Consider the following 68,687-nt stretch of genomic DNA (forward strand, 5'->3'; position numbering starts at 1 on the left):
CAAACTATTTGGTTGATGTGTTTTCTTCAATTCAACAGTTGTATAATATTACAGTATTTCATCTACAATGATATTTCTTTGTAATTTCTCTGTACCTAATACAATACAATCAATCTCAAGAAGGAAACACGTCACAAAAAAAAAATCAAAGAGGTTTCAATGTATTTTTACTTTTTGGTTTCTGGGATTGTAACCAGTGACGAAGCTGTCTGTGTCAGTGTTTGGGCCGTTCTCTCCTGGATGTCCAGGATCTGCGACCAGACGTGGGGCAGGTGAACAGGATCTGGGTGCATGTGTGGAGGTGCTGCTGCAGGAGGGTATAGTCTGAACGCTGCTGGTAAGTTTTACAGAATTGGTTTTGTGCCGTTCTGCTGATACAGCGTTCACTCAACGAGCAATAATCACATACATCTTTTTTTGTTTTAAATTTTACATCCAGTACTTGTGCTACACTATTAAATATGCGTAACTGTACTAGTATATTTTCGACTACTGTATTGCAGTACAAGTATTTATTAAATTATCACTACAATTTTGACACAGTTTAAATTGACTATTTCCACAACAGAAGTAAATAGTTTGTGGGGGGAGAGTGACTTTACATATTTTCTGAAATTACTGAGCTGCCACATGTGATCACACTGGATTTCTTAAATGTACCATTTTCCCCTTGCCTGAGTTGGAGCCTGAATGGTGCCAAAAAACACTCAAGCATTCACCAATGCAAACAAATAGACAGCACAGCACCAGAAATCTGAGGAAGTGCAGAAAAGTTTGCAAGTATATGTTCCAAACATACGAACCTGAAACACGGGTTGTCAATTTAGAAATGTTATCTAAATGTCACATGAGGGAAAAGTTTGTCTTGGAAACTTGTCAAACAAAGGCCATCCAAAATCAATGTTTCATATTCAGATAGATTTCCACTATGACTTTTTTTTTTTTTTAACACAGACGTGTTTATGTTTCTGATTCCTTCCATATCAGTTTCTCTCTCGTGTCCCTAGCTATATTAAGAGTGGAAAGTTATATTATTTTTGTGGATGGAAAACTAACAATAACTCTTTCCATGACACTCTCAGTGAGTTGCAGCCAGTAAATCACCTTACAGACACTACAACTGGTATTCTTTTAAATTACTAATAGATCACACGGTTACTTGGATGTGAAAGAGGTCTATCAGTCAGGTTATTCCCTGACGCTGTACTTCCTAGCTGCAGAAAAGCTACACATTTCCTTCAGAGCGAGACAAACAGAGCTAAAAGGAATCAATTTCAGACTTAACACATCAGATGACGCAAAAATGATTCCAAATGAATGCTAATGTTACTCTGTACCTGCGTGTGTGAATAAGTAACGGTTTGCTCACAAGTTAACCATATCCCCAAAAAATATAAGATATGTGGATCTGTGCACACAATTCAAGTTGAGAGATTTTCAGTTTCATATGAACAACGTCATCAGTCACAATGTTCACATCCTAACGTTAGCATTATTGTTTGGAAACTGTGACTGCCGCTTATGTTGAAGCATCACTCTACAGAGGCTAATGTTAGCGTGGATTTGATGTGATATTAGGTGGTATTTGTACCAGCTACCAAAACTGAGAATATCGTGACAGCCCCAGTGGTGTTGTTACAAATGTACCATTGGGAATACAGTGACAAATCCCAATGAGGTGCTGCATTGGTGGGCACGTGAAGCGCTAAAAAATCCAATCTATCAGCCCTGCCTGTCTCTTTACCGGGCCTCTCTGTGTGTCATTCAGGCTGTGCATAACAGTGTGCTGCTGGCGGTCGAGTCCCAGTGGATAATTACAGGTCTGATTTTTTTTTTTGTCAGTACAACTCTGGTGTGGTTATGAACAAGTACAAGTGTATCCCAGTCTGGTACCATCGGATGTAGATTGTGATACGGAGTCATCACATTTCTAGAAAGGCATATGTTTTTTTTTAATAATAACCTTTACTGCAATTACAGGATTTAAAAAAATATATGGCACCGAGTAGGCTAAATGTAACAAAAAAACATTTGTTTAATCAAAAATAAAGTTTGAATGATTAAGCTTTGCATCCAAAGAGGAAACCCCACATCCTAAGGAGGACAATCTCCAACACAAGTCACTGTGGAGGAATAAAAAAGAAACAGGACTGTCTGTGCCATTTTAATGAGCAAGCCCCTTCCTATACCACCCACTACATCACTCCTCTTTACCTCCCCTCTGCTCTCTTGCCCCACCCTACCACACCTATCAAACGAACACACACACAAACGTTTGCTTGGCTCATTAATTAACAGCACAAACAATTTATAGAGGCCAGCTCCTCCAGCTTCCAGACGTGGGGGCTTTTTTTGTCCATTTGCGGAGGAATGTTTGGGTGATCTGAGCCTTCTTGTTAATGTAAATAATTTACCTTTACCTTTATCCTGATGGAATCTTAATTGTGCCTCTCCGGCTCGCCTCGCTGCAATTCATCAACGTCCTCCTTGAGCAGAAAAAGATGCACTGCCTGTCGTTGCGAGGGGAGGGGGGGGAAAAAAATCGAGCACTTTCAAATAAAGTAAGAGGATGCACAGACAATGCAAAAGAAACACACACACACACACTGGCTGTAGATTAATGACAACTCTCCACCAATTAAATGTGTGTGTGTTGTTTTCATCTGAAGCTGCTGGTCATCTATTGTCTCTGGATATTGATCTATATTTCAATGTAGCTAATACAACAAAGAACAATAAGAGCATTAGGGGCTCGGGCTGTGTTAGCCCAAGAACATTTGGAGTATTATTGGTGAATCCATTCATTCCAGTGCAAGGTATTCTTTATTCTGGGAGACTGACTAATTCAAAGATGAGCTGCATGCACATATGTGGCTGGAAGCTATTCAGGAGGCAAGATACCGCCTGTGTGCATGCATGTTTATTTGAATGCGTGCAAGGGGAGAGTCAGAGTGGTGATGGGGGCGATGGGGGGAGGGGTCGGTTCTTTATTTTTCATTCTTGGCATATCAGCCTTGGAGGGCCTCGGCGGTGCAGTAAAAAGCCATGCATCTCGGTCATGTGACCCACAGTGTAATTGTTCCGCCTCTTGGCTCGAAATGAAAGCAGCGTTCGGCCATTTCTCAACACGAATGGCTAAAACGAGACCACAAAACCCCACCACTTCCCCTTGCGAGAAATGTCCCCGCACTCCCATAGCCTGTGCTCTTTACCAGAAGCAGCAGCAGCTGACAAGGCAACAGTGGCTGTGTGTGTGTGTGTGTGTGTGTGTGTGTGTGTGTGTGTGTGTGTGTCTTTGTGCCTACGCTGGTCTCTGCTGATTTATCTGTGCTTAATTATGTTGCGCTGTGGAGTCACAAGCCAATTATTTGCCCTTTCAAAGCTTTAGAACATACTCAGAAAGAGAAGTACAAGAGAGGCGTATATTTTAGCTTCGCTAAAGTACACAGATGTGCACTTGCAGATGTGTACACAGGTACATTTTGGGCCTCCATGAGATCACAAGAGTGTCATTTTGTTCATGTTGTGGTTTTAGAAGTATGACTGGTGCTGTGCAAAGTCATTGCAGTTAAGTGTAAAAGCACATGAGTCCTTCTTTTATTCTTCAGTGCAACATACCCAGACTGAAATAAAAAAATTAAAAAAAAGTGTTGTAAACTGGTGTGGTAATAAACCGATTGGATGAAAGGTCAATTTTGTGTGTGCAGGTGCACTTGGGAGAGGAGCAAGCATGTGTCTGTGGGACAGGTGACATAGTGTGTCAGGTGATGAAGGGTCAGACGAAGGTCGCAGTGATCCAGTTACACTCACCTCTCCTCTCTATTGATCCCTATGATACACTGCTATTTCTATATTGACATCTAAACATACAGACAAATGCTGGAAGGCATACAGTCTTCCAGTGTCTGAGCTCTTCATTGAGCCATGCGAGAGACGCTAATGACCAAGATAGCTTCCAGCAAGCCTTGCGTGCCGTTCTCCTCCACCTACTTTGACCTCTGTTCTTAGCGGCGTAGTTCTGTCTTTCAGTCTTTTTTATTTTTTTTTTATCAATACTCATCTCTGTCTGTCTGTAATTCATCTTTTCTCCTACCTTTTCATTCCGACTACGGTTTCCATTTCCCTGGCTGTCTCTCAGCCCCTCCTCCCTTCTTCCTCGTGTTTCCCCACCCTGCACACCTGCTTAGGGACCCAGCCCTGTGCCTCCCAGCCCAGGCAGGGTGGAGAACAGACGGCCCCTGTGTTTTCTGATAATCATCACATAGCTTGCATGCCTGCTCCTCTTCTGTCTCCCTCTCTGTTCTTTCTCCTCCACTTTGTGCCCTGCCTGCCAACTTACCTCAGCCAAGCCCATAACTACCCCCTTACACACACATATACACACACATATACACGCACATACACGCACATGCACGCCCTCCCTTTTCCCTTCCCGTCCTCTACCCCCCGCCTCTCTCTACATCTGCCCTGCCATACATCAGCCATCTGACAGGCTCACTCAGCACCCACAGTGCCTTGATTTCATTCTTTTCACCTTTCGTCATCAATTTCATCCATTGCAGCTGTCAGTCGCACAACAGACATGTAGGAGAGTTGTTGTCTCCAGGAAGTGAGAGCAAACAAGTGACACACATTTAAAGGGACAGTTCAAAAACTTGTGATCTATGTTTATTTGGTCTCTTGTAGAGCATTAGGTAAGAGGATTGTTAGCACATTTGTGTCTCAAGGCCAAAACCAGGAGCTGCTAAGCTGAGCTTTAAAAAAAAAAAAAAAACAGGAAACAGGGAAATAGAATTAGCACCTCTAAAGCTCATTATTTAACATACTATCTTGTTCTTTTTAATCTGTTCAACAGTCTTACGTGTACACATTTTAATTTGTGAGCCTGTGAACACATTGTACAGAGCAAAGCCAGCTGTTTCTGCTTGTTTACAATCTTTATGCTAAGGTAAGCTAACCAGCTGCCTTATATTAAAAGGAAAAATACGAGAGGGATATTCCTCTTCTCATCTAACTCTTGGCAAGAAAGCCACTGCCTGTCTTTTTTCTCTGTACCTCATCGCCGCTCGTCATCCATTTCCACCTTTTAACACTTTTTCCTTTGTCCCTCCGCACCTCCTACCATGCCTGTCTCTCGGTGCAGGTGTTCCCATTGCCAAGGGTGAAAAAGCAAAGAGGCAAGAGGAGGCTGAGCTGTGTTTCATTCAGCTATTGAGCTAATGGTTCCTCATTCACCACCCACACTGCTTATTAGGCCCGCTCTAAATAACCGAAAAAAGAAACAGAGAAGCGTCAGTCGGTTGCCTCCCAAATGCTATTCACAGATCCCACACTGTGTATTAATACTCCGACGGCTACATGAGCGAGGATATCAGCTCTTGGTGTCATTATATGATCAAGTGGTTCTCAGTCATCCAGTGGTCTGTGTAGTTAGTACTTGAGGGAATGAACACCCCTGTGGGCCCCTCTAAGTGTCTATTGTGCCTGTGTAAAGAAACCCAGATGGAACAGGCCCTGTTGTAGGAGAAATTGTTCATTTATGAATTCATGCTATCAGGTTGCCGGGTTGCATGTCTTACAAAAAGCGCCAGCAATGGGCAGATTAGCTATCAACACCAGCTGTCCAGACTATACTGGCTAGACTATCTCGGCCCTCTCCTACAGCTCCAGAAGTACCAACCTATCTGCAGTCGGATCTGTTTATTTTAGCTTTGCTATCCATTTCCACCCACCCAGTTTCTTCCTCCTGCATGCATACTCTGTGGCATTAAGGTCTGGATCAGGCAGATGGACAGAGCCTTAGATCAATCAGAGAGATCAATACTTCCCAGACTGTCTGAGCAGATCTGTGCAGACTGACAGACATCTGACAGCTCTGATCCAGTACAGTCTGAGCTAGTTTCCTCTGTTCGTGGATGCTTAGTTTAGTTTAAGTCCTATCTGGTCTTTTTAAAATCTGATATGTTTGGATTTCACTCTGAGATGTTGTACAGTTTGTGAATGTGCAGTTTCAAATTCATCTGTCAATATTTCCAAAAGAACCGACCATCCCTCAGAAATCTGCTTTATCTGGAAATTTCTCTGCTTGTGATTCAATTCAATTCAATTTATTTATATAGTGCCAAACTAGTTTTTTCAGGGCACTTAACATTGTAATGTCCTTACAACAGAACTTTAAAGCATTATACAAAGGAACCCATAAATTTAATAGTTCCCACGTGAGCAGCTGGAAGGTAAAAATGATCCTTTAACACGAAGAAAAACCTCCAGCAGTGGCAGAGAAAAACTCTCTTTTAACAGGAAGAAACCTCTGACAGAACCAGGCTCAGAGGTGGGTGGCCATCTGCCTCGACCGCTTTGGATGAGCAGAGAGAAATGAATAGCAGTGATATGCTTTTCTTTCTTTCTTCAAATACATGTATTGTTTCTGAACAACCCCCATTAATTAACTCTATATGTGTCTGTTCTAGAATAAAAATCAGCAACAAAATGATAGAAAGCTGCATGGATTGGACAGATGCAACAACAATCACACACTACCTCTCATCTCTCTTCATTCACAAGCCATTAAGTCAAAAGACAGCTCTGTTAAATGTCAAAAAGCTGCAGGGGGGATACCACAGAGAAAATCTGGTTCCATTGTTATGCTCTTTGATTATACACAGGTCAAGTGGAAACTCTATCTTTATCCTCTGACAATAACCTTTTCCCTCAGAAAATTGGCATGTACTGCATTTTGTAATTGCCCTGCACTAAGAGAGAGGATTGCAGATGAATGAGGATACCGTTGCCACTCGATATCAACACTGATATTCTCATTTTCTCTCCCTTTTTATCTCTATTTTCAGACGAGGCTGAACAGAAGAACGCACTGACAAAAAACAGGCTGTATGTTGGCTTACATCCCTCCCCACCTGCCTGACATCCCCATCTATGCAGCTCTGCTCGTTCTAGGTGAGTTTTCTTTTTTTCTTTTTTTTGATGATAGACAGTGACAGAGTTGAGCAGAGCTTCTCGGTTCCTGCCTGTCTTCCGGCTGCAGTGTTTGGTGTGCGTTTGATGTAGTCCAGGCTCACTGCCGGCCCCGTGTCTGACTGTTGGCCCATAACACCAAAACTCAGACAGAGCTGAAATCTGGAGGGGAGAAAGGACGGAAGCACACTTCCAAGACAGTCAACTCAGAAAGAAAAACAACAGCCAGTCGTCACTCACTCAGCGCTTGTACACACTAGCCACAGGGGTGACAGTGACTTCGGTCCACCACTTTAATCCAGACTAGAATATTTTAACTTAATTACCATTCATTTTGATACAGACATAGGCTGCAATGAATCCTAAAGACAGAGATGATGCCTTGGATTTTTCTGACTGAAATGTCTTGCCAACTATTTGAATGGATTGCAACAAAATACTTTGAGCTTCTTCACTTGAAATAGCTCAACATTAACAAAATGGGTTGGAACCACAGGCTGTATTTAAAAGTGGATGCAGCTTCAGGGTCGGAAAAGTACAGAAGAGCCTTGAAGTGCAATCCCATCAAGGGCCACTTGGGGTTGGCTCCTAAAAGCCTCTGAATTCATAGACTGTCGATCAACTTCTCTCAAGAAACAGTGTCAATACATTTTTACTATGAGTCATTATGAAGTCATTTGCTGAAGTCATTCCTTTTGATCAGTGTTCTGGTGGTCCATCTGAAAATAATTCCATCACAAATTAAATATTAGGTCTCAAAGAGAGGTATATTTGGGACTATGTCAGTTTTGTTTGACAGGCTGGGGGTGCAGTCAGACTTCCGCTATATGTGGGTGGCTGTAGTGACCAAGGCTCCCAGTCAGCTCGAGTCAGATCCACCACTCGCTCCTCCACAGCTTGTCTAAGTATGGTCACTTCTGGCTAGAAAAAAAAACAAAACCAAGAAGGCGATCGCTCGAGGCCTCTAAATGGCAGTTCATACACCAATGGGAGATGCCATGATTGTTAGCCACTTGGTTGGAACAGACATTAGCGTTTCATTCATAGGCATTTCCTTCACCCCCACTTTGAGGTTAAAATTACTAATGCTGATACTTTTGTCTATAACTAAATACCTGCAAAACTAAGGCATTCCCATCAGCCTGAAGTTAAACTTGTGTTGTGTATCAAATGCTGGCATGTTAACACACTAGACTAAGACAGTGATCATGGTAAACATTGTACTGACTGGCACATTAATATTGTCATTATGACAATGTTAGTGAAGTAACTTTATCAGTGCTGCATTAACTCAGTAAAGGTGTTGTAAACCACACAGGGGTTAACAGAAGACTCAATATGCTATGGACCAGTGTCTAGTTACGTAAGGGAGAGGTTGTAAGGAGATAACAGACACAATAATCAACTGGAGCCGTAGGGTTACGTTCAACTGCAATTTGTAATAACTTTAACAAACAATAAAACATTAAACTATTTACACTCACATTTTAGGTTCAACGTATGCAATACTTAGTGCATTTAAAGTAACAAGAACTGCTTAGCAGCTCGAAAACATAACACTCATGAACTTGTTATCAATATCACAGGTGATGAAAGAAAATTGTCTCTTTAGTGCAAACAATTTAGAGTTCTTTGGATCCAAACGTTTAAGAAAATTCCGTGTTGAGGTCGTAACAGTTGGTCAGAAGGTCAGAAATGGGCTCAGGTTGGGACGTGGTTTATCCCTAGCTTCTGTTTGTCCCTCAACGGAAGCTTGAGTTAGTTTAAATCCGGCAGATCAAGGGTGTTGTGGTGAATTTCCCACGTACATTGCTTTTCTTTAAGCGCTCTTCTCTTTGCCTCAACTAGTGCTGGGTTTGGGTCATTATTGCGGTGGGAGGCAATGTGAGCATCCTCACCACATCTAAAACAATACCACGGCTTAAGTTTAGGCAATTTGGCTGTGATTTGTTTGATATCTTTCACTTCTGGTTCATCTTTTGTCGTTGTTTGTAGGTTTCTCTTGATGCTCTTTTTTCAGATTTTGCAGTGCTGCAGGCTTTTAATTCTGCTAATTGACTCTGGAGATCGGTGATCTGCTTCTGGAGGTTATTAGTGGCAGCAGAAAAAGCATCACTGTCAGGACTGTCCATGCTTGGAATTCATGCGGTCTGCAAATGCGAAGGAGCTCTAGTTTTTGTGATCCCAAGATGTTGCTTCATTCTTGTTGCTTTACTTGTTTGCTTATCCTCTTCAGTACGCAGAAGAAGCAACTCGGCAAAAGACGGGGGCTCATTTCTGCGTTGTTCAAGCTGGAGGCAAGTTATCAATGGACTACTGGGTTACAGTGTATTTAAATATTTGTGAATAATGCTGGAATAGTCCTTTCCAATAAAAAGCTGAGATACTCTGCAAACTTCACAGACTGCTTCGTCCCAGTTTTTAATGAAGGCTAAGTCAGCTTTAATGTGCCACAATTGAATACATCATGGAGAAGTAATATTACAGGAAGTGTAACAAATCACGCCTCAATGGGAGTAATGTTATATTTTTTTGGAGTGCATAACAAGAAATTTGTACAAAATTATGTTTTAATGTTTGCCAGCGGCTTGACAATCTACATATGCTGATATTGGAAGGAGTTTTCTCATTCCAATATCAGCATAGTAGTTTTTTATTAGGTCCTTAATGAGCTACTTACATCTGAGTTGCCTGTAGCAGTAACCTTCATAAGCAAGTCACTGCTCTCACCCAATGTGTTAATCATTGTGGTTCCAGTGAACTTTCTTCACAATTTTCTAAAATTCAAATTGCTTGTGGGAATATTTTGCTAGCCAACAAAGTACTCATGCCAGCTTTACTGGGATATCATTTTTTTTTTCATTTGTGTCCAAATGTTGGAGCAGTGACAGCTCTCTTCTCAGTTTTCTTTTTGTTTGTTTGCTTGTTTAATAAAAATTTATTTTTGTACACAGGGAAAGTTTTTTCAGCTTAAATGAAAAAGATGGACCACTCTTAAGCCAATAATTGTCTCTTTCCCCGACTCGGGATCCTCCCTGAGTCTGGGCAGGTACGTGGGCTAGTCCGGAAAGGGAGAGAGTCAGTGGCACCCGTGCAGGCAGGTGAGGGTCTCCCCGTAATTCTCACCGGGGCCGAGACAGGCGAGTCCAACCTGACTTGAGGCCGTATGGATTCGGGTGGAACCACAGCGGTGGCAGGCCGGCAGATAGGTGGTCTCTGTGGACTGATGCAGGGTAGCGGGCCGGGTCGACTGTGTGGACCAATACGGGATTGCCAAGACACATCAACCGGTGATCTCCGTGGAACGACGCAGGACAGCAGGTACGTACCACAGGGTAGCAGGCCGACACACTGGTAGGACTGCCGCGTGGTACCAGGTGAGATGATCGGACGGACTGACGCAGGTGGAGTGTAGGACCAGGGTTCACATACTGCCAGGTGGTGATTACTGGAATGAGAACCAGCTGTGCCAGCTGAAAGAGGTGTAGAGGTGGGAGGTGACTGGAGGCGGGCAGTGGATGAATCCACACCCTCCAGACACAGACCAAAACATAGAACACATGACAGACAAAAACAAACAAGGGAGAAGACAGGCAACATGAGGACAAGGGTGATCGGGGAAAACAGAGGGAACGACAGAGAGACCCTGACACAGTCAAATAGATAATTCATGCAAGTCAGTGTCTTCCTGTTTGCTATAGGCAGGAGACCGTGTGTCTGTGTCCAGTATTAATAACATTTTTGTAGTGGCAAAATTTTCCCTGCAGAAATGTAGCATTGTTAAAGGGCCTTGGCAAAAAGTATGCAACAGACTTTTAAATACACTGTCAGCAAGCATGCTTGTATTCTTCAGGCATTTAAATTTCCCCCTGGGCACCTCTAAAACCCATCATGTGACGAGGTTTTGGCTGGAGGTCACAGTGAGTCACAAAGCAGAGCAAGCTCTTGTTTCCTGCCGGCGAAGCCAGAGAGTGTTTCATGCTTCCTTGCTGGGACAGGAAGTGGAGGGGTAAACAGAGGGAATCCCATATGCAGACGAGGAAACTCCACAGAGCTGCCCTACACTGACCCCGCAGGGACTCTTGACTACCACCTGTCTTCCTCTCTTTTTGTCTCTCCCTCTAAAACACACACGCACACACGGGTACGCATGGATGCATTGCTAACCCCCCCAAAGTACACATGTGCATGCACAGAGTCCTCAGTAAGAGAGGATTTATGTGCAAGGTCTGGTAAAGAAAAGAATTCAAACTGCATCTGGTCTTGAAAGATTTTTGCTTTGTTCCACTCTGTAAATTCAGCGGATATCCACTTTTCGAGCTTTGTTTTAGAATGCACAGCATGAAGCGTGGTAATTTAGATAAATGTTTGTTGTGACGGCTTATGTCTCTTTGATAAAGACCATAACTTAGCACAGAAAAAAATTGACTGCAAGGGGAGAAAAAAGAAAAAAAAGAGTGATATGCTTTGAACATGATCACCATCGTGATGCAATAATGTGCAACGTGCCCTTTCGAAATTTTCAAGGGAATTAGCCTAGTTTGTGAAATGTCATAGCCATTGCTCACCTTGGCGCAGCTCTTTCTCCCCGGTTAGCGTGTGACCTTATTTCTCTTATCTGTGGCAGCCATGCAAGACCTCTGATCATCTGTTTATGTGTCAGTAGTTTGTGGTGCACCATAATGTGTTGGGCAGAATCTGGGCTGCAGGAGGTTTTCTACGCTGATGTGTGTATGTTTAGGGCGCTGGGTTAAATATGTGGTTGCCGTTTTGTTTTGACAACACTGTAATACCGCAATCTGCCTAATGGGAAAGTGATCTGGAGCCTCCTGAATATTTGATGTTAATGTAATAAGAAAGTCATAAAAGCTCTGCAGGTCTCAATTTATCCAGTCACAGTGGCCATTGATTTAACCTGCAAATTTATAGAAGGCCTGTTCCTGCCATCCTGTAAATTGCATGTCCACATCACAATGAGTTTTTTTTTTTTCTCCACAATTTATATTCCAAGGGGTTTAACTATCTCATTTGAATTATTTACTTGTGGGTTTGATGGAGAGACTGGGGAGAAACTATTGATCTGAAAGATTTAGAGCCTGTTGGCTAAGCAAAATGGGCAGCATGAGATGGTTAGCGGAAACCCTGGGAGGTCTGGTTATCTCCCCTTAATAAAAGAAAATATGTTAAATAAAGCTGCAGAAAAGAGGGGTAAATGCATCTGTTGTCCATTAGTTCTCAAAATATATTTTTTTACCAAAGCCCTCCGAAAGAAACAGTGCCACTGTAATTACCTAAAACATTTCACACTAACAAATTTCCATAAAAGAGAGCGCTTGAGCGTTGGTGAAGCTGTCACAACGGACTTTAGGTTGTATTTACCTCATCAGAAGCTGATTCGTCCTTTACATTAGGTGTTGCAGGGCAGCAGGTGTTTCAGCGGGTCACGCATAAAAGCCTAAGGCCACCGACCCTAATGCTGGCTCAGACTGCCACACTTCTGTGATGATGATGATGATCCAAGGAATCGTGCATGTGGGTCAATGAGCGCCTGGCAGGGCTACACAGAGGGTTGGGAGGGGGACAGGATAGAGCACAGGGATCAATACATAATATCTTACAAATTGAATTCGACCTGGATCAACCCCGAGGGCGTGTGTGACCGGCTGAGAACTGTGGACGAGTGCACAGTAAATCCTACTGATCAGTACAGGGTTGCATAGAGGAGGGGGGTGGAGGGAGGGCGGGGCATCCTCTCACCGTGGTGACTGCTCTGGGGAAGGAGGCTCGAAGAGTTGGGTTTAGGGGAGTGATGGAGAGCAGTGAGTATGGACCAGGAGTGGTGATGTAGTGAGGGGAAGAGACAGGGGTGGTGTCGGTTTATCACCTCTGGTCAGGGGGTCACTCACTTCTCCCCGCCATTATCTTCAAGAGGCTTCACCCCACAATCTATCTCTATAATGGCGAGCTTGTTTGGACACGGTCAATTTTATAGTCTCATCCGGGCTCTTCAAATGTCTGTTTGAGTCTATGTGCGTCTGAGAGTGTCCATTCATGTGTGTTCAGATACGATGCAGCAATAACCTTGTATTTCAAACTAGCTTTAAACTGAAACATTTTCAGAAAAAAGAATATTTGCTTTCTGGTGCATGAGACAAGAAAATTCAAACCACAATCATGACTCAGGACAAAGACTGGAAACAGGTGCTGTGTTCCAAATGGCGTACTTGCATGCTAGAGCTCACTATTTTGAGGGCATAAGTGCGTTCACACTGAGAAGTAAGGAAACATGCAGCGCAATACAAGTACCCGGATGATGCACTCAAAACGGTCCAATACGGTCTCGATAAAAGCCATCAGTATGTTTTTGTGTACATCAAACAGAGGGCACGAAAACAAATTCATTTCTGGGTAAAATAATAAAAGCTGGCAGATATGTACCCATGTGATGAATTAAAAAAATTTATGGTTATTCTGGTAGGCAAAGAACAGCATTGTGAGGTTTGAGAAAACACTACCCTGTCGAAATTTCCGTACTACACAAGTCAATGTACTAACAAGTAAGATAACTATGTGAGTGCACTAAGGGATGTATGTCAGCCAGGGAGAAACAGCCAGGTGGGTTATAGTGGGGCTCTTTGACTCCGATTTACCTGGCAGGATACATTTAATTTGCTTGACTAGATCATGGTCCCGACTGGCAACTTCCTGGAGTCGAACAACTGCTACCAGAGTAGGGCTGCACGCAATCCTGGCTAGAATAGTAATTGCCGTTTTTACATTTCGACATTTGAACGAACAAAAAATATATAATGTATTGCATCAGGGAACTTCAGAGGGGCACGTAGGTGGGTTTTGTTACCCTGGGACAGAGTCAGACAAGCTGTTTCTGCTTGTTTTCAGTATTTGTGCTAATTCAGGCTAATTTAACCAGCTGCTGGCTCCAGCTACCAAACAGACACAAGAGTACCTTCCTCCTCCTCATCAACAGTGCAACGTGTCAGTCCTTCTGTCATAATGTGTTTGATGATGGTGTTGTCAAAGTTACATGAATTAGTTTGATCTCTTCTACATGTTTTTACCTCACCGATGTTAATTAATCATTGATTCACAAGAGAGGGTTTTTCACCTTGAAGATAACCTCTTCAATAATCCTCAGTAATACCTCTGTGCACGTCTACCAAAACATTATGAACCATTATTTTCACAGGAACAACCTTGGTGTCACGCAATTATTCTGAGAGAAAAAAATTATTTTATTCTCAAAATAAAAACAACCTGTCCTGCTTTCACTTTTGAAAACGGCAGCTGTTATTTGTTGCCATAAAAGGTAATTCACCTGAATGATGTCTGCAGCTTCACACATTGTCTGACTGCTCTCGAGCAAAGGCTGGGGTCAAAGTGAAAAACAATCTGTGCAGCGGAAAAGCTCTCAGTCAATTCTGACCCAGAAGGCCTTTTGGTATCGCCCCGGCTCCGGTGACACGGGGGTGGATGTGTGGGTGTCGTTTACACGGGAGGTTCTGCATACGGCCGGCTTGCTGAGGTTGAGGGCACATTTATTTGAATCTGTCTAATTGACATGTTGGGATCGATGGGGGAACAGAAAGCCTCTCTACAGAGTCTGCCAATACAGAGCCGGTCCCCTGGGCCCCCGCACGCTGGGGCCTGCCACCCTATCAGTCACAACCATAGCACTGAACTAAAAGACGCCCCTGCCCCCCCCTCCCTACATCACTTAAAACGCAGACACAGATGGAAACACGCACACGCAGACCAGGAAACAGAAACCAAACAACCACGGCAAACACAGAAACAATCAAACACACAAAATCCCTATTGATCACGGGCCCCCCCTGTTGCACCAGAGGCCCCACACTGTTTTGAAGGCAGGAGGAGGGAGGGTAGCATAGCAGGAGGGTCCCGGATGATCCACTGATCCCACCATGGACAATTGGCTCACACTCAGTGGTATCTAACACAGGACTGGTGATGTGTCACTCAACGCTGTGTTGTTACTTGACAACCCTGACACACAAACTACATCATTAACAGAGACATGAGACTGATTTTATCCCCAAAATTAGTTTCTAACTCTTAAAATACCTAATGAATGCTTTCACATCCAACCAAGATGAAATAGTAAACCATTTTGTTGGAGAAATAATAGCTAAGAGGCACTGACAATGAAAAAATAAGACAATGTTCACAGTATCAAAAAAACATCATCATATCTAATTTTTCATACCTTTTTAAAGTCCCAAACCAATTCCTGGATTTCAAAACTGGTGCCTTGTTGCATGCTCAACCATCCATGTTAGTCTTCATAATTCCTGGATAGGAAAAAAAATAACGTTTGGCATTGGACATAATCTGAGCTGTAACAAATTACATTTCCTCCAAAATAAATTTGGCAAAGGAAATGAGCAGTGCATGATCATATTTTGTAGGAGATATGGTTGCTGACACAATCACAAGTCCTTGCATTCGTTGTATCTGTATTATCGTAGCTGTTCAATAGGCCTTCTCAGGGTACATCCACATAGTAATGTGTTTTTAATTTTTTTTTTTTTTTTTTAAAGACTGCTGACCCTGGTATTCATCATACCAAATTCATAAATATACAAGTCCGTCCAAGCTCCACTCAAGATTGTTTTCGGATGGTTTCCAGTCATTGCATACACGTCGTGTTAATTTTGAAACAGCTGGAGCAGCCTTTAACTAATCAGCATTGACTGCCATACGATGTGTGTTGTGCACTGAAACTCCGTCGTCATTGTTGGAACTACTTCAACGTCAGACGGGCCACGTCCGATGTGTCCTCCGTGAGAGCCCTGCACTCCATTTGTTTTTATTTTAGGGACCCTAATAAGTAAGCATAAACGTTCCAACCCAACAAAATATAGTTCCTTAGCTTCTCAGTGACCTAACAGATTGGGTAAAACGGTTCCAACAAAACCACGATTTGGCAACTCAACTGCTGACACCTCAGGATCCTACAAACTGCTGCAGACGCAGATGTTTCAACGTATGGCTCTTCTGAGAGATTTACCATCATAAATCATAACCACTGACAGACATGGAATAACAATCCTGCATTCCCATCCTCCAGCACCTGTCCCTCGTCTTTAGGAGTGTTATAGGAAAGAGGGGGTGGGGGGTTGGACGATTATGGGTCCAAAAAGGCTTATGTTTGTCAGTAAGTGTGTGTGTCTGAAATTGGAGCTGAGCCTCCTCTCGTACAAGCCACACAGAGTCAGTGTGTGTTGTGGTGGGCTCAGGGTTTGCCCCTATTTACATTCACACACACCTCCTCTTAAGCCTCCCCATCCTCTTGCACGTGCCTTAGTCTCTCCAACCCCCACCCTCCCCCCCTCAGCAACACACTTGCATCCCCTCCCCTTCCCCCATTTAAAAGAGGTTTTTCGTCTGTGGATTTAGCCTTGAGGGCCAAGAGAAATCGGACCCCCACCTTTTCTTTAACGCTCAATTCTAATAAACAGTAGAAGCATGAAGAGGCGACGGCTAATTACAAAGGATAAGGCCGCAGCTCGGTGGTAGCGACGGGGCTGGATAAATCTGTGTGGTTGCCGAGTTTTTAATTAGGTGGCAAGGGGGGAAAAGATGAGGGAAAGATGAGCTATAGGCCATGAGGGAGTAGCTCTCTGGGCGCAGGATGCTTTAGTCTTTGAGTGGCAACAAATCACCTGCTTGGACAGTGGTTTTTGTTAGCTTAAAATATCCCTGGGGTTTTTTGGTTGTTTTTTTTTTCGCGTAAATTCTATTAAGGTTTATATTTGTCGCAACAATGATTGTCCAAGCTAACTGGGTCAACAGAGAGAGGAATAAAAGCTACATATTTAGTTCAGAAACGAAATGCTACTTTCTTGGTAGTTACTGCTGTACATAATTTGAAAAGCGCTCCGCGGCAGAGATAGTTGAAGGTGTAAGTTAAATGTTTCAGCCTGCAGGGTATCAAGGGCTATGACATACTTTATTTGAGCCATGACCTAAAAATTTGACAGCATGACATGTGTGCTTCTGGCATTTTCTTTTTTCCTTTTTTTTTCTGCTCTGTCCCTGATGCATGCATGCATGCTTGCATCTCGCATGCTCGCAGTCCTCCTCCTTTTCCCAGTTTGCACCATCTTCAACATGCTTCCAGCTGGAGCTGATAATTGCTTTGTTCCCTGTTAGATTTTGTCCTCCGAAACCACACAACATAATTTCATAAAAGGATCTGGTTGCTCCAACACTCTCTCTGTCATTTTGGTTAAAGCCCTGCTGGCATGGGGCTCAGCCAGAAATGAGGAGCACAGATTTACTAAACTGGTGGTTGTAGAAACAATAAAGCTGCACTTGTTTCACATACCACTTATCCGTAAAAACTACAGTGCTAGTGTTTAAAAATGTGTTGCAACCATATTACAGATTTTCCACTTGCATATTCTTCAGTCGCACTTTTAATAATGTCCTGTTGTTATAGTTAATGCTGTCAACGCTGCTTTACATCATTGTACTCAGCAGAGGTGAACATATGGGGATTTTCCAGTACAACGATTTTCTTGAAACCGTGCAAAAATATTTTTTATCGTCCTCTCACCAATTTGTTTTTAAGCGTCTGAAAGTTCCCTGTAAATTTTGTTTGTTCTGTGTGTGCCCAGCAGCTGCTGCCTCTCACTCGTAGTGTACTAGAAATGACGTCAAGACAGTGAGAAAGGCGAGTCTCCCTTGCTGCTTCAGGTTTCAGTTTGTTGCCATGGCAGCAGCTGCCACTTCCTGCCAGAGTGAGTCTTCCTGTGTTCATTCATTTTTGTGTGCACGCTCTAGAGGAGTTACGAAGCGCTGTGTTTACATTACCATATATGGGGTTACATGAACAATGGGCACAGGGCTTCCCCCAAAGGTGAATAAACACTATTAACATTATCCACATACACCAAATAAATACATGCTCGCTCGCTCGCTCGCTCGCTCACACACACAAACACACACTCACACGCACACACACCTTATCAGGCATTCAGAACTGCACCCATTTGCACACAATTATCTCCACTTTCAGTTAAATGGAATGTAAATGTGCGTCCTACTTGACATGGGATTTCGAGGGACTGTGAAGCAAAAAAATAAATAAATAAATAAAGCTGTTAAGGTTAGGCTGGAGTCTGTTATTTGATCTTAATGTTAATTATGCAGGAGTTTCGCGCTACACAGCGTGAGAGCAAGCTATTTTTCTGCTGCTAACAAGACTGAATCCAACGAACAACCATAATGAGAGCTTTTCTCCTTCATTTTTTTTCTTCTAGGACTTAAGTTTGTGACGCTTTGGGGGAGGTTTGCTATTCACCTTTTCTCAGTGGAAACTGTGCTAAACCCACACGCATACAACCGGTGTTTCCTCACCAAATGCTCTGCAACGCCACAAAAAGGCAAGGTGGGGAGAGACTGAAAGAGATAGCTGTCAAAAAGCACCTGTGTTTAAGAAGAGCTGGGACAGAAGGATTTTGGTCCCCTTTCTAAGCACGGACTCCTTCCCACATACTTGGGGCCGATTAGTAGGATCCCTGCCCTGCCTGGTGTCAGGTAGGGGCAGACAAGATCCGGCACAGCTCTGCTTAGCTCCTGGCTGGAGAAAGGCCAGCTCATTTACATTCAGCTCACAAGGCTGCATGCACTTGGTCTTTATCCATGACCTCAGCTGTTTCATCACACTGTAAAGCCATTCCATAACTCACAGCTCCACATTTACTAATGGGGGCCAGGGGTGGATGGATGGAAGGGTGCCTGAGAATGTGGAGGGATCGAGAAGGTCGGCGTGGCTGGCAAAGAGAGAGACGCACAAGTGCCCTGCCTGCTCCGGCTGCTCTCAGTACCTGTTGGAGGGCATCCAAACCGCTGGCCTGTGCTTTTTCATCGTGTACTTAGCATGAGGAATCACATTGTTTGCAGGAAGCGCGGTCAGCACGGCGCAGCAACGGCACACCTTTTACAATTAACTCAGACACAGGACTAATTAGGCAACAAGCCGGAGTATCTACGGCAGGTACAGCTCCGGGGACTACAAAGCGTGCCAAGGCTATAGAGGAGACTCAGTTTGTGCTTTGTTAATGCTGGACATCCGCTGACCTGGGTTCCTATTTTCTAGCCATACCTGTCTGTACTGCGTAATTATACAGACAGGGTTAATGTCATGTTGTCAGGGCTTTTTTTTTTGTGCTGGGATATGCTGTGTAGGGGTCCTCTGTCATTTGGTGAACAGAAGTTAGCTCTTACTGTATTGCTTCATTGTCATTCAGGCTACATTCATTTTTCAATGCAAAGGTTGTGAATTAGTGATGTGACAGGGCTGTATTTTATGGCTGTGTATTTATACAATAGATAAGGAGAGACACATACAAAAAGCGAGAAAACAAAAAGCTGAGCCAATTTCCCCCACACAGCTGCAAAAGGTCATCGGAGCAACTGCTGAAAGGTACCTGATCTTCTCCGCAGAAGAAAAGGGTGGTGGAGGACACCAGCAAAAAAGAGCATTTCACATATGACAGCTGCCAGAAACCTCCTAAGTGCTAAATCTGTACATAACAGCAACACTCAAAAGTGCAAAGACCTCTCCGTGGATGCACTGTTCAGTTTTTTGTTTTTTTTACAATTTAGGCTATAACCAAAACCATAAAATTGACAAAGACACCTTAATTTTAGATCTCTGGAGCTTTCCAATTATACAAAATGATCCTCTTCACCAGCTGAATGTATTTTATTCCACCATTTCAGAGTTGTTGTCCCATCCATAATAACACACTTGAAAACACACATCACCTCTGACCCTTCACGTTTACTGGCCAAGCCCCACACACACACACACACACACACACACACACACACACACACTTGCACAGTAAACTTGGGGTAAAAAAAAACTTCTAAAAACCTTGGACAATGTGATGAGAAGCATTTCTTTATCTTCATCTTTGAGATGAGGGCCGTTGTCTGCACTTCACCTCCAAACTCAAACTCACTTCGTCAGACTGTTAATTATTGATCAGATTATTGATCACTGTCGGTGCTTAGCTGGGTAGACTTGCGGCTAGCTTCAACTGCACAGTTTACACAGCACCTCAATCTACATTGATGTTTTGAAGAAGTGCAACACAGAACTTTTTGATGGCTGTCGTCTTTGCATGTTCCTGCTGTTCGCGTCGGGGCATCTGATCTCACTTTGGTAGCAACGTGTTCTTCTCTTTTTGTTCGGTGGCAGCTGGCAGACAGCTTTTATCTTCATTACTGCCCCCTTCTGACCGGAGTAACGCATAACAACCAGGCGCCGGTATAAACAGAAAAAATATGAATGATAGTCGATCATCGATTTTTATAACGACTGTTCGAATATTTGAAATGACTTACACACCCACACACAGAATCTGAAAGATCTGATGGGTCACTAAACACAGTGCCACACTGGCGTGCCATGCTGAGCTGATAAAACCGGCAATGGTTACTACTGCTTGTAGTAACCATTTGCACAGCTTTCATTGTGCTTTCATTAGTGCAAAATTAATAAACAAATGACCCTGTCTTTTCAACAACACATGAACAAGATAAAACAATTTGTTGCCTTGATTGGCAATTCATTCATGTGTGCCAGCTTCTAGAACTGAAAACCAAAAAAGTCAGGATAGTATATCAATTAATTGTAATGTAATATACCTTGTCCCACAAATAAGGAGTAGAGAGCCCGTGCACGATGATTACTGCGTGCACAATTCAAGCAGTCCAAAGCCTGAAGGTAGCAGGAAATAACAATCTTTATTATGACAAATTTATACGAAGATACAGCCTTATACACAGGTAGTCCCAAGAATTACCCCCACCCCCCCAGTACCACCCACAAGGGCCAGAACCAGTCCTACTTACATGAAATCCCCTTAGGGCACTGCACTAACACTGCGCTGCAACTCACAACCATCACACCCCTGCAGGGCACAACAGACAGTACTGCAATTAAAGATGCTGTAAAGTAGAAATGAAAATGAGTTTTAAGTTCATCACACCACAAAAGTATGGGTTGTTAACTACCCATCTGTGTTTGAATGAAAAAAAAAAAAAAAAAAAAAGTATGTTAAATTAGGCTTTGAAATCGTGAGAAAATCAGCAGTCTTCTCTGCGCTGAAGCTCCGCCCCCTCGCTGGAAGGTGTTCAGTGTTCTGTATGACAGTCCTGTGGCTGCAGTTCTTTTCCCCACGAAGCGGTCCGTCTGACATCCAACCTCTCGGGTGACTTTATGCATGATGTCACACCGGCACTCTTTCTGTCTGGTGGTTGGAGCGGCCTGCTTTGTGAAAACAGAATAGAATTAAAACTGCAAGCAGTGATATGCGGGCCCTCGCACGCTGCACGTCCAGCGGGTCGGGGCCGCCGGCTCCCCGACGTGCAGCACGCGAAGGTCAGCATATTCCCACTTGCAGTTTTAATTTTTTTTTCTCGATCTTGTTCCTTATTCTTCTTTAAAAAAAAAAAAAAGCCTTTTTTTTTGGTGGCTTTAACATCTTGAAAAAAACTCAAGAAAGTTGGTGCCTGACACATGTGCAAAGTTTCGTGAAGTTTGGAGCATCGTTTGACCTTAAACATCAACTCCAGTTTAGAGGGCGCTGGTGAGCCGTTTGGCCACGCCCACTCGCAAAACACATACGAGATGTACCGTCTTCACCACGCCGGATGTATGCGCCACGTTTCGTGAGGTTTCAAGCATCCTTTGACCTTAAACATCAACTTCCTCTGTCAAGGCGAGACGGAGCTCCAGGCTTTTATAGCGTTTCACCGTGTTCAGAGGAGGAGCCATGCAGAAGGTTATATAAACCGTCTGTGCGCTAGCCCTGTGACGTAGATAGGCTAGCTTTTAGCCCCGAAAGAAAACCTGAGCTGAAGACGGATAAGAAACTGTTTAACGGTCTAACTCCACATTTCAGTGCGACAAAGTTTTCAAACTTTGCACATGCTTTCAGCGACTCATTTCACACGTATATAATGTATTGAAAAGCAAATCTTGGAATTTTCTTTACAGCATCTTTAAGGCACACTGAAATATCTGCTGTGTAAAGACGCCCGCACTCTCAGGGCGCATGCGTGGTGACTGCTGAGTGGGTGACCTTGGTCCATCAGCTCTTCCACGTTGTGTTGGGACTGTAATCCATGAATCTTAAAATGGTGAACTCGCCTGCTCCAACTCACTCTTCCCCTGCTTTGCAGACAGCAGTAATATGGGACATTCTAGTCATTCTAACAGCGGAGGCCGCAATGCTGTGAGATAGTGCATATGCCTGATAAGTGACCAAAAGATCTGTTTGCCCCTTTCACTCCATCATGGCTTTCTGTTATAGGCGACAGGAAATTCCACTCTATAAGTAATACCTTGACATTTCTAATTCATTCTCACAAGTGCTTTCTTGGTCTTAAAATAAATTACAGTACATTTGATGAGAGAAAATCCTCTCTGAGCTCCAAGAGCTGGTTTTGTTGCTAAGCAGCTTGATCCATTATATTACAGTACAGTACAGTACGCATGCACTAATACTGTGTGCTCTTAGCTTCCACAGAGACGATTCCCGCTTCTTTCTGTCCCACATGAGGGGTGTTTGATTAGTGAGCGCCATATGCCTGGGTGGGTGTACACATCCTGTTTACCCAGTTTCCAGGGTTTATTTTAACCATGACCTCCGTGCCATTTCCCCGGGGTCACAAGGTCTAACTCCGAGGTCGACTCCACACTGATCAGGATAGACAGCTGAACACCTCTGAGTGTAACTTCTGCATGTGTGTGTTTGTCCTTCAATGCCCTAGTGATGGCTTGTTCTGGGTTTCACAGAGGAATTATGTGTGTGTGTGTGTGTGTGTGTGTGTGCAGATCCTGAGAAATGTATTAAAGGTTCTCTTCACAGCCTCACAGCTGCGTAAATATCCATCAGGTAATGTTTCCAACAGGAAGCCATTCTTCTTGTTCAACTGTGCAGGGAACAAACAATAATAGACAAAAAAACAACAAGGTCCCTGCTGACCATGCAGACAGCTCTGGGTCTGGCAGAAGAGGAGACCGTCAGGACGAGTTCGGATGTTTATGCCATGACCTGAAGAAAATGCATCTTCAGTGTGTTCGCTCCATTACTCTCGTGTGCAGATGGGGGCTTTCACCAGAGCGGAGAGGCTGTTTGTTTTTCTTATGTAAAATGATAAAAGCATGCACTTAAACAAGAGAGCAAAAATGCATGAAAAAAAAATGTAGGAGTGGAAAAACTGAGGATTTTGAAGGACAGATAGGATTGAAATGTATTTAAATTCAACTCTCATCCTGTTGTTTTGTCCAGCACTGTGATTTTTGCAGCCTAATCCAATTTGCACACATTGTACGGAAGGAAAGCACCAAACACAGGCTTCACAGATGATGGGACTATACGGAAAATTGGACATTTTTTTTAAGGAATACCTTGTAGCTGGTTACAATTTTTATGCTTCATTTTTTTGTATGAATTAAATCAAACAAGGTGTTCTTTAGGGCTGCTGGTAGGAGGGTTGGGTTAACTTGGGACACTATTTCCTTGTGTTTCCAGTCTTTATTTTTCATAGATTTACAAATGGTATCAATCTTGCCATTTGACTCTCAGCTAGAAACCAAAACGAGTATTTCTTAAAATGTCTTGAAGTGGTACATTGATTTGCAAATTGTAGTCACATAAAGCCGTGTTTTCCTTCAAATGTCAGTCTGTCTCTGTGGGGCTGGGATTTTGGAATGTATGGGGAAAGCACACATTAGATACATCTTTGCATTTTCACGTATCCACACCACCCGTACACACATACAGATACCCTCAAATGCAGATGGGAGCACCTTCTGTGTATTCTGTATGAACTTTCATTATGACAATAGAGTATGCGACACTTGCTTTCTGTGACAAGTGTGACATCCTGGAATATATTTCGTTACGTGTGTGTGTGTGTGTGTGTGTGTGTGTGTGTGTGTGTCTATGTTTTAAGTGAAGGGAGGATACAGCTGAGCGTGTCTTATCTTAGATCACACAACAACATGTGAAACCCCAACTCTGCGGAACTCCTCTCAATCCCAGAGCCACAGGGTTTCAGTTTGCGGTGGCAGCTGAGCCTCTCTCTCTCTCTCTCTGTGTTATTTTCTGTCTATGACGACAGTTACATCCAAAGACGGCAAGCTTGCAGAAAGCAGCAGAGAGGCGTGGAGGCTGAGACTGACAGTCAGATGCAATCCGAAATAGGCAGTGACTTCTCAGAAGAGGCTCTTGATAGTTGCAGTATGACTGGAAGCCATGAGAATTGATCGGTGTGTTGTTGCACTTCTTGCTAATGTTATATCCAGTCAAATGTGAAGCAAAGAGCGCAGGACCAGCATGAGGAGTCAGTTAGTGACACCTGTGATATACATTGCAAATGTGTGTCAACATTCTCACTTGTGGTTTGTCTTGTTTTGAGTCTCACCTAACTGACAGATGGAGGGGTAACCTCTTCAAAGCAACACTGCCATTAAAAACTGTTTTTTTTTAAAATTTTCTTACATATTTTGTTTCACATTTCCCATATCAAGAGGAAAAAAATACATCCACAGTTAAATAATAAGTTGTTTTATGTTCTGTCATTTTCTTATTGCTCAAAATCAACGCTGAAGTATAGCTTAACAAAAGCCACATGGTTGCACTGGGTGACATGTTCCTAATTATTGCCATAAATATGGACAATAGAGTTTATACTGGAGATGATAACCAACAAGCTGTTCTTCCTGTGATTGCAACAGATGATACAGGGAATAAATACCATCCAAAGCACAACTCTGGCTCACAGTTTATTAATCAATTATCCAACTGAAACATACAGACAATCAGAATCATTGTGGTCATGTGAGGCACAAACTGCATATTTGACTGCTGCACATTAATGCTGTGAATCACTCATTTAAGCACATCACAAAGGTGTTCTCCTGAATTCAGATCTGACCATCGATGTGCTGGAGGCATACATTAGATGATAAAGAGAGCAGCGGTACACAGATAGGCTGTAGCATTCAGTATGACTGTTGTTAGGGGTCCAAATTGTGCTGAGAAAACACTCCCCACACCATGACACCCCTGGAGCTTCAGTAAACGGCACCAACAATCATGCCATAAACTGAAGCTCCAGCCTGGACTGGTGACACAAGGCAGTTTGGTCCATGATTCGTTGGCGCCAAGTTTTGATCCCATCTGCAAGAAGAGATTATAAAACCAGGATAAATTTTCCACTCCCTGGCTGCCCAGATTTGATGAGTCTGTGCCCACTGCAACTTCGGATTCCTGTGTTTGTGTGACAGGAGTAGAACTCAGACGTGGTCTTCTGCTGTTGTAGACATCCACCTCAAGGTTGAACGTGCTGTCTGAGATGCTTTTCTGCTCACTACAGTAAGAGACCAGTTGGCCATTCACCTTTGACCTCTCTCAGCAACAAGGCATTTCCAATGCGCTCCTTTTTTTCGTCACTCTACTGAACAAACTTGGACTATTGTGGTGAAACACTAAGAGATCAGTGGTTTCAGGAGTACTCACACCAGCCCATCTGGCATCACAAATCATGCAGTTAACGGAAGCGCTTAACTGACTGCTGCCACGTGATTGGCTGGTTGGATTGCATGAATAAGCAGGTGCACAGGTGAGTGGATTTTGTGACCCCATGTTCAGAGTTAAATCTTCAGTGGAAACCAGTGGACTCGGTAGGTAAGTGAGAAAGTACGGCAAGACTCAATATGTTTCCAATAAAAAGCTCCCAAATGACCCTAATTCTTTTAAGAATAAAATGAGGGGTAACTGTTTCATTTGTATAATAAAGGATTTTACAAGTTTGGCTCTTCCTGCAGCTTTAATCTGTTTATATTTCTTTTGATTGTTTATACTTGTCAGTATTTCAGTCTATATCTGTGTTTAGATTCCCCTTCAGTTTCATGCCAAAAAAGCTTTCAATGTTCAAAATAATAGTGGTAGGTGTGGACAGAAGCTGCTCCCCAAACCAAGTTGAATAACAAATAAATCAACAGGGAGCACCTTACTGATAAAATAGCTTACTTTTAGCATTTTTATCCATCTGTCCTTGAGCTTCAGGACAAAGCAGGACCACTGGCTATTGATGAGCTGATCAATGAATGAGCTCTCATTGATATTTGCCTTTCACCAGCACTTCTCTCTTATCAAACTCTCATGGCTCCGCACTCTCCACAGGCCACCGATTGGAGATGTGTTCAGAAAGCCACTAAGTAGGAGGCTTTCTTCCTCGGCCAAAAGAGAAAGGGGAGCCAGGCATGAGAAAAGGCCAGGGGACACTTTTGTCGACCCCAGCCGGTGTAAACAACATGAAGCATCTGTCCTCTCTGACTGGAAAACATGGCTTTTTAATGTGGAGGAACTGACATATTGTGTGTAATATGTCAGCGCTAAGAAGTCATCCTTTTAGATAGTTACATCATTGTTGCTTGGTTAAGTGTAGATATGTAAATGTGGGTTAATTCAATTGTACCATTTTGACTCATTATCACTTGCAAGATCGCCATAGCAACTCAAAGCAGAATCCGCCATCGTGCCACGCTACAGCTTCTGCATGTCGTGCTATTTGTGCTCTGCATGAGCCCTGCTTTGACATACAGTAGGTTTGTCCTTTCATGTTCCTTTCCTCTTTCAGCTTTTTTTTTTTTTTTTTTTTTCTCTTTCTCAGTGCTCCAAGTCAAGCTCTGTTCTCGGCCTCACCGGCTCACAAAAGCGGGGAGCTACAAGTGCTGCTTCAAAACACCTTTGGCTGCAAGCACATATACCAGGAAGCAGGCTTCACACGAGGCACGGCTCTTTCTCCTTTCTCTGCTCTGTCACTCCACTTCCATATTCTGTCTCATCTCCATCCGGGCTGCGGTCACAGATGTGGAGAACATTTCACTGAACCGGCTCACCCCTTCCGCCTCCATCCTCCCACACGCACCAACCCTCAGTCCCAGGTTTTTTTTTCAGTAACCTTTTGCAAGTTAACCGAAAGTCTGCATATATATTTTAATATCTCCGTTAGCCAGCACAGAGATAGTTCAGTGAAATAATCAATTAGCTTTTGATTTTATAGGGTAAAAGAAATATCTTATCAATGCAATTTGGAGCTTTTCTACCTTTGATGTGGCACTCGTATCGAGTCACATCATGAAATAGATCTCGTGAAACATTAGACTGAATAGCAGGTTTCACTCAATGTTATTGAATGCGATCGTAATGAATACTCACGGACACAACTTGGTGTACTCATTTTGTTTTTTTTTATTTATTTATTACCTAAAAAAAAGAAAATGTTCTATCACAAGTCACACTGAAATGTATTGCTTAAGAAAAAAAATATATTCATATATTTTTTCGTTTTTTACATTTTTTTTTTTCATTTTTTTTCTTTTTTGGAAACACGTTATATGTTTCCATTATATTCCACCAAAAACAAAAAAAAGATTTTTTTTATTTTATTTTTTTTTTTTTCAGACACATGCAGCAGCTGCTGCCGTGTCCCGACAACCTTCTCCCCCACTTAAAAAAAAAAATGCACAAAGAAATACATAATTCACAGTTACCATTTTGGTTTCATAAATTAATACAGTCACACATGTGCTACACCGGTCTAGAGCTAGAACATTGTAAATTGTATTCTTGAATCCTGTTATTTTCAATAGTTGGCTACAAGAAAGAACAGGCAACTTAAATGACATGATCAGAATTCCACCAACATACTGTTTTTTATCCTCTCTGTAATGCTTTTTGTCATCTTTTTTGTTTTGTTTCATCTTTTTGAGTTTCACACAGAAGTGAGGCACACACAGAGTATAGTTCATACATATACAAAAAAAATTAAATAAAATTTGGGAGGGGCAGGGGTTCAATTGTCCTTTAATCATGTCAGATCCAAGGAAACAGGAAGTGCTTGTAGTCTGGAGTCCTCAGAGGACCTCTCCTATTTAAAATCAGGGCTGTTTCTTGCCATGTAAGTACTGTGGCGTAAACGTCATCTGTTAACATACGTTACACAGATTTTGTAGCTTTTTGCATCTTATTGGGGGGTGGGGGGAGTTAAGAGGGACGTGAGGTTCGAATAACAGAGACCAACAAGCATGGCAACACAATGAAGAACCGGGACAAAGACAAGATTTGAGGAACAAACACATACTTTCGAAATAGTATTTGATTCACTCAAACGAGCTTTACCCCTAAAAACCTACGACTCTCATGGCTGCGAATACTACAGTTGTGTGTATCAACCAACAAAAACGAGCTTAAATCTGACACTGACACTGCAAGGGCAACATTTTTAAGGCACAGAAGCCTTGACATAATAGAGACTCCACCAGCTAAAAGCACTAAACAACAGATGCCCAGTGTCCTCAGTGACATAAATGGCGCTTTGATGACAAGAAGTCCGACATCGATACGCACAGAAAGTAAAAAAAAAATAAAATAAAAAGGAAGAAAAAAAAAAAAATCATTCCCACCCCCATTGTCCCCAAGTGTCTCAATTTTTTAGTGAAAGGTAAGGCCACTTAAAAAAAAGATGAGGTTCACCAAAAAAGGTAATCTCTCACTGCAATCTCTGGGAGTGCAATCGTGGTAGGGTGGTCGATCAGACAGACAGACAGACAGATAAAAGAGACAGACCGGATGCTTCTCTTCTCGGTAGGTTTGACGGACAGTACTTAAAATCCACTGGTCTGTTGGTTCCCTGCGAAAATACATCCACACGAGCCTCTGTTGGCGTTCAGGCTGGAGGGGGGAGGGGGTGGCTGAACAGTTTGCAGGCTGTCTGGGTCCTTGAGAGTCCCGGGAGGGAGAGGGGGGGTTACAACCCGCGTTAATGGAGTTAAGAGAGAGAGAGAGAGTCCGTTGCTCTTTGCTCATCATCATCATCATCTTCATTGTCACACAACAGGAATGTTCAGTGCTGAGCAACAACGCGAGTTCCACACGTAACTTCATCTGTTTTGGTTTTGCGTCGTTAATACTTTAGCAGGACAACTGTTGTTCTAACATTGAAAAATAAAAGTTACAAAAAAAACCTAACCAACAAAAGCAGCATTTGTTTTTTTTTCTTCACAAATTCATGCATGTTGTTAACCTTCATTCCCACAGCACCAGGTTTTTTTTTTTTTTTTCTTCCATCAATAGAAAAAAAGATCAGCGTAATTTCACACTTTTGCATGCAAAGAAAAGTCAAGTTTTCCCTCCCGCTTTGTCTTTTTTTTTTTTTTTTTTCATTTGAAGTCCCCATGTGTAGCAGCAAAACTGTGAAAGGCCTAACCTGATATGTCAATGGATGCACTGGTGGAGGCACTAGATAATGATGCTGGATAAATATCCCACTTCTTCTCCCTCTTTGCCAGTAAAAAAATAGTCATCCCTATGAGGACTTGTGATAAAAGTACGCATCAAATGGGCCTAAAACTGGGAGCCAACTTGGAGTTTGCCGCTCGATCCTGTTATGGTATAAAGTGGAGATGTAAACCCACACATTCACTGCAGCCGATCTGCATGACTTCAAGAAACTATGGGGTTGTTCGGAGAAGACAACTGGACAGATAACATGGGATATACTAAATCAATTTACAATAAAGTCAAACACACACACCCTCATAAACATTTGCCAATTGTCACATTTATGTACACAAACTGGAAATCCCTCAGCAAGCCAATTCAGGTCTGAAAGACATGAGGCGGGCTGGATGAAAATGATCTTTCCGTATCATCTGTTGTGGCCAGACAAAGTAACTCACGAATGAGCTAATGAATGATTGAATGGATGGACATATTTGTTGGTAGTCAATGACTTGACTAAAGCCACAGAGGGCTGCTGTTTTTTGAAAACAGGAGATAGGAAGAGAAATAAAAATAGATCTTTTTTTTTTTCCATATACATTTTAAAGATTTTAAAATCCTCTAAAGCACTTTCTGTTAATGTTAATTTCTTTTGTTTATTCATGAATCATTCCTATCGATACCCTATGTCACTGAGGTTGATATCAATACTTCCATCTTCATTTATTTTTTTATTCTCTTTCAGGCCCCACCCTCCTCCTTCTTGCACATTTTGACCAGCTGTTATAAATCAAGAAAATGTGCAAATCAACAACTACTTTGAACTGTTATATGAAAACCTGAATGCTTCGTGAACAATGCTACATATTTTTTTTGTTTATAAAATATAAGAATATGTTTAAAAGTGGAAAAAAGAAAAAGTTTAAACACCCCGTAACAGGTAAAAACTGGACTCTGGTTGGTGAGTTTTTTTTGAGATCGATAAGAATGCCCATTGGAATAATCCATAGTCCGGCAGTTCTGCCTTTTGTGATTAGGAAACACTGAGGCCTCTGGTGCTCCTGTCCTTTTCATAAGTCCAGTGTGGATCTCTTCATGTCTGCCCAGAGTGGATTTAAAAATAACAATCAGAAAAAGAACTCTGAAAATACCACCACCACCACCACCACCACCAACACCGCCACCACCACCACCACCTACTGAAATTTGCTATGCTCAAGTTCAGGTACGATCTCTGTAATCATACCCTTAAAAAAAAAAAATAAAGTCTTGTACACGGTTAAGTCCGGTTGTCGCCTGTCCAAATCCAAGCAGCACAAGAAAGTTCTGTTGCTATTGTTGCCATTTCTCGCAAGGTCAACCGTGAAGGACAGAGTGGGTTTAAAGTCTGCAGGGAGCCTTGTTTTCCTTTCACGTGATAGATGAGAGTCACTTTGATTTCCTCTTTGCGGTTATGTGTCACCTCCTGACAAGCCGCTCCCTCAAAATATATCTTTAAGTAAATCCCGGGCAACGCTTCGCACGTGTTTGTGCGTGGGAGCAGACGATTCAGGCCATGACGAACTCGGACTTCAAGTCGGCCTTGACGTCGGGCTTCCACACCGAATCGTCAAAGTCCAGGTCCAGGGAGCCCTCGCTGGACATGCTGCTGTTGCTGTTGCTTCGCCCGGCCTTGCGGTTGGGCAGCCACTGATAAGGAGCCCGCTGGTCCCGCCTGGCCTTCCTGCGCAGACGCTTTTGCTGCATCAACAGCTGCAGACGCTCCACCTTACAGCGAGTTGCACGGTTCTCAGTCTGACGTATACGGTCACCTGCAGGGAGGAAAATAGAGCGGAGAGACGGTCGGTCCAGTGTTTCTTTGATTTATTTACAGTTAGCAGAATTTACACTTACAGATTACAGAAAGAAGAATGTCAAATAAGTGTGTGTGTGTGTGTGTGTGTGTGTGTGTGTGTGTGTGTGTGTGTGTGTGTGTGTGTGTGTGTGTGTGTGTGTGTGTGTGTGTGTGTGTAGCAGGCAGTAGATGAAGCCACACGGGATTGATGATAATCCTAGAACATGCAAGGATTCTTCCCTTGGCTCAGACAGACACGCACGCACACGCACGCACGCACACACACGCACACGCACACACGCGCACGCACGCACGCACGCACACACACACACACACACACACACACACACACACACACACACACACACACACACACACACACACACACAGCAACATTGGAATCTGCTGGTTAACCTCCCCCACTGAGCATCATTAGCCTCCTCAGTGCCATTTCATCCCCTTATCACTGAGTGGGGAGACCTTCTTAGACCCGAATCTCCTTGAGAACCAATACCAGGGTCAAAATCATACAAACACAGGACAGAAGGACCCGTTCTGATAGCTGCCAAAGATATCTGCAAACCTAATTACGCATGACATGCCTCAGTGACTGGATGTGCTCCTAAGTGCATTTCTAGCTGTTGATGTGCCTATAGCAGAGTCCAGTCTCCAGGGAGAGGCCTCGCATTGCACTGTGAACGCTTTCCTACACCGGCCGAGTCAAGCCTAATTCCATTTATACGTATATTCAGGGGCTTGGAAGGAAGGGAACGCAACCGCAATCTATTAGCTTGCTCCATTAGTATCTGTCTGGGAATTAAATAATTAAATAATGGGCTAGAATGTCAATAAACCGAAGCGCAGCGGCCATCTCTGGTTCTGCTGCACACTCCAAACACACACAAACTCACTCGGGTCCACATTCGAGTGCATCATGTATTCACACAAAAACACATACACAGTGGGTACACTCGCACACTCGGCTGCACACACTCAGTGGTGTGTGCGCGCACACGCACGCACGCACGCACGCGCGCACACGCACGCGCGCACACACACACACACACACACACACAGCAACAGCAACAGCAGCAACAGCCGCAGTAGCTTTTAACGTGGATCGATGGCAAATTAAAAAGACCTATTGATTAAACCTTAGCTCTAGTGCAGCCATCCATCTCGGGCCCAGGACAACGCTATTGGCTTTCAATAGAAAATGCAAGCGAATGGAAATTGTAAGCGGAGAGAGAGCGAGAGAGAGAGGGACAGGCAAAGATTGGGTTTTTTCTGCTGTTTTTTTTTTCCTTTATTATGGCTGTAGCTTCTTACTCTCAGCTCATTGACCCACCCCTCTCCCCCACCCCCCCCACACACACTCCCCATCAATTCCACCTCCACCCCTCTCACCCCTCTCCTCCCCCTCCCTCTCGCCCCATGGGTCCCCAGAGACGGCTAGGTGGGGCAGCGTGAAGAAGGGGAAGGAGGCGGCGAGGGGAAGGGGTGGCGTTGCGGGTTAAGGAATTCCTCCCCCAGGGGCAAAGGGGGTGGATAGAGAAAAGGACGGAGGAAAAGGGTGGAGGGTAAAGGATCAGCCGTAGGTGTCAGTTTTCGGAATCGATTGTGCCCTCCTCTGCTCTTTCCCCCCATCGGAATGAATTCCGGACTCTGTGTGGGCTTAATTTACCTCTTCCACTCATTTGCTTATCGGATCGGAGCGGCGCACTTCCTTTTCTCCAGCTATAAATATTCACTGCTGTCGGGCAGTGCATGCGCAAGTAAACTGCTGTCAAGGAGCCTCAATGCTGCTTTTTGAAAACAGATAGGATGTTCTGAAAAATATGTTCTGTTCTGATACAAATGTATGTGTGCATGCAGATGCCATGTGTGCTGTGTGTGTGAGGGCAGCCTGTCATCTATAGAGAACAGGGGGTGCACCACAAGGAGAGGGTGTGTGCGTGTGTGTGTGTGTGTGTGTGTGTGGGGGGGGGGGGGGGGGGGGGGGGGGACTCTCCTACATTAGAGCCATTGTTCCGCTGCCTCAGCTCCATGTGACATCCATATACGCTGCCGTAAGGCTTTGTTCCCCCACTGGTCCTCCCTCTTCTCCTTATTCCCCTGCTCTGACAAGCCAAAAGCGAAACAGCCCTTCGGCTGTGTCGAAATATGGCTAAGCACAATGAAACGGCAGAAAGCCAACACATGCCTACATATAAAATCTGTTTGTCTGGTAGAGTTTGCCTTTGGAGAGCCTCAGTATAAATTCTCTGTCTTATTTCACGAGGGCAGTCCTCGTTTTCTTTTTTAAAGGAGCGGATTTACTAACAAACACACACACACACACACACACAGTTAAGGGCAGTTTGGTGGTGCAGCAGGAGGTCTTGGCCTTTGGCTTGGCGAGAGCTCTGGGAATGTGCTTGGAGCTCCACCAAACTTGTGTGTGTGTGTGTTTAGCCATTCATCAGCGTCACTACCGGAGCCCTGGGCGGCTAGGCCGGACACAGCTGGCCGCAGGGATCTCCAGACTATGTTTATGACAGTAGGGCTATTATTAGGGCTGGCTAAGAAGGACAGACTATACACACACACACACACACACACACACACACACACACACACACACACACACACACACACACACACACACACACACACACACACACACACACACACAGGCTGGCCAGGAGCCTGGCTGCAGAGACTATGGTTTGATGTGAGCACAATAACCTTGGAGTACCCAGAGAGATGTGACTAAGAAGAGATATATGAAATGAATGAGAGACGGAGAGCGAGAAGCCATGCTCATCCAGACAACCCTGCGTGACACGGAAAAGACGGATGAGGCAGCAACAACGGATCTTTTCTGATCAAAGAGAACATGGGTCAAGGGCACACAGAGGAAGGAAATGCCAGTCTCCTCTTCCTCCTCTCTGTTTTTACCACTGCCCTGCTTGCCTATCACACCAAAACTCCATCACAAGCAGCTACATTTCTCCCTCCCTAAACCCTCCTCTCTGAAGACTTTGACACAGGCCTTGTAAATACCCTGGGCACTGCAGAGAAAGCCAGAGAACATAGATGGAGAGAGAGAGAGAGAAAGAAGGAGTGATCTATGAATAATCGATGCGTCAGTCAGTTTTCCTTGCCTTTGAGCCCAGCCCAGCAACACAGCAAGGACTGAGATAGGGAGCACAAGGGGAAGAGGGGAGGGAGAGAGGGAGGGAAGGGGGGGGGAGTGGGTGGGTGCGTGGAGGAGAGGCAGAGGATGGAGGTAGAGAAAAAGGGAGGCGGGCTGCAGTGTGCAGGATGCAGAGGGAGATTAAAGGAGCTTCTCCTTTTATTGATTGTATAAAGCTTGGCCTTCATTTGCAGTTGTCTTAGTGCTGTTGTTTGTTTGTTTGTCTTGATAAGTCTTGTGATCTCCCGGAGAGAACATAGTGTTTGCTCAGCATCCAGGGAACCAGGGAGAAAGAGGGAGGGGTGGACAGAGACAGACAGAAAAAAAACCCCAAAAGACAGAGAGGAGGGAGGGACGAATAAAGGAAAGAAAAGCACATTGCAGCAAAGTCAGCTTTGGTTTCCGTTTGTATTACTGTCTGTTTGTTTGAAGCCTCTGTCTCCATTGTAGGTGTAAACATCGGAAAAATGTACATACCAAACTACTTTAGTAATCAAACTCGCAGAATAAAATCTCAGTTTTGTGGCCGTAGCAGAGAATCAAGCGGTACATTTGTTTTTACATCATTGTTGCATGCAAAACATGATTAATAATATTATTTTCCAGCCCATACTCTCAAATGAAGGCAGTTCAAAAGCTTCCAACTACCAAAATGAGATTACAAAGTTTGAAGAATTTTCCTTTAAGTAACCACTGAACACAAAGCAGATTGTACAAAAATTCCACATCTCTGACCCATTTAAGTCAAGCATTTAGGCTCTAATATCTCAACATCTCTGAAGCACAGTTCAGCCATAAACCAGGGAAAAAGTGACCTCTCCGGAAATAAGCAAGCTCTCCACTAGAAAAACAACAATTAAACGAATTATTTGGACACACAGTGAAGCGACCAATCAAATCAGAGCGAATTTGAACATTTTGACAGTCAGTGAAAGGGCATTGACAGCCCTGCAGGGACACAAGCTCTTCAATGACTTTTAGACTTCATTTGCATTCTCTCCCTCTCTCCCTCTCTCTCTCTCTCTCCTTCTCTCCCTCCTTGTCGACAATGAAAGGGCACCTGATGTGCTTGGCTGGCTTCACTATACAGTTCTATCTTATTCGCCAACTCAACAACAAGGCACAGGTGCAAGTAGGTCCCAGCCAAAGTCTGCTTGTGACACGACAGGAGTAAAGCCTACCAGTTGCCCTCGGCCAAGAGGGTCAGGGTTTAAATACAGGATTCAATGGGGTTATGGGCAAATGATCTCTCTCTTTCTCTCTCTCTCTCTCTCTCTGTGTCTCTCTCGTTCTCTGTCACGCTCCCTCCTCCTCCCAGTTCCAGTCTGCAGGAAGCTAACTTGACCTGACAAATGGAAAGGAGGTGGTGAAGGGATGTGGAAGGGACACAAGAGAGGAAGGGGGTGCTGGAGAAGCTTTCAGGGCTAACTTTGCCGCTGCTTTGGCCCTCTCTGTGTGCCTGCGTTGAACTAAAGCAGCTGCAGTGGGAGTGGGACTAAAAGGCAGCCGTATAATCCCACAGCCCTCCCCTCCTCTGCCCCACAATGGCTCAGCCTGGTGCCCTGTATACAGCCCCTGTCCCTGGCCCCCACACAATGGGTTTGGCTGGGCAGAGGGCGAGGGGGCTGGAGGGGCTGCCGGGGAGGTCCATCCTACTCAGTGAAGGAATTTAGCTAACAATCAGCCTGCCAGGCCATCCTAAAGCCCCTCCTGTTTAAATTCAACACGAAGCTGACAAATCTCCACAACTCAGCAATACTACACAGAAGAAGCATGAAACCAAGCTGGTCGGCTGAGCCTTTAACCAGGCATGGGTGTATGTTCCAACTTTTTATTTACGCTTGTCTTCTCCGCCCCGCACGTGAACTTGCAGTAGAAAGGGTAAAGGCTCTCAGGAGTCCGCAAAGCTATGTGGCATTTTCAAGAGGCTGCCTCAACCTGGGTTTGACTGCACACACATATTCAGGCAGCTGGGAAGCACAGGTTACTTTCCTGCAGCCGAAAGAAGGCTGGTTTCCGTGAAGCAGAGTTAAGCCGCAATGTTAAGTCCAGTAAGTCTTCCATCAGGTGTCGGCTGATAAGACTGCCGGAGAGCGCTTAGTCATCAGCGGCTTCCTTAGGACACCATGTGGAACAGGATACAAATAAAGCATATAGCCTCTGTCCACACAAACACACCAGGGTTTCCATTGTCTCACAGACGTATGTACAGTAGCAATGCTTAGTTGTGCAGGTTACCCTTTCATATCACTTTCTGGAAGTGTGTACTGTGAGCAGCAAGTCGGATGAGGGCAGCTGAAAAGGGCATAAGACAGGCTTTTCTTTCACCCTTTGCCCTTGGTTAATAAGCAGGCAGTTGGTAGACTGATGGTCAGGATATAAACACCCATATGATGAATGGAGGCTTAGTGTTGTGGTTTTAACAACCCCCACTGTCCGCGTCCTCCTCCTCCTCCTCTCACTGCCCTGAACTTCACAAAGCAAAATTCTTTTCAGAGCTGCATTTTGGAATAAATCTATTTAAAGGCCAAATGGACACAGACAAATGTATTGATGCACAACACAGACATGGAAAGAGAAGGGGTGGGGGACGTTAGGAGGAAGAAAGAGAGATGGATTTTACAGACGAGGCTGTTTTTGGACAGCAAATGTGGTGGTGGTGGTGGTAGAGGGGTGGGGGGGGCACAGTAGCGTGGGCTGTTGAGTACAGACGAAAAGAGATGACAACAGTGGGAGAAGAGGGAAAGGGTGGGGCGAGTACGTGGGTGGGGGGCAGTGGGGAAACGGTCTTCCCTGAGTTAGGAAAATAAGCCGGTGTTATTCCAACTGTTCACTGAACACGCACCGAGGGTGATGCAGAGGAATACTGGACATTCCCAGTGAGTTTGTGTTCAGTTGCTGCGACTTAAACACGCATTCAGCTTGTAGGAGAAGGTCATAAAACAAGGGACAAAGTCATACTACAACAATAGAAATGTACGCTCCTTGCTTTCTCAAGTAACAGAAAACATTAAACATTAATCGCTGTATTGGAGGACCCTCCCCACAAGACAATTCCACATCTTCTGGTAAATTTCCAGAAAATGTACCAGCAGTTCGGCAAAGACTGGCTCGGTTTCTTCAGCAGGAGATAAGGAGGCAGCAGAGGACAATGCTGTTTCTCTCAGCACAGCCAGTCTAACCTTACAACATTGACAGAATGTTATCAATTCTGGACATCTGTTTGACACTCAACATCCCGTGTTGCTGCAAGGAAAGGTGTTTTTTTTTTTTTAAACATCCAATCCCAGCTCCCTAAATGATATCATCTGAACTCCAGCACCTGCTCTGGCCCAGCCCTTGAGCATGAATACATCGAGGTTTGTCCAACCCCGACCCATACATGTCCCAGCAGCAGCTCTTCCCTTAGGAGGTAGGTTATTCACCAGAAAGCCTAACCTAAACTACGCATAACCCAGCCCAGGCTTGAAGGGGTAAACCTATCTTCTTGGCGCACAAAAACAAAGCCAACGCCGCTGCCTGAGGAGAGAAGCCTGACTGAACAGGTCTGGAGGAAGCTTGGATTGCATTACTAAGGAACCCCCCCCTCCTCCGTTCTCTTCCTCTTTTTCTCTGCTTCAAAACCCAAGAGACGTTCAATCTGACTTTTCTGTTCTTGCTTTGTCAGTATTTTGAAGATGAAAATAACCACTTGAAGACAATGATGCAAAATCATTCCAACTGAAATGATAACCATGATGTGCTATGAGAATAGAAACAGAAAGACAAAGATGACAATGAATTCTTCAGTATATTGCAAAGCAAGAGCAGAGCTCAGTAACATGATGGGCTCTACACTATACACTATTTACTGTACACTATTTCACACACACACACACACACACACACACACACACACACACACACACACACACACACACACACACACACACACACACACACACACACACACTCTCCTCCAAAGCTGAGGCAACTGCAGGAACATCTGCTTCATGAGGGCTTTAAGGGATGCACAATGACTTAATGTGTGTGTGGGGGTGTTTCTGTTTGTGTTCATGACATGCTTGCATGAGCAGAGGGGGTGTGGAGTGGAGTCACTCACCAGGGGGTTTGCACATGCGGATCTGGCTCTGGCACTGCACCAGTGGATGAAGAGTCGGCGGTGGGCTGCTGGGGATGCTGGCGGGCACAGAGGTAGCTTTGGCAGAGAGGCCCGTCATGCCAGCAACTGGGGGCGAGGGAGGCGGCGAGGGGGACGGAGAGGTGGGCGAACCACACTGGGTCTGGTAGCGGAGCTGGGTGAGGGAGGGGGGCATACCCTGGTAGTGGCGTGTGGCGCTCAGGAGGTCGTTGAGGATCTGCAGAATGGTACCAATATCTCGTCTGGGCCGGCCATTGCTGTCCTGGCAGTTAGGGTGCAAAGTGCCTGAGGGAGGGAGAAAGAAAGATCAAAGAAGTTTAACAGCAGCTGTGTCTTTAGTTTGAAATAAAAGAACTGAGAAGACCAAAAGCATTTAAGGTTACACACACAAACATGCCCACGACAGACCTTGAAAGCAGACAGAGGAGCCCGTGTTTTATTTTCTGGTTATTTTTGTGTGGCATGCAAGTTCTCATAAAAGAGGCTTTTAGCTGGATCTCACTGTGTGCAACTGTGGGCACTGCTTAGAGCAGCAATGAATGTTAATAGCAGCTCAGTGTTCTCTCACCTGAAAAGGTCCCTGAGAAGACTCCGGGAGCGTGGTTGACAAAGCTCTCAATGATGGCGCCAGGTTTGCGGGAGCGTGTTGAGGAACTGGTGCCACTGTTGGGGCTGCTGGGGCTGTTGGGGCTGTTGGGGCTGCTGGGGCTGCTGGGGCTGCTGGGGCTGCTGGGGCTGTTGGGGCTGTTGGGGCTGTTGGGACTGTTGGTGCTGCAGTTGGCCTGGAGGAGAAAAAAAAAAAGGGCGAATAAAGTGAGGCTTCTGGGCAAAAAAATAATCTGAAAATGATGTGTCCATCCCATGTTGACGTAACTGTACTTTATATATCTATAACTGTAAGAGCTCTGTGCGTGACCTTTACCTCAGGGTGTTGTAACTGCTATTTGCACTGTGTAAGTAACCTAAAGGCTAATGGTTATAAAAAAAACTCTGGCTTTCTGCCATACTAAACACCAAAAGACCCGTGGTATCTGATTACTCCCAACTTGGACTCTTGCGACATTGCCTTAGCTTAACTTGGATTACTCAACTGATATCCGAAAGTGAAATCGAAACCCCGGTCTTTTTGTTTGTGTGCGTGTGTGTTGTGTATACGAAAGCCTGATGAGGAATACCCATTTCCATTTTCTCACCACTAAACTGGCCTCACTCTTAGTTTTTCCTGTTGTGAACCATCTCTCCCACACTGTCCACTGATATTTGGTTCCTATTTACTTTCCACAGTATGTAGACAGTGTAAACAGCACATTGAGTAGGGGGACACCAGCCGGTGTGTTGTAAGTGAATGTGTGTACAGCTGTTCTTAAAGTTATTCAAATATAAAGCATTATAAAGTTTAACAATAAATGTCTGGCGACAGTGAAATAAAACTCAAGATTCATTCAATCAGCCCCACTTTAACACTTTTTCTCTAATGCCCTTTACTCACCCCCTCTCCCCCATTATCCTCCCTCTCTCTCATTGGGAAGAATGAGCTCATATAAATGCTGTGCCCTCATGGCTTATGTGTGTGTGGCCTGTTAAGTGAGTATTTGGGAAGCAGACTTCACTCCAGCGATGACTCAATGCACTGTGGTTTGGAAACTCACACTTCATGAGCAAACCGTCTCCAGACCTGACTGAACTGCGGGATCACCCTCACGCTGCAGGGATATCACATTAGTCTAATTAATTTAATGGAGGGTAACCTAGCTGTGAGCATGGCACTCGGGTCGAATGGTCACAACCCAGCCTCTCCAATCGTTCATTCGTAAGAGGACTAAGAGGCTATGACAACATCAGTTCCTTATATATATGCAAGGTATGTTATTTAACCACTGGAAACTTAATATTTGTAAATCTTTAGTAATAGACAAAAACATGAGATAAAAATGTTGCATGATTGTCTCCTAACTAAACTAAATGTAGAAGCCGTGAAAGAAATGTTCATAAATCGTATTTTTTTTTTTAAGGCTTACCTCAGGGCAGAGGACCGGGGCTACAGGGCTGACCTGGCCGATATCGTGGCTGGGTTGGCCTGAAGAAGGCTGGTGGTAGTGGTGTTGGTTATGATGATGCAGGGCTGGAGAGCGGAAAAGACCCCCGGGGATATGGGACGGGTGAGGGGAGTGGGGCGGAGGAGGAGGAGTAGGGGGGCTACAGTGAGCGGAGGAGGGCGACTGGTGGTACATGGGAGGGAGCGGCTGGTGGTGCGTAGAGGGCAGCGGGAAGGAAGGGGAGCCTGTGGAAGTAGGGGACGATGGGACTGGGTGAGGCTGAGACAAGTGGGGGCTGGAGTGACTGTGTGGATGGTGGGGGTGGTGGTGGGCGTGAGGGTGAGGAACCCGGGGTTGCCCTGTGGGCTGTCCCATGGCGGCCTCTGCGTTGCCCCGAGTGATGACGTGCCTGTGCTGGAGCTGGGGACCACCGGACTGCTGCGCCGCCAGCTGTAGCTGGACGAACATCATGTGATCACCCACACGCAGGGCCAGGGTGAGGGGGGGAGCGGCCGGACAGGAAGTCACTGACCTGCAGACAGAAAAAAAAATTGAGTATGAGTAATTGAATTTATTTGCCTTCATATCAAAGTCGTAAAACAAAATAAGAGCTCTATATAAGGGTTTCATTATAATCCAAGGGGAATTTCTGTCCTGAAAGCCAAAAAAAAGAAAGACTGCCCTCTTAGTAAATGAACAGTCTGCACCGTGGATGGCAGTTAAAATACACACAGCAGTGCTTTCAGTCCCCCCCCTCTCATACAGACACAGACATACCACATTAGCCCATCATGCAATCAATCACTATTTTGTAACAGTGGTCTATTTACTTCTGCTGGGGAGCGGTGAATAAGAAGACCTATTGGAAAACACACACACAAATAGAGCCCACTCTAGCTTGCCTCCCACTGCCCCTCAGTCTGTTCTTAGTCAGCAGTGTCATTCAGCTCTGAGACAAAGGGCACCCTTCTGTCTGGCCCGTGGCCTGAAAAATCAGTCCCACGTTCAGGAAATACACCCCGCCTGCCTCTCAAACGCAGAATAGTCAATTGTCTGTGGATCTGTGGCGGATCTGGAAGCGCTGCCCATTTTTGGAGCTCTGGCAACGACTAACAGGAGCCAAGTGTGGAGGCCTTCACTGACCCACCCGTGGCCCGGATGGACACACACGCACATACACACAGGATAGCAGAGTTGTCACGACTTGGCTGGAGGATTCACACTAAATAACAAAAGTGCTGTTGTCCTCCTCCTGCATGCCTGCGGCTCCGTTGCTGTGTATTACCACTCACAACCGAAGTCCCTGCATGTATGTGTGTGTGTGTGTGTGTGTGTGTGTGTGTGTGTGTGTGTGTGTGTGTGTGTGTGTGTGTGTGTATTTTTTGGTGCGAGTCATTCAAGGGTCAGAAAGCTTCTTTGGATCTTGAAAACTCAGCAGTAATGACGTCTCAGGTTCTCCCCAAATAGAAGCAAGCAGAAACAAACCAGCAGCGGGAAATACAAAGTGACGACTCTGCCCAAAGAGGTTTCAACAACCCCGGCTACCTGTGTGCTTTGAGGCCCCAAGGAGGGAGGGAGGGAGAAACAGGAAAACAGAAGTAGCACAAACAAGCTACATGAAGGCAGGAGAGAGCACAAAGAGGACGGAGATGGAGAGAATAAAAAGTAATGACAAGGCAGAGAAAACAAGTAATAAAGACATACATACAAAGACAGCAAAAGAGAGCAGGAGGCCTCACTCCCCCCAGACCGAGCAGCCTTTGGAGTGTGCTTCTAAGATGTTGGCCTTTAGTTAACCCTGTGAATCATCACGCTCTGCCCTCCATCACTTCTCTCCCTTTTCTTCTGCTTATTTATTTCTCTATCGACTGCTGCCTCTCTGTTGCGAGGGTGACCTTTGCACATTGGTATTGACATGGTGCGGAAAAGAGAATGGAGGGAGAGGAGAGGCAGGTGAAAGGACGAGGGGGTTGGAAAGATCCGATGGCTGCAGTTCAAAATGTAAATAATCAACCGCTAAGACAGCAAAAAAAATCAGCATAAAAGGAGGCTGCAAGAGAAACAGAAACTCAGCTTTTTCAGAGTGTAAACTCAGCCACTAATGACTTGTTGATACAGTCCACACCCGCCATTATTACCCCGTCGTGGTAAGGCAATAAACTCAGCGTGACCGAGGCAGGGTGTGAAGCGAGGAAGAGAACAAGGCAGGGTGCTACGTGAGTTTGCTCGAGGAAACTCCATATATAAAAGGTTGCACGATAGAAAAGATGAGCGTCTGTGTCTGAGAGGGGGAGGCATAACTCAAAAGGTGGGTGGGGGGAGATAGGGAGAGAAAGAAAAGTGAAAAGGAGGGGGAGGAGACGCTGGCTGTGTCTGTGACTGACAGCTGTCAAAAAAAATGAGTCGACAGTTTGCCAACCCACAACCCACACACACACACACACACACAAACGGACATGTATACAAAGTCAGAGGCCCCGAGGGAGACCATCAACCCAGTGTGTAGAGAGTGGGAGGGAGGAAGACAGGGGAAAACAACCTTGAGAAGTAAGTGTCTTTTTGGTCCTGTTATACATGTATCCACATATATCCAGACTGAGTCAAGGGTCTCAAGTAACGACTCTGGATCAGGTTTTGCTTCCCTGCACACATTTGATTTCATCTGCAGTGAGACCGGCAACTGCTGCTAAACAGAAATATGTGCTTAACTTGTTGATTAATTATGTGCTCACACATACAGCTGGAAGCGAGGACTGCGGGGACTTTTGGCTACCTCAGCGCCTTGTGAGAGTGTGTCAGAGGGACACATTTGTCCCAAAGAGTGTCCATTTTGAGAGTAGTCATTGCTGTATTTATATCCCTTTCCTGAGAGAATCATCCAAGATGCCATTTAACGCCAAGTCTGTACAGGGCCTTTGCTTTATTTGCTTTATTTGCTTTGTGTGTGTGTGTGCGTGTGTGTGTGTGTGTGTGTGTGTGTGTTCGTGCACATGAAAGAGAAAGTGAGAGAAAAAGGCCGACAGTGAGTGACAGCTGCAGAAACAGAGAGGAGGCTTGATTACCCTTATAATGACTAGTCTGGATTATTCAAAACCACTGAGATGAAATTCATGTACTCCTACTGAGCTCCCAACACCACATGGCAGGCTTCAAATTAGCCTGAGAGAGAAGCAAGCTCTCTTCCTCACACATCCTTTTCTATTTTTTTTTTTTTTTCCCTCCTCCAGTCGATTTTTGTCACTCTGGGTCCTCAGTCTCAGTCGTTGACTCATAAAGTCAATTTAGAAGTTGCTCACGCAAGCCAATGCTAAGTCTCACATACATGGGAGATAAAAAAAAAAAAAGTGTGTTAAAATGCGTGACTCATACAGGGTCTCCGTACATACAAACACCACCCACCACCACCATCTCTTCTTTAGGCAAGACATTAAAAGGCCACAAACCCACATAAACACAGACATCTCATTTGCAGGGAAAATGACAGGGGACAACTCAACGACTATAATCTCATTGGTCACTCTCATATCTTCGAGGTGATCTTTTATTTCCCCCCTCAGATAAAGAAAAAAGAGCCAAAGTAAACCTTCAAGGTGTGGAATTCCGCTCACCCAAAACTAACAGTCTAATCGTTTTCGACTGACAATCCTGAACACCCAGAAAAAGGAGGGCGAACAGCTTGTGTAGCTGGAAGCTGGGAGCTGTGGAGTGGAACACCTGAAATAGGGCCTGTTTCCTGAGGGAAGGGAGGAGGCGGAGGATGATATAGAGCGGCCTGCCTGCCAGAGGCTAGATTGGCGAGAGTGATCGTGTAACAACAAGCCTCTTCCAGACGGACAGAGACTATGAGAGAAACAAGGGGAGGGGGTGCGTTAGAGAGCATGTGTATGTGTGTGTAATGTGGGGGGTGGTGGGGGATGGGGGGGATGAAGCTGGCTAGTGAATGATTCCCAGAGGTCTCAGCTAGCAGCTCAGCTCCAGTCCAAACATGCCTGTCTGCTCTCAGGAGCGCAGCCAAGACAGCCGATGTGGCTGGCTACCATTGACGTCAGGACAAACACCAGACAGAGCTTTCTGGAACATCACAGGCAAACAAAAGAGAGCTTCGTGGCTTGTCTTTAAGTCTGCAACCCTCATCCTCCACGTTTTTTTCCACCTTGCTCTCTGTGGTGCATTCAACAAATTCCAATCTTGTACAAAAGGAACTTATGTCTGCCTGCATTGGTTTGTTATGAGAGACACAAGGCAAGGAGAGTGGGGAGCCCCACGTTTGTTGTGTTAAGGTGGACAGAGGGAAAAAAAAACAGCCCTTCATTGTTCTCTTTCTGATGCTGCAGCAGTGGTATGCAAAAGAGAAGAGGAGTTCATGCGTGAGAAACAAGGTGTTGTTCCTAAAAACAACACACATTGTGGATTACACTCAACAGAGGCTGTATGGGCGAGTTTATTCAGTGATATATAGGTATTGAAAAACTGTTCCACTTAATAGCCATCACCGCCCCCATTTAACAACTGACCCCAGAGCCGGCACCATCAACCATTTTGTTTGAGTTGTTGGTGTCCAGGTGGTATTTTGTTTAGCAGGAGGCTCCAGTTGCTATGCAGTAATGGGGGAGAATATGATAAGGTGAAGCTGGAGGAGGAGAGGTGGAAACAAGATGGAGGAGCAGGGGGGAGGAAGGGTGGCATGAGAGAGGTTGGGAACAAGGATGGTGAAGGGGGATGGGGGATGCGGGCAATGGGGGTAGGGTGTCAGAGCGGTGGTGGTGGTGTTGGTGGGTGATGAAATATTCAGTGAGAGTGTGCCTCTGGCTCCTTCCATCTTTTTTTTTTTTTTTTTTTTTTTTCTTTCGACATCTCTGGCTGACAGTTTTATTTATTGGGGTCTCTGTGGTTCAAGGAACTCATTTGCAGTCGTTCTTCCTTTGCACACTAAGCGAACTAGGGGAGGGAAATAAGGAGTGAGAGAGGAAGAGAGAAGCTGAGAGACCGAGGGAGGGTGAGAGGGAGAGGGAGGGAAAGATAGAGAGTGCTGGAAGCACTGAGCTGACATTCATGAACAACTGAGCAGCTTTGTGCCAGAGAAAAGAGGATCGAGGATTGGAAGGCGGGACAGGAGGGCGGAGAGAGGGAAGCCGTGAGAGGAGGAAGTTGTCTCCTCCAGCCATAAAGTATTCTGGTACCAGTGCAGCTGCTCACCTGTCGGACTGCTCGGTGATAGGTATGGTTCAAAAAGCTGCTTGTTAACCCGCCTATCGACCTAGATGTTTTGATCACACCAGGACACTATTGATAGTCTCTGTGCAGGCACAGACCAGTTAAAGATGCAATAACAGCCTCTCAAAAGAGAAAGAGAAAAAAAATCAATGACTTGCATCATGCCCCAAATCCTACAGGCGGCCGGGGGGGCTCTTCAAAGGCCCCATTAGAAAGATAGGTGTCTGTAATACCTCCTGATACCAAACAGAGGGGGCTGAGAGGAGCGAGAGAGAACCAGTTGGCCATCACAGAATTTGATCGGCTGAGTAAAAAGAGAGGACCGAGTGGCAAAGTTCAGGGTGATCAGGTTCCTGCAAAAAGCCGCTCCTCATGCTGCAACTGTGCCAACAACTGGCCAGCAAACCTGTGCAGACTCACATGCGCATACAAGCCTGTCAACCTCCAGCCCTCATACATTTAATCCCATTCAAGCTAAGCAAGCAAGAACAACGGAATCCTCACTCTTACTTTCCCCTGCCTGCTCACACTCCTCTCCCTCTACTGAATGCCTTTAACACCAGCTGATTTATCAAATCTAATGAGGATCCTGCACCGATGGAGAACAGCATCTCGGCAGTTTCTGCACCCAGAAAGACAAATTTGTGGGACACTTATAAAAACAGCATCATCTGCAGGAACAGAAGAAGACTGAAGAAATGGCATTTCATCTGTTTGAGATAAACTAAGCAAGTTTGGGTAAATGGGGAGGCAGGGGAGGTATGGGGGTACTGCGACAGATGGGAGGAAAGATGGGAGTGAGAGGGAAACAGCTACAGTGACAGTGCAAAGAAGGCTGTCATTCTTCAGAGCTTCCTCTTACTTTGCCGTGTTTTCTGTATGACTTACTGCAACGATCTGGGTCTTCTGACCCCTGCCTCTCTGTTTCACCAGTAGCATATGCCTAAGTGACTTCATTAGACTTGGTGGTGGCTATCGGACATGATATTCCTGGGCTCCATCCTCCCACACAGTAGCCCCACTAGTCACATGCCTGCTACTTGAATCACAAAAGCACAGTGTCGCCAGGGAATGGAAAACAATGACGGTCACGATTCAAATATGGAGAAATAAGACTCCCCTGGACGGTTAACGAGGGAACACACAAAGACACAGACATTAAAAATGGATGTTGGCACACACACACACACACACACACACACACACACACACACACACACACACACACACACACACACACACACACACACACACACACACACACACACACACACACACACACACACACACACACGCACACGCCAGATGCACAGACACAATAGGACAATGAAATCCCCTGCAAAATCCACCTCTCTCTTGATTGCCCCACAACACACCTTGATTCCCTCCACCCATTGCAGCATCCCCCCTCCCCCTGTGCATTTAAGCATAACAAAGGGGATTACACAGGTGCAAAAATACTGCCTGATCATCTTATTAATGCAATTTTCAAGGCCAGGATTTACATGAACAGGGACTGAATAGGCCTTGAGATCAGCATTGTCTTTCCTTCTATACACCATTTGATTTACACATTCAACAACAAATTAATTTCTGTAGCTTTCATTTAGGTAACAAAACAGCAAATTACCATTCTAAAGAGCAAAGACTGCCTCTCCTAAGCTGCATGCATATAAAAGCCTTCATTTCAATGGCAGTGAGAGGACGGAGGGAGCTGCGTGCTATAAAAAGGGGAGGAGGACCCTCTCATATTGACCAACAGACTGATTCAGTCATTTTTCAATTCCTTGCACTCCCAAATCCTCAATACAATTACTCTTCAATGATTTCCAGTAGTGTCAATCCTGCTGATTAACTAGCATCTAGATAAGGTGGCGTAAAGAGTGCAGGACTGGAAAGAGAAACATATTGACCACCTGCATTGAGCTGTTTTACACACAGGCATGTATAGACACATAGACATGCACAGGTACACAATTAATTGTCTTTAAACGAATACTATACCACAAAAATCTCCCTTTTCTAGAAGCCTTCTCTGCTCTTGTCTTGATTTCTCTCCTTCCATTAGACTGCACTCCACATTTCTTCATCTGCGAGTTACCCGAGCATGTGTAGTCATCCTCCCCACTATCTCCAACCTACAGGACTAACACACAAACACATCTGGACATGTGACAGAATGACTTTTGCAAAGCTCTCCCTTTTTTTTTCTCCCTCCTCCACCTCCACTGCTCTCCCTCCATCCCCGAGGGAGGCAGAGCAGAGGAAATGAGGTAAGGGTGACCCCGAGGTGACTCCCCCCACAGATTGTTAGATCCTGCTAGTTTGCATCTGTCTGCGCTGTAGACACAATGACAAAACTGTGCTGCATCCCGGGGCCTGTTGTTCTTAAGAGTAAGACGGAGATGAGGAAGAAGAGGGCAGTGCATGAGGACAGGAGGTGCTTGTCGACGGCATGGAGCGAGAAAAGTAGAGCAGATATGTAACAGCGTATTCCACTGGGACATATGGGAATGGCAACACACAGCCTCCTCCCAAAGCAATCTGGGTTAGCGTTCAAGGCAAGATTTGTTAATCTCCAGCCAGCCGAGCGTCGCTCCAGCTGGGCCGCCGATTGATTTTGAAACCAGTATGGACCATTGTAGCTAGACTCAACTGGGTATAGCTGACGCCTATGGATGTATGGAGGATAAAAAAGGATCGTGGGGGAGACCAAACTTAAAGAGTGACCCGCAATCATTGTTGTATGCTTGAGGGTTTTGTCAGATGGGCAGGTTTGGTGCTCATGCTTTAAGACAGGAACAAAGAGGTGGCTGCATGGGGGAAGGGCAGTGGGGAGGGGGAGGCGGGGGAGGGGGGTGGGGGGGGGGGGGTTGGGGATGGTAAGGGTAAGGGTGATGCGTGTCTGGTTGGCTTTTATTCTAGCATCAATGTGCATCAATGAGCAAATAGTCCCTGTGTGCTTAGAGGGACATATAATCCTTCTCTTTCTGTCAAATACCAAGATCAATAGATGAAGAGCTGATGTCACTGCCTACATTTGCCCCGAAATTGTAAATATTGCTTTCCTTTCCCTTTCACTGCTTGTCATATAAGTATACATTCATTTTACTACTAGGCTCAAACATTTCCTCATTCTCTCATCAGGATCAGAAATCCTCTTAAATATATCCTTTCAATTCTGTGTGTGTGTGTGTGTGTGTGTGTGTGTGTGTGTGTGTGTGTGTGTGTGTGTGTGTGTGTGTGTGTGTGTGTGTGTGTGTGTCCATGTATGACTGCAAATATAAGCTGTACACGCAACCTCTATTTAGCAGACAGAATGAGAAGAGAGTTTTGCAGGCAACTGTGTTTTGATGAGCTGTCGGGAGGCAGTGGCTTAACACAGCTTAGATGTCATGCAAAAAGTCTAGTGAGATGCCAGAGGAGGAATTAAGGCAGCCAGGATTGTCCTTGCTAAAGAAGCCAGCCACCACGGTCAAATCGAGGCAGCTAGTCGGACTTGCAAACCACAGCACATTTAAATTATAGTTCCCTGGGAGAGCTGTTAAGCAGAAACAAGAGAGGGAGAAGGGGGAGACAGAGCAAGGAGAAATAATAATAAAAAAAAAAAATCCCATTTCGATAATTGCTGGGGCTCGATTTCCATAAAACATTTTCTGTCCAACTTCTGCCGCAAAAGTCTGAAACAGCTCTGGAAAGCTGTCATGTTCTGCTTGGTTTGTTGGCTACCTCGCCACTAGCTGCGGACTTCTCCAGAATTCTGATAAAGGAGAAGACATAAGGTGATCCGCTCAGCCCAGTCTGCCATAAATGTGTACACACACCACCTGGAAAATCCCCCGCTCTGGAAATGAGACCCCAAATGACCAACATATTTGGAGGGGTAAGGGGTTATTAGGGGTGCAGGGGGTGATATCCATTTCTTCTACGGCTAGCACAGCTAAGAACCACAGCGCGTCTCCATGAGGCTATTTTTGGGTGAATGGGCATATCAGTTATCGTGTCAGACACTTTTAAGAGCTAAGTGCATTGATTGATTTTTGATAGCCCCAGAGTTAAGGGGGGGTAGAGCGGAAATGAGGGAAAGCTTTTGTGTTCCTATTTCCTAATCTTACTCAGATCTGTAATCTCTCTGCAATCTATATCATTCCATTTTGCTTCATGAATTATAAAGTGGAATCAATTTTTCTGGATATTAACACACCAGAGCAGCTTTATGCCTTTATTTTAACCTTTTTCCCCCTGCTATCTGCTACCTTACTGTGCACTTCACTCCTCCTGCCCCCCACTGTAGGATTATGATTAACATAATAATGAATAGGAATTCAGAGGTAATGTATGTGGTAATGTTTGGTAAGCAGTGCTTGGGAAAGCATCCGACTCATAATGAGTAAAGGGGTGAGGTGGCCAGAGAGACACAGGAAGAAAGGCAAAGTGAGAAAACCGCTCTTGTGAGTCGGCAGTTGAATTATCATCTGCCTCTGGTGAAAATGACAGTCACTCTTGGCTGACCAGCAAAGGCGTACCACATGATGGGCAGGGCCCGCTTCCAGCTAACTAACACTGTGACATACACACACACGCACACACACACACACATCCGGTAACAGATACGCACATGTCCACTTGCACACACCTACACACATGCAGTCATCTGCTGTCAGCGCTACTAGACGCACGCTGAGTTCACACACACACACACACACACACACACACACACACACACACACACACACACACACACACACACACACACACACACACACACAGAGCAAGGCCAGGATTTCCACCATGAATTTATCAGCAGGGAAAGAAGGCACACTGAACCGCACTCTGCTATCTCTGAACAGCCCACATCCTCTGATAAGAATTCAACTAAATGCACAGCATCGCTCGCTGGACAAATTCACTTGGAAGCAACCTCTGCATCACTGACACACTTAACACCTTTCATCAGCGTTTGGTTTCACCATCGTGTACTATTTTGACATCAGTCAGCAGTGCATCGCTGATGCAGTTACGTACATCTCAGTGTTACCCAACGCTACAAAAGGAAGTTGATCTGAGTCAGTCAGTCAGCTGCAGAGTGTCTCATACGTCACACTGTTGTCTGTGTGCATTCAGCCTTATCGCCACTCTTCTCGCTCGGTTTCTCTCTGTGGCCAGCGTGGAGAACTCTTTGCCTTTTTTTTTTGTATTTATTTATTTTTTGCTTCACTCTCACTATTGATCAGTTTGGTGAGTCATGCCACACTGACTCAAATGCATACTGTATTAAAGCAGGCCTACGGCGCTGTTTCAGTGAAAGCACAGGCTGTAGGCTCCACTTGGCCTATGCATGCGTGCCAGGCTTCCAGGAACTCTATGCTAATACTTAGTGAGAAGGCTGTCATCTGACTATCCAGCACTCCGTTTATGAGTGAGTGAGACTACACTCAACCTCCATGAAGCCGCAGCTCACTTCCTGGAAACTCGCCTGAGCGTGTGTGTGTGTGTGTGTGTGTGTGTGTGTGTGTGTGTGTGTGTGTGTGTGTGTGTGTGTGTGTGTGTGTGTGTGTGTGTGTGTGTGTGTGTGTCTGTTGGAGCGTTAAATACAGAAGGAGCTGAGAGAGATTATAGATAAAAGGTATAAACAGAAACGTGGAAGTGAGTGCTGGTCCTCTCAGCAGCTCACATATAAGCCTTTCTTTTGTGGTGTTCACCCTGGTTTCCTGCCGTTGCGTGCATGCACACGCACACACACACACACACACACACACACATGCAGTATCACAGATGTTACTAGGATACAGAAGGGTGTTGCTGCTTATTATATCCCAACAGCTCGCACTGGATGTCTAGCTTGGCTTGGCTTGTTTAAGAGGCTGAGATTAGACAAGCAAAGAGGCTTGTGCAGCCTGCTCATCCCATCTCTTTCATATATGGGTGTTGCTCTGCACTTAACCAAAAGCTACAACCTTCTCTTCTCACCACGCACATAAACACACAAAAGATCTGAAGCTCAGTTTAGCTTGTGGGATACTAACTCGGCTACATTCACATTATATTTTAGGGTCAACACAGACCAAACAAATCCTTACCTGAGTTTCTGTTAGACTCTCCAAAGCCTGCATTACTGACTGTTCTGGTCTTGATGCTTGAGACTGCACAGAAAAAACAACAACATTGACTTTTGGGGGCAGATATAAAGCATGTATGAGAAAAGACATTTGTTTTAAATATTTAAAATAAACAGTATGTCTTATTTATACTTGGGAGTGCAAAGTAAAAAAAATAAAAAAAACATTACAGTAAATTGAGCCTTACCATTAATCCTGCTTCAACTGTTGGTACAAGCGTTAACTTGCTCCCATCAGAGATGCCTAGATCCTGGAGTTTGCCTGAACTTAGTCGCCTGCAGGGTGCAGAGAGAATGAGATAATTAGACTGTGCTGACAATATCTTCTCTCTTCAGACACACAAACACACTTCAGCCAGGAGGGGGGTGAGACAGACTTCAAAACTAGTTTGGAAAAGAGCCGTGGGTGAAAAGCTCCATGAAAGAGAAGTATTGATTGTGCTGTCATATTTCAATTTCAAGTATAGTGGAGCTTGACAACTGCTTGCAGTGGATATTTGGCACCACTGCCACTTGCCTAAGTGGAGGCAAGCATTTTCATTTGGCAGTTTCAGGTGTACGAATGAGGAGGAGAAACTCTGCGCTGAAACAAAATCTATCTCTTTAATAGTTATAAGAAAAGAGTATGACAAGTATCGATTATTATTATTATTATTATTATTATTATTATTATTATTATTATTATTATCACGTGCCCATTGTTCGACATTATCTGAGCTGTGGCTGTAATTCTTAAGACAGTTTAAAAAATGTGATCCAAAATACTTTTCCGTGGTTTCATGTTTGGTGCAAGACAGGTGTCCCACAGTGTCTTCACTTGTATGTCGTGATGCACTCTAAACCCTCACATCCATGTCTGACTCTATGCCTCCTTTTCGGCTCATGAAGGATGTTTGGGACAATGTGCTCTACAGGCATGACCCAAATTTCACCCCATGCAGCTGAACAAAGGCCCTCAGCCCCGACTTGCTGTAGGTCTGTAGTTTGAGGCGCAGGCGGAGATTAAAAAGGGGTTTCAGGTTTTAAAGGATGATGTGATTTATTGGGTGATTACAATTGGTGGGAGGAGAAGGGGGCTGAAAAACAATGCTTACTGTTTGCATGTACTAAACTCTCCCCCTCGCTCCCCACCCGCCTTTTTTTTTTTTTTTTTTTGCATAACACCACCTGCACTATTGTTAGTTCATTTAACCTAGGCTTGATTCATTTGGGAGCTGCCTAATGCTTTAGGTTTTGGTTGGTTTTAAATAATAAAGGGTTTAACTATTTCCTCACCCATGCAGTTCTGCCTTAATCTACAGCCAGCCGATACCTCACACCAAGAAATCCACTGAAAACATTCAGGAGTTATTCTCCTGCTAAACCTATAGGCTTTTACCATGTACCTACACGCTTATATTCTCCCCCAACCCCAGCACACTCTACCTTCAATTATACAATAAAATGGCAATGTGTATGCTGTGTGCAGTAGCTGAATAAATAAATTAGAGGCTACCAAGTCTATGTGACCTTACACATCAATGTGTTACGTGTTTAATTAACACAGCATTAGCAATTCAGTCAGGCTTCGGTATTTATAACGAAGGGGGGATGAATCAATGCAAGTCTGCAGATCGCCTAGTCAATATAGTTCCAGTGGCCGGTGCGTCCCCTATGCGTAATTCCAATACTGTGCGTCCTGATGGTCAGTGGTTTCCCTGAATGTATTGATGACCAAAGCGGGCAATGTTGTCTCTGAAACTCCCGGGAGCTCAACCAAGCATAAATCTAAATTATAGATTGGAAAATATCATCTAAAGCCCCGAGGGCGAGCGCACCAAAAGTGGGTTTATGCACATTTTTAACTGCGGAATAGCCTACACATTACGGCTAATGATGTCAGTGTATAGTAGAGAAACGCGTAAATTAATGTTTACGTAGGTAAGTTCCTATTCACAACGACTACTCTGCTTTAATTCAATACAGTTCCATTAAAACGTATTTTCAGGTTTACTCACGTTTCTTTGTGTAGCAAAGCGAGTCTCTCTTTTGGTACTTTGAGTTTTTGCGACAGCCTCCTCTTCAGTCCCTCCACGGTCTCCTCCTGGGGCAGGGAGAGCTCGAAGCGTGTGCCGGTGGTGGAGTGGATGTACAGATTCATGGAGGGTTCCGTCGGGACGGCCTCGCAGGACGAAGCCCCGCGACTGGTGCAGCTCCGGGCGCTGGGATGCTGGTCCATCCGATAACCTGTGGTCAGAGATGTGGGAGACAAGACGAGCAGACCCGGGAATGAAGAGGGTGAGGATGGTAAAGCAGATCCCGTCGCCTCGACTATCGTCCCTTGTTCTGCTTGCAGATGAAAGGTAGCATTCAGAGAGCTTTTCTCTCTCTCTCTCTCTAGCTCTTGGTGCCTCCTTTCTCTCGCCCTCCGAGAGTCAGAACAAAACACAGTCCGTCTTCTCTCCGGTCGATATCATGAGAATATCCCCCCAGGTAATTGAACTACACCAGACTCCCTTTTTTTTTTCCCCCCTTTGTTTGATCTTTTTCTTTGTTGCGTTTTCCAGCGTCTTCCGAAATGCTACATAGATGGGCAAATGTCAGGCAGAAACGCGAGAGTGTTGTCAGCAAAAACTGCCATGGACGCTCATTTATGCAGGCGGTTACCTTTAAAACAAAAACAGCGAAGTCTAACAAAAAGAATATAAACTCCTCTTGGGTGTTTAATAAGCTTCTGCAAGCTTTAGAGAACAGAAACACACGGTCCGGAACTGCAAAGCCTCATGCGGCTACTAGAGAGAGGCTCTCCGCTGCGCACTCATACCCACGGCAGCTCCAGTGAAATATCGACAATGAACATTGTCACAAAGTATCCCACTTCCACCATCGATAAAATACACCCACAGCCCTGAGGCAGCCCGACCAATCACAGGAGAGCTCCTTCAGGACGCTGCTGATCTCAGCCAATAGAAGATGAGATCCACACCCACGTGGAGGGCAGGCGAGTTTAAGCCATTCATAATAAATTACAGCATAGAACAAAATATGTGCCAGTACCACAGTAGCCTAACGCAGTAGTTCCTAAACTAAGGGCCGTGTGCCTATTACAGGTCACCAAAGGATTTGAAGACAATTCCTATAAAAAAAATAAAAACACACAAATTGTTTACTAGCTAATTTACTCATTATTAATCACACATCTAAAACTAACAGCACAGACAAATATTGAATTGGCTGGCATCTTCCCACTCAGAGTTGTAATCTGTGCCAGGTCACGTTACTAAATATGCTGTGTGTTTGAGGGTCCTCTTGTGTGGGAACAGTACAACAAGCTCAAAATAGCATTCACCAATAAACAACAACTACACAACTGATATTCAGTCATAGCGTATTGACAGACTGAATTTAGAATTTAGAAATCAATGAACGGTTTGATTTGAATAAAAATAAAAAAAAATAAAAACACTTTCAAAGAGTGCCAGTGTTTTGATCAGGTCTCGCTGTCTTTCCTGCTTACGGCAGGATAGGCTACTAACCAACAGCACTACTTTTGAGTGGATGTAGCTATTTTTAACACTTGGACCAGATCCCTCTACCCTGTAAATCTAAGTTATCAAATGGACTGTTATGGCATTAGTAGTGCTGACGTCATCCTCTTTCCCCTGACCTCAGCAACATGCAGAAACCATTAAAGTGATCGCGAATACTATGCAAATTATTGGACAGCTGGGTAGGCTATTCTCTTCAGGAAGAACGATACCAGATAACTGGCAGTGTATCCATTACATACACAGGGCAGTAAAGGATGGAGAGAGTCCGGCATGTGCAAGCCAGTGACGTGTGATTTGACATGTTCCTACAATACGCAAGAAGTTACATCAGTGATGCTGCACAAGTCTGTGTTTCCCAGTCTGACGCGACCAGTAGTCTAAATGTCATGAGCAATATCCCCAACCAAACTCACCAGAGTAACTTACAAACGGAAACATGGGATAGACAGAACATTGAAAACACCGTATAGCCCTGGGGGAGTCTAAACAGAGCGAGCACACCTACAGTAGTCCTATAGCACAAGGAGGCACTTAACAGTAAAAACAAATACTCGGTCGCCACCACGTGGCCAAGGATCAAACTCTTACAATCAAAACGTTCATGTGATTCACTCCTGCTCTAAAAATTTGGACTTTAAAATGTGCAATTATTTGTCAAAAATATAAATTCACGTTCAATCATACAATTTAATACAATTTAATTAGTATAAACCAAGCGTGGCTGTCACTGCTATAGCAGCTATGGTTTAGGATGTTGTTGTCCATCTAAACAGACATGATAAACAATCACTTACTGTCAAACACTAATTATAATTTACAGTAACAATGACATTCTGCTGTCGTCGATAAAGGCCGTATTAAGTTAATCATGTCACCAGAATTTGCATGCAAGACGGCTCACACAAGCTTTTATCGATCTGCCATTGATTTGTCTCCAATCAATGTCTTGCCCGCCAACACAATAAAGGCCGTGTCAAACTCCGCTAACACGTCTTAACACCACACACGACGTGACAGGAGGCTTCTCAGACTTGATACAAAAGTGAACTCACCAATTACTGTGGCGAAAACTGTAAAGCTCCGCGGAAAAAGCCTGTTGTGTTCCAGTCTGTTCCCCCAGCTTTGGCGTTTAAAGTCTAAATGGATTAAAAAAAAAAAACTAAACAAAAAAAACTAAACAAAATAAACCTCTCAGATAAATCACTTGAATGTCCACAATAAGTTCTCAGTTATATCTCCGGCAGGTTCGTGTGCGTGTCCAGCGCGCAACGTTACGCACCAAGCTCCCCGAACTCCTGACCAATAAGAAGCACCAGTGGAAGTCCCGAGGTGCCTCGGCGCGCCGTAGGTGTATCGCTGTATAGTTTCTCAGAGATAAGAGCGTAGCAGGGAAGGTGAGTCTCTTCTTAACATACTCTTCTCGGATATGGGTGGAGAGAGTACTGTTCTTGTTATGTCAGCATGTGATTTAAGGTGGCCTTGCTTCCCCGTTAACGCTTCTGAGTCCGCCGTGTTCTCGTCGGTGGGAAAGAATGCACCTACGCAAACCCGCAACAGATAAAGATATCCAACTGTGTCAATGCTGTGACTTTCCGAGCAGCAGGCGTGACTTTTAATAGCGCTGGATACCCACGGAGAAATGAAACACCCGTCGGCCGGAGCGCTGCCACCTTAACAAAAAAAAAAGTCAACGAAACGAATGTTTTGGCGATATTAGGGGTGTTGCCAGTCATTGACGACACAGAGAAAAATGTCACCGGGCAACGGAGCAGGTAAACAGGCTCCATGGATACAGGATTTGCGCACGGGTAAACACAAATTTTGCTGGCACCATTCACTCTACGTTGACTGGTGATGTCACTCATGCATCTATAAACAACGCATGGACACGTAAACAAAATAAAAAAAAACTTTACTGTTATGGTTTTTTTTTTTATCTACATATTTTTTTTAAAATTAAATCTATATTGCAGGACAGCCCCTTTTTTATTGCTAAATTATTAAGTATTATTTTATTGGTTTACTGATCCAATACTCACAAAATGGGTTCATTTATCAACAAACATAATACTTTGGATTTTTTTTTTTTTGATACATTTATGACATTGCAAAATGTGCATTTACAGATAAAGGTATTGAAGTAAATAGTGCAACATCTCTCGCTGAAGTAGCAAACAAGGTATCCCTTTACAGTAAGTACAAGTACCAAAAATGAACAATGAAGTACTTGAATAAATGCGCTTTTCACCGATGTTTGTTGAGATAGCACAGCGTGGCGGATTAGCTACAGCCTACTGTCACGTGACTGCAGTGATTACGCCCGTGTCTGTCAGAAATGTGATAATCATCACAATAAGGTTCACCACAAGGACATACGAGATGTGTTGCAATGTGTCGTAGAAAAACAAGACCTGACTCTTAACACGCACCCGCTAAGAACTTGTCCTTCCTTCCAGTCTCAGGACCAGCACAGACTGTCTGTCTGATTACAGAGACACACTCCTCCCCACTGTGCAGGGAATGCTGTGCCCCACCAGCATTTTATCACACTGTCTGAGAACTGAATCATTCTCGTGTGTGTGTGTGTGTGTGTGTATGTGTGTGTGTGTGTATGTGTGTGTGTGTGTGTGTGTGTGTGTGTGTGTGTGTGTGTGTGTGTGTGAGAGAAAGATAGAGAAGGCAGTGTGTGCTCAAAAGAAGCATTGGCGTTATCTCACAGAGTCTCGGTGAGCAGACAAAGGTGCCTGTCTTTGCTTAGCCCAACAGCTCACTCTTTATCTGTCTCCACATCTTTTTTATGTCTCTCTGGGAGATGCTGACTCAGTGGAACAAAGGGAAAGAGACGGTTAAACTCCCTCATTAACTTGAAACACAACCCTTTGTTCGAGTCGAACGCCGCGTTCTGTTGCTGGTTTTTGACGCTCGTCACGCTGGCAGGAGCACGTTACGGCGTCTGCACGTACGAGACTCTTGAGTGCAGCGAGGGCTCGCTGATGTTTGTCACTCCGGCCGCTCGAGAGTCAGGTTCTTCTTCGGGCCTGGCTGTGCTCTTCAGCAACACAGACCAGGTCGGGAAAAACACCCTTACCTCGTTTGCCCGTATTAAAGCTTGCAGTTGAGCTGACAACTTGACATGTCCTGTGACGAAGGCGCAGCTCTCACTACGTGTAATCTTGCTGTTGTCTCGTAAACTGGCAGCTTCTCATTCTTTAGGAAAGTAAGGGATATGTTTCCTTGTACTTTCAGTAGCCGAGGTCATTTGTTTTCATCTGCATTCGCCGTTCCAGTACGCTCCCTCATTCTATCTCCGCTAATGTGACAAATCACAATGTGATTAAGTAAAAAAAATAATAATAATTTGTATTAATGCACAAATCTATCGTCATGCAACCTAAAAGCAAAAATGTGACTCACTATCAGCAGCATGTTGTACTAGGATGCACATGGACAGGCCTGTGATGAAGGATGCAGGAGCAACCCCCCCATAAGCAGCCATCTACACGATCGTGCATCACACATACTTCTGGGAAGAGTTTATTGACGAGGGAGGAAGGCTGTGTGGGCGCGTCGTAAACATTTCACGTTGAATGTCGGTGCCGGTGGGACGGAGCAGCGCCGTGCGTGCAGCTGTCTTCCAATTTGTGTGTTTGTGTGGCCATGTGGAAGGGCAACAACGCCTGAGCTGTTGTGTGAGAGACTGAGTGTGTGGGACATGTGTGGGCGTGTGTGTGTGTGTGGGTGAGCAGCATTCCTATCCATCAAAGTCACCAGTGGGCCGCCCTCTGCCTCGGGAGAAAAATGAACCGTGCCCGACGCACTCAGCCTGCTGCGGTTCCCCTCCTGCCACCTGATTCACCCTGAGTGGGACAGACACACCTCACCAGCCATCGCCACGCCACATTCGCAACGCGGCCACAGGAAGCTGACACATACAGTAAAGATGCCGGCATACCTGGCATGCTGATACAAATTGAGCAAGCGTGATCACAGAAGGAGTGCCTCTCTCTTGACAGATCAGTTCATCGTGAAAAACTCACATCTGTATTGTGAAACAAGGACGACCATTTAACCATCAAAGCTTCTAATCTGACCCGGGATCATGGAGGAAATTGTTTTACATTAGCAATGTCCCTCTGCGGTTTGGTTGCTTGATCGGGGTTGGAAGAATTGTCCCACTGAAATACTGATGTAAACTCAAAGAAACGATCCTCAAAGTTGTATCCATTGTTCTTGGGACGTTTGTAGCGATTTGGACGGACATGCTCCTTTCTTTATTTTTGGCTTTGCAATGATGAGACCCAGATCTTTATCAACTCCGAGTGGAGAAAGTTTCTGAATTTTGTGGACGTCGAGTTTTTTTTTTTAACTGTTCATACAGGCAGATTGGCGAATGAAGATGATTTGATTTGGAGAGTTGTGTCCAAAAGAGGAGACAAGCTGGGTTACTATGGGATGATGATGATGGAAGACAGGACGTGGGAGTCAACACACAGCAAAATACAATAAGCGAGTTCAAAGGAGTCACTCAAAACGGACGCTTTTCTTTTGTCTTTGTAGTTGTTGTTTTTAGTAATAGAACTTGAAAAAAATTGATCGAAAATGGAGACCTCTTGTTTTCAACATTGTAGTTTATAACAATAAAGAAATCTTCAAATCCCTTCTCCAAACCCACCTTTTTAGAGCTGCTTTTAACGAGTCATCAATTGTGGGTGATTTATAGTTTTATTGTACTGTGAAGCATCTTTGAGTATCCTCAAAAGCGACATGTAACGCGAATAGATAGCGATATCTATTCATGAAATTACGATTCACCATCCAGTAACTGAACAAGTCAGATCATTATTTCACAATAAGAGTTCATTGCTGATCTTATTTAATTCCAATCATTTGTATTTCAAAATGTGTCCTTTTTTCACAATGATTGACTGCTTCACAAAATGACACTTTTCATCAAGACAAAAAGGACAGAGCCAGTTGCGTTCCTGCCTGCTGCTTTTGGCCTCCTACACTACATATCACATGTAAGACATTCATGTATCGACACGTGATGGAACAAAACGTGTGACGTACAGTATAGCATGCAGCGAAAATCACATTTGCACGGTTTACAGTTACTGCAATCATTTTAATATATAACGGTGAGAGAAGTCGCAGACGAAATCTGTCCTTTTCAGCGTGTGGATGGAAATATGGAAATAGATGTGAACAGAAAAGACTCCCACAGAATAGATTTCAAGGGTATTCAAGCACGCATAAATAAAGACAGAAATGGCCCAGCCTTGACAGAGGCATTACATCTCAAAGGCGGATAAAATGACGTTTGAGTTAGAATTTCAGTCACGGCAACAATTTAAACACAAGTTCATCCCCAGTATATACTGTATATTTTGTGGAAATACGAGTTTCTTTTTACAATTTGTTTACAGCTACATAGTGCTCGGGGAATATGCCGCCAACATACCTCCTCTAAACCCGAAGAAACCTTGTCGTAGTGGTGGCGAATGTGGAGGGAGATAAGTGTTACATTTTAAGAACCCAAGATAGTGTAGGGTTAAAAAAGAAAAAGTTATCAGAGAGGGGTGAGGAGCTGAGTGGGAAGGGTTTCAGTGTGGACAGGGCCTCTGATCCCACACCTGCAGAAGGAGCCCTGTTTGAAGTGCTGCTCGCTCGCCCTCCTGACTCACAGCACAGATGATTGGTGACATATCTCAAGCTCTGCGGCTTTGCACACTGAAGCAGACGACGTGCCGGAGAGAATGTCAGGGAAAGAAAGAGAGGGAAAATGTGCAAAAATGCAACGACAGAGGACAAGAAAAGAAAGTGTCACTTCAGACGAGTCACTCACAGTCACAGCTTACAGTAACTTCTGAACATCCATGCCAGGGACATTTCAACCAAACCCCAATTCCCACAATTGAGAGTCACAACATTTGACTTTTGTACGGAAAACTTTTGATGAAAACTTTACAGGAAGCTGATATATCACCTCATATGTTCCGTTTGGAGAATAAAACACGGGTGAAAGAAAGACCATATCTAGTTGGGCGCATACTACAAAGTGGCCTGTACGTTTTTCAGTTGCTGCCGAGTGAGTGAGTAACGACTGAATACAACAACATCTGGAGACTGAACAGTGCCCAGAGGCATGCTGAATCCACTTCAAACATTTCACAACCAGTCTTTACACATGGCACATTCATCCTACAATATGGTAGAGAGTGCATGTGTGTGAATTTTATGTGTAGGTCTGTGCACAGTGATGAGTAACATTATTCCTGGTTTGTGTTGTGTTTCTGCATAACAATCAAAACACGTTAGTCACTCTATCCTTCGTCAACACATTCCTGAGGGGAAGACAAAATTGATGAGACATACAGTATTTTGCGTGACAAGTATATAATCAGAAGAACATTTCTCATATCTTAGCATGTGAACATACCACAGTGGTGTGTTAGTCAGTGTTGTTCTGCAGACTTTATAGCCTGTTATAGGTAATCAAATAATGTGATAATTGTCTGCTTCTTTACTGTGGCATATACCTCTTTCAAACCAATGATCATTTGACCAATGTCCAACCCTTCTTTTGTTAATTCAAACCAAGTCAGCCATTCAGATAGAGAGATGCATAACATTTAAATGGGAGAGAGAAATGGGGGTGGGGGTCGACAACATGTCATTTTTTCTTGAGCACCTTGAATTTGTTTGTGATCTGTTTTTGTGATCAACAGATGCCTCTCTGATACAGCGGGCTTGATATGTTGGAATGTACAATGCTGTCCTTCCCGGTCATCTGATCCATGATCTCTTTCTCACCACAGACGGCGAGGAGCTCCCGCACTCGAAAGTCTTGCCGGATCTCTATGTTAATTCAATTGTCGGTCACCACTAATGTATTTGAAAAGATTCCTCCCAGCATCGCACCTTTATGGGCTGCAGCAAGCTGTGACATTTACATCCCAACTGATTTGCAGCCAATGAGATCAATTTGTCCCGCCCTGATTGCAGCAATCTTACAATCAATATTTACAATTAAAAACCGTTGCCTTGTAGTAGCACAGTAATGTGAATCAAATCACACCACTGTGACTTGAGCCTCCACATGGATCCTGCGAGAATACTATGTACTGTTATGACTTAGCCTATCACGTTTGTAACAGGACACTTCACACTCCGTTCCATATTCTGTCCATGTGCGACAAAACATTTGTCCTGCTCACAGTCTCTCTTGTGTCGTGACTCTGCAGGATTCACAGGACGCTGCTGGTGCCGCGATGTGCTCCCAAAGCCCAGATCTGGGTCTGTCAAGCGCTTCCTGCACAGCCTCATCCAAATGGTGTAACTTAGACACCCCCGCAAAGTAGACGTGATAATTGCTACCTTTTACAGAGCTGGTCTGCATGTACTAAAAGGCCCACAATAGGACAGCCTGGAACAGGGCTGAATGTGCTAAATAAACTAATGAAAACCACCCACAGGACACAAGCCGGGCACGATAAGAACCTTTATAGCTGTGAAACTCGGCCAAGCTGGGAGAGCATTAGCGCTATCTGTTTGTTTATTTGTCTGTTTGACAGCCCACGGCACAGAGGGATTGGTGGTCCGACAAAGGTTAGGTGTCAGCGTGTAGTACAGAAAATAGAACAGAGCAGAACAAAGGAGGGAGAGAGAGGCTGGAGAAAACAGGATGGAGAGAGAGTGGAGGAGAGAGAGAGAGAGACTCAGGGCAGGAAGTGTGGGTGGCTGGGTAGGTGGTTTTGGCACAGCAGAATGGACTTCTTGTGTATTACTTCTGGTAAAACAAAGATAGGACTTTTGCAATGACTCTATCCATTCACTGAGTAGTATCAGTTGTAAAAATTGTGCTCTTTGAGGTCAGCGTGCGTAGAGGGGACACCGAATCAGTTTAAGAGAAACGTGTTAAGATGTGCACAGTACGCCGAGCTCTGTTGCTGAAAGAAAACAGATAGGAGATAATAGCTGTGTGTGTGTGTGTGTGTGTGTGTGTGTGTGTGTGTGTGTGTGTGTGTGTGTGTGTGTGTGTGTGTGTGTGTGTGTGTGTGTGTGTGCACAGTACACACTGGTGATGAATACCAGATGCAGGCATTTCCTTTGTTGGTGCAAGCAAGTTCAGAACTTGCCAAATCGCCTTGCTCTCCTCCCACACGGTTGAAAACTTCCACACACACTCCCACACACACTCTAGAATCCCAGCCCACTAATCCTCCTCCATCCTGGGCTTAAGGGGTAGCCAAAGCTGCAGGCTAATTCAATCTTGGCCAGTGCTCCACTGTTTTATATCTCTCCTGTTGTCTCTCTGTTCGCCACCCTTAGTCCTTAAAATTCACACTCTTGCTAATTACTTTCTGTCTCTCTCTTCTTCCCCTTCCTCTTGTCTTGTGAGAAGGACTGTTGATTCTTTCTATTTTTGCTCTCTTTACTTTCTCCTGTTGCTGTTCTTTGCAGCATTGTGTCTGCTCCCTGCAGCAGGTTTTTACTCTGCAGTTGACATGAAGTAATCTAATCACTGATAGGGAAGGTCAATGCGGGACACAGGAGCAGATTGGCAGGTCTTGCAGAGAGTTGATCTCAACTGTGACGTCAGTCCAGAGGAGTGTGCAAAGGCCTTCTCCCTATCACATTCTTAAAATAGCCCTCTGTCCCCACTGACAACGTCATACATTCCCATCTCCTGTCTGACTCCCGCCCCTTTCCTCCAGTCCCTCCCCCTTATCTTACTCGTTTTCTCCTTCTCTCTCTTCCCCAGTCTCCCCCCCTTTCTTTTTCCAACCCCCCCCTCCCCCCCCCTCCAACTTTCCAAGCTTTGTCACCTCTCCACTCCAGCCTCCTTTTGCCTCCTCCTCTTTGCCATCTCTCTCTTTGTGTTTCACAACAATAGCAGTAATTCCATAAAAGAGAGGTCATTGCACTTTTTGCTGATTAGTCCATAGCAGATGACTATCTGTCACTGTGGGCTTGAAATTTAAAACGTGTTCCCCAACAGTCTCATTCTGGGAAACCTCCGTCAGGGTTCCTTCTGAAAAATGATAACACTAACATGTGGCCTTTAACGACCTCCCTCTTTCCCGGCACTTGAAAAAAACAAAAACATTCAAGCATTACTGTTGAAATCAATTACATGCCACTGTCATTTTGGAGAAGATGTACATTTGGGAACTGAATGCAGAATGCCACCAATGACGTGCAGTTAAATATTTACCGTGTATGGGCGGATGACTGCAAAGCAAAAGTGAGTCACACAGGGAAGGCTGCGCTGACCCTTTGTATCTGGATAACTGATGATCAAAGGCTAGGCTTCAATTTAACCCCGTACAGAACCAAGGCAACGCTTGTTCTGGGGTAACAGCTTCACTGCCCACTCAGCTGCGATTCTGTTGTTTTCTGCATGAATCTGAAACCGTCATTATCATATACACTGAATACACAAAGCCATCAAGTCCTCCCATCAACTGTGACACTCGATGGCTGCAGGCAGTTTCTTTCAGATACAAATTCATGTTTCAGAAATAATGAACAAGAAAACGGAAAGCCAATTAAACACAGCACAGTATGACTTCGAAGTCACCAGTTTTAATTGAGTCTATAAGTCAACTACCACATCCTGACAATTACTGCCACGAAATATTTACATACTTTTGTTTTCCCTTGACGATGAATCCTTTTGATTCTCCCCTGACATTTTCTCCACTTTGAGACTGACATTTGTAGTTTTGAGTAAAATGTCTGAACACCTATTGGACATTACTATGATACTCTACAGCTCTCACGTTCATGTTTGTCTTGGAAACTTTAATAATTGACAGTCCCAACAGCCCCAGCTGATGTAGGTTGTATTGTGCATATGTTAGCATGATGGACATGATCAACATGTTAACACTGATGTGTATTTAGCTCAGAAGACTGCTGTGTCACAGTACAACCTCACAGAGCTGTAAACATGGCTGCAGACCAGAGGTGGCCAAAGTCTTTCCAATGAAGGGCAAAAAATGTATCTGGATGGAGGGCCACGGGCAAAAAATACATTATTATTTGGCAGAAATTATTATCAAAAACATAGTCATTGTGTGTCACTGTTTCAAGCGTCAACTTGACTGGAAACCCAAAGTCAGTGACGTAGGACACAGTGACACCACATGAGCATCATTCTTCATAGATAAGATGTAGACCGATGTAACTTACTAGGGAAGCTTAACAGCACGATGCTGTACATTGCCGTGAACTCATATTATGTACTTTTTAGCTGCACACAATTTAGGGTTAATAGTCATTATGGTTAAGATTTTACAGCACTAAAGAATAAGGAGAATAAGTGCAGCGGTGGGCCAAAACAAAGAAGGTGCGCCCCAAACTGGGCTGCTTTTGTTCGAACACAACCCATGCAGTTGTGTTTTTAACCTAACATAATAGCTACACGTAATAAAGTAAGAATCCAAATAAGAGGCTTGTGGAGTCAGTGATGTTATTAGCACTACTAACAACAAGGTGTCCAAGGAGGATTACCTTATCAAAGAGACACTTAGTCATCATTACTCCTTTATTTGCTTTATTCAAGCTGCTGTGTGTATTGTTCGTTTGACACTGTGGTACCCGAAAACAAGTTGAAAACAGCAGTTCAGAACTGAATAATCACAATAGACATCTCTTATACAACTGACTGCGGTTTGTGTTCCCAGACACGTCTCTCACCATCGCCCTGGACTTATCCTACGTCAGCGTGCCTGAAGTATAAACTAAATGACAACTAACCTCACCTCACCCGTTTCCACCAAGCTTCGGCCTTGTCTATGTTTAGTCATGTCTATTCTTTCTCTTTGATGTTACTTGATACAGTCAGTCAGCCAAATATGAGTTCACAGTTAATTAGTCAGTTGTGTCTATTTATACTGTATCAGCTGACGTGTCTAGTGTTGACTGCTTGTTAAGGATGTGTTTATCGAGCCTCCACGAGCGTTTGTCACACAAAAGCAAGAGCGGCGATGAAAAATTTGTGTAATCAGACACATTTCTTGGTGGGTTGGCTGTGATGTGCCAAGTTCAGAGGCAGTTTAAAGGGTAATTTGAGACTACAAATGGGGGCGGAGGCAGCAATTCACTGGTACACAGTGTCTCATCATAAAGTGATTGTACTGTCAGCAGATCAGGTTAATTCAGGCCTCTGATCTTTGCGGATGGGAAATGTCTGCAAGGTTTAACAGTTAGTGTATAACGCAGTAAGAGGTTTCCACTTAAGATACTCTGCGTGCTCATCAAAGTTGGAAATAATAAATCAAGACTGTCTTAGCTCAGACACGATGAAGGTATATCAGTATTATCACGGGCTCTTTGAAAAGACGCTTTATGACCACTCACATTTCCTCGACTCTGACTCTTTTCCTCAGAGAGAGCAAACACATTTAGTGGCTCACTTTGCTTCAGCTCTCTAACTCTTTTATTGTTAATGTTCACCATGATGTCAACAGTAATCAGTGTTTCTTGACCTGCGAATTGTTGGCAGAATACTAATCATTAACTGACTTGTCAACATTGTGTTTGGTATGTTTCAGGCATGCTAAGTAGTTATATATCAGGACACTGCAGCTCAATGTACAGTAGATTTCATCAGGACAATAAATCCTGCTGCTAAATGGCATCTGTGTTCCCATGCAACACACTATTGTTGACAGTCTTTAAAAATGAATTTGAAAATAAATACTTAAACCTGATACCCCTGATGTGAAATTAATCTTAAATGAGGAGATTGATACCACTTATGTATTTTGAGAAAATAAAAAGCTACTGCCAGAAGTTCGTTGGCTTAGCCAAAAGACTGGAAACAGGGTGAGACAGCAAACCTGGCTCTATCTAAAGTTAACTAACTTCACAAATTTCTGCGCCTGACCAAGAAACAGTCCAGCACATAAACCTCTGTCAACCTTGCCATGGTAACACTGGTTTTAGGTCTCTACACCAGTAGTGACTGCACTATATTTTTCAGGTTGACCATCCATCCGTCCCGTTCATGCGATCACAATAGTTTAGGAACAGCTTAGGGAATTTCCTTCAAATTTGGCACACACCTTTACTTGGACTCAAGGATTAACTGGTTTTAACTGGTCAAAGGTCAAGGTTACCACATCATCCCTTTCGTGTGAACATGGCATAACAGGAACACCTGGAGGGAATTCAACTCTATCTAGCACAAATGCTCACTTGGACTCAAGAATGAAACAATTAGATATTTGGGGTCAAAGGTCCCAGAATACATGTGTAGCCATAACTCAATAATTAATATGCCAATTCAAATTCACACACATGCCTCATAAAATGGTGAGGCGATGACATTTTATATTCAAAAGGTCAAAGGTCAACTTCACTGTGACATCATAATGAGCTGCAAACAATTTTCTGCCCAATATTCAACAGAAGGGGGTATGGTGACCATTTTTCATATTGGTCAGATACTGAATTAGTGTCACGAATCTTGGGTGTCCATTTTAAAATTGTGATGTCCAACTATTCCTTAAAGATACTGCATAATGTATGATATCGGGGTAAATCCTCTCATTTAATGGCACTTTTCCTCCGACAAACAGTACATTCATCATTCTGACCACAAAACGTACTGTACGCAGAAGTTCTTTTACACTGGAATCCATCCACCTGACCTTTCCATAGGCTGCACATTGGCTTTCTATTTGGCGTCATGGAACAAACACACTTCCCAAGCCTCCACGTGTGGAATCAGTCAGTACTGTAGCTGCATATAGAGCATGTCTGACCTGAGCTGAACTCATGTGAAACAAGCACATGCAAGAAGAACTGACCGCTACATGGACGAAACGTTACAACACAGCAGCCGGAAACAAGGTTACTGTACAGGGGTTAGTTGGGGAAAATGGAGCAAAGATGGGTTTTGGTTTTCTGCAGTGTGAATGTGCATGATGACAGATTATGGACTTGGTCCCACATGCTGTCAATGGAAAAATCCAAGGTGGAAGGGACATAGTAAGGTTTAAGGGGGGGGGAGTGGGCAAAGGAAAGTAGAGCAGAAAGAGGAATAGAGCAAAGGGTAATTTCCTCATTGGATAGAGAAGACAACTGTAGGCAGCACCGTCATAAATATTATATATCACATGCATGCCTTTGGAAGACTGTGACATCTGTTAAAAATATATATATATTATAGTTCTTTATAAGATAAATATGTGATTGGTTGACAAACTGGATCATTATGAGCCATTAAACTGTCATGGAAGTTATCTCAAACATGATGTACTCGATCATTACAAATTGACCATCATAAACTCTT

The 68,687-nt window shown here is 44.4% G+C and overlaps 1 protein-coding gene across 1 annotated transcript; it reads right to left on the bottom strand.

Annotated features, from left to right (window-relative positions):
• Positions 1-27,275: 27,275 nt before the first annotated feature.
• midn (midnolin) lies at positions 27,276-56,952 on the bottom strand. The gene is given in 9 exon segments (XM_069150163.1): positions 27,276-31,141; positions 38,445-38,768; positions 39,052-39,265; positions 40,502-41,023; positions 41,025-41,051; positions 51,814-51,876; positions 52,040-52,127; positions 53,849-54,077; positions 56,434-56,952. Coding segments are annotated over 8 exon segments (1,722 nt in total). The 5' UTR covers positions 54,070-54,077; positions 56,434-56,952; the 3' UTR covers positions 27,276-30,878.
• Positions 56,953-68,687: the final 11,735 nt, after the last annotated feature.

Source organism: Embiotoca jacksoni, unplaced genomic scaffold (assembly GCF_022577435.1).
Source record: "Embiotoca jacksoni isolate LCO1_2020_lvr unplaced genomic scaffold, fEmbJac1.0.p SCAF_16, whole genome shotgun sequence".
NCBI lineage: Eukaryota > Metazoa > Chordata > Actinopteri > Embiotocidae > Embiotoca > Embiotoca jacksoni.